Below are 60,948 nucleotides of genomic sequence, written 5' to 3'. Positions count from 1 at the left end.
GATTCGTTATTTGCATTCTGTTCTTGAAGTCAGAACTGATTAGTTACACTTAGTGCCACAGAAATTTAATGATTTGATTTGTTTATCTTCAATTTATTTTGATTAACATCTCTGCTTTTGATTGCCAGAGCAATTAGGTGCTATGTGGAAGTTCCTTTAAAATGAAGATGAAGGGGTGACAGAGTATGCATTATTGTAAAGCAAATAAATCACAGTTAAGAAGAAGGCTGTATTTGTAATAAACACAACGGACGGTATCATTAAAACTGCATTGGAATGGAAGGGTAAATAATTGCACCTAATACTGCTTTAAGATTAGCGCAATTAGGTGGCTGAAATCGCGAACAAAATGAATCTAGGGGCACAGAGAAGTGGACCGGATTAATCTGGTAGGTGTCATGGGAGTATTTAACTCTTGCATTTCAGGAAGGGAATATATTTGCATCAATTTACTGCGCTTTCTGCATCTGATTTGCCTTTCGCTATTGTTCCTACCCAATATCATTTTCTTCTAAAAAAAAAAAATAAGTAAAAGTGTGAATATATGTTGGAATAATCTTCTTTCATAATAGTAATTTATACTAGAGACAACTGTTACATAATAAGCGTTTCATATATTCTGGAGTTTTACACATATATTGATCAATGTTTCCAGTTTAGTAATAAACTATATTTAATGGGTGGGAGTTTATTTTTTTACCACTTTAAAAGCTATCTTGCAGCTAGAATTTTAGAGAAAATCCTCCCCCCCCCCCCCCCCACCAACACCAGAGGATGTAAGGAGGAAGATTTTATTCTCAAGCATTCTTATAGGGCACTTTATAGTAATTTAGTTCATTTATAGTACAAGGTTTTCTACTACAGGACAGAATGTATCGTGTAAATACTATAATATGTTTATATATTTCATTTAACTATTTGTAACATCTCACAGTACATTCACCCTACACGAACCAACACACACAGACACAGATATTATGTATCAATAAAAATGGGTAAATTGTATATATGATTGTCATTGATTCAACTATGTCTGCACCAAAATAAATCACCCTGCTTTTATCCATAAAATACGAGTGATTTTCACTGTATCTACTATACAGCAAAACAATATTTTGCCAGACTTGTAACTTAACCACTGTGCATAAAGGGAAAAACTGACCCAGGTTGGCAACACTGTGTAATGTGTTGAGCATTGATATTATAGAAAGAAGTTTTCCTTAACCCTTTCGTTACCAGTGACAGTGAACCTTTTTAGTCTGACGAATTTAGATATTTTTTTTAATCTGCAAATAAAGTGGGTGAGGGGGGCTTTCGTTCTGTGAACAGAATGATTTTTGGTTGTAGCAAAATATTGTAGGGCATTAACCCTTTAGGTGTTCTGGTGAAAGTATTTCCTTAGGGGCACCATTTACAGTCTTTGCTAACTGAAATGAAGACGAATTCACCCTGTAAACTGTATGCAACAATCACACAACGGAAAATAAAAATTTTCTACTAAGAATAGAAAAGGAATTCTCTCATTATAAACCGAGAATATGTCAGATTGTGTTTATGTTAAGCGTTTAGAAAGCAAATGGTTTATTAAAGACGTCTTAGAACTTTCCCTGTTAACTCCCCTTTTTGGATTGTGCCATGAGGTGGAGAGGTCATTAAAGATTAATTTAAAAGCACTGACCTTTCCATTCAAATATTGTATGGGGGGGGGGGATGAAAGGTCGTAGTAGAAAGGGGGGATTCGTGTATCTGGGAGGCACTGAAGAAAATGGACTCAACTATTGAAAGGGTAGAAGTTTATTTTAAAGGCGTGTTTTGTTTGTATGTTTGCGCACAGTGTGTTGGGGAGAAGTGGTGCGTTGTGGAGGGCGGTGAAACAGGCACTGGTAACTTTTACACCAGCCTATATCCCTGAAACTTGCATTTTACATGTAAGAGTATTTAATACCCGACTTGCCCTTTTAATCTCTTACCGTGTGACTTTAAGTCTGGTCACGCATAGAAGCCTGATTTCAAAGGCATCAGGAATTTCGATATATTCTATAAATATATATGTTTCTGGACCACTCCGCATGCATCGCAGAGAAATACATATACAGTATCTGTTCAGTTCAGCAGACTGTACCATGAAGCAGAGAGCACAGCCAGCACCCAGACACCCTCTCCCCCTGCCTTTTCCTGTACATAGGCATTTAAATGCAAGCACCCCACCCAATAACAGCGCCAGGTCTCCTCTTCATTTAGCGCACCATTTACCAGCTCTCCTATTCCCACACTCTCTGGACCTGCAAGGTAAGTTGCTAATTTCTTCCTTATTGTATTAAAAAGGATATCTACTGCCCCAGCCGCTATCTCAGTTATCCACTGTGCTTTTAAACCCCATTTATTATATTCTTATTATTTTTGTAACCATTTCTGCAAATACTTCCATTCATTTTTGTATTTATCATCCCGCAATGCATATAAAGGTGCATTTAGTTAAATTCCTATAAAATGACTTGAATGAGACCAGATCAAGCTCTAATGTAATGGATGTATAACCTTAGCATTTAGCTTTTTTATTTAAAATGCTGTAGGAAATCAATGAGTGACCAGTTTACCCCCCCCCTTCTTCTGTGTATTTAAGGTTTTCTAAAAATGGGGTGAAAAAGGGAGGGGGTAACTTTCCTCTATCCTCAGTGGGATGGCTGGGCGTTAGGAGGGGACCGACAAACCAAGTAGCCCCAGTCCATTTGGATACAAAAGCATTTAGATCGCTTTGGAGCAGTTAATCCCGTTCTTGCTGGTTTCCTTTGTCTTCCAACTCCTCTGTGGGTTTTTCTTTTTTTCTTTTTAGCAGTTTGTCCTCCTCGCCTGATTGACTGCCCAATGGATGCTAATTATCCAAATGTCGCTTCTCCCCTCTGACTGACTTGCGGGGTATTATGGCACAACTGTCATGCATTCTGTCATTGGAGATCATATTACTATATTATCATATGAAATAAATGGGCGATCCTCTCAGAAAGGGTGGTGTCAGAGCCAGCAGATGTTCCGGGTAGCTTGTTCCAAGATTATATGTGTATAAATACATATTATGTATTTGCCAGATTTGGCACAACCAGATTCTACATAAACCTACAATTAGTTGCATATTTACCTATATGCTGAAGTTGAAAAAAAAAAGGACATTTTGCTTCTGCAAGTCATATTTATTTTATAGTAGTGTCCAAAGGAAGATTAGGAGAAAAATCTGCTTCAGGAGGGGAAAAAAATCCTTCCTATATAGAAAATGAAGCAGCCTATGGATCAAACGGTATCTGAATGTTATAATATCAGTTGGTTTGTATGTGTTGTATTGTATGTGTATCAGTTGTGCCTACCTGTCTCTGGATTCAGAGGAAATACAACTCAGAAACTATGCTTATATAAAACCTGTGTTGGATTATATTATAGATGCTTTGGGTGTATCCCCTGAGCCTTTGGCTGGCTGAGGGGGCAAAACAACTGTTAGGCCTTCCCAATTGTTTCCTTTTTGTGAAATAAGTTTTGTCTGTTTGTCTACAAAGAACCTTAGTTCTGTGGCTTGGGGAATGACAAGTGAGAACTCCACTGCTATTGGGCAGTATTTCCACCTGGCAAGCATAATATTGCTCCTGCTCCCCTTTCTTGATAAACTTCTGTAGATACTCATGGAAGGACTACTTTAAGTGAAGCTCCAGCACCCACCCAGTATAGTTAAGAAAGTTACTGGAGAGGGCGGGGGGCTGGAGTTTTAGACCCTGGCATGGAAGAGGCCCATATCTCTGGAACAGCCCAATATAAACCCCTAACTGGGCAAAGCACCTGTGAGTTTGCTTTTCTTAGGCTTTTATAAACTGGATGTGGAGGGCACAACTCTTCTCCTCTAAACGGGTGGCATCAGGTACCAGTACTAAAAGAAATACATATAAACAAGTACTGCCATAGCACTTAGGAAGGTGTGAAGTGCCTGTGCGCAAATGGACCAATAGAATTATACAGACCTACAGAGGAGATGGGGATATCAATTATACAGATCATATTGGGATGAACACTTTAAAGCGCAGGGTATGGGCAATTAATAATTGACAAAATATTTATTTCCCAGACAATCTCAAATTAATCTTTCATATATCTGTTTATTTCTCATTTATATATATATATATCCACTCACCCTTCTATTGGTATCTCTCTCTATTTATGTCCTTCTCTATTTATCTATTTACCTATTGTTTATAATCGTGTTTTCTGTCATCTATCCATCCTTCTACCGCCATGCCCCAGACTTCACCTCATCTTCCTTCTGTAGGACACCAACCCCAGTAGGAATTCAATTGCAACTCCCCAACACACACCCCATCTTTGCTCGACTGGGCCTGACCCAAAACGTTAATAATCTGTAGTAGCAGCAGCAAGTGAACTGTTGATAAAGCTACAGACACAGAGCTCTTTTAGGGTGAAGACACACAGAGCTACTTAGTAGCAACTACTTTTCATGCCTACTAAATGCCAGAAAATACCCTGCCATAGACAATACGAGAATTGCCTCTGCTAAAACACATGTACAGACAGTTATCAGTAAATGAACAGCATTGTCTATTTTAGTAGCTGTGACAAGTAGCTGCTACTAGTAGCTCCGTGTGTCTTCACCCTTACCAGAGGCCATACAATCTATTGGGGGACGTTAGTCATAGGAAGTCTGTATGTGTGGGTTTCATATTAGAGAGCAGTTTGTAATTACTATACTTTCTCCTAATGATATCACTGGCAGAGCAATTGGCACGCCTCGGGAACGCGCATTCTCCACCCCCCCCCCCCCCCTACCTCTGTGTGAACAGTGTTAGATGGTTATGGACTTGCTCTGACGTATAGGGGGCTTCATCTTTGTGTAATTAACTGATTAAGAGGCTTGCTAATTACTAGATGGGTTCCAGACATGGTGAGGAGCAGTCGATGGAAGGTAGGATGACTATTAATCCTATCTCTAGCTGGTTTGCTATTACCTTTCTGCTGTCTTATTGGTTTATCTGCCAGTAAGCCACAATACTGATGGGCTTGCATGTGTCCTTGCTTGGCTACCATTGTATTTGGGATGTGGCTCTTTGTACACAGGTGGGTCTCTTTAATAAAGCTATGGTGTCAGTGCTCCCAGTGTAAGTGGTCTATGGAATGATCCGATCTCTGTATCACAAGATGGAAAGTTATAGTGCCGGCTCCTGGGTGATTTTTACTGTTCTGTCATAAATAGAAACCATAAAGAATTGCTTTATATTGTTTCTTTAATAGAACAGTAAATTAGACACCCAGGATCCACTTTGCTAGTTAAAGGTGTAATGTATGTGCTTTAAGTAGCCATTCCCATTGTCACTATGATTTGCTGTTACTGGAACACTCATTAGAGCTGTTGCACGCCTGTCCCTGTAGTATAGTAGTATAGGCTCACTCACTATCTTTGTGGATGTGTATTTATTTGTTTATGCTTATCAGCACAGGGGATGGAACTTTAGATAAAATAAAAGGGATGGGGGGGGGGGGGGGGTGTCAAGGATGCTACTGGAAGGAACCAAATGTGTTATGTGGGGCTTTGGCAATTAAAACCCAAATCATGTTGAGATGTTTGCTATCTTTCCTCCTTTTGCTTTGCCTGGAGAGTAACCAGATACTGTTGTAAAAAGAATGCAGATGTTTTAAGGTTTCAGCAACACTTCTTTCTCCCTTCCAAAAAAAAAAAAAAAAAACAACAACTGTAGACAGATTTCTAACAGGCGGACCCCCCCTCCCCCATGAATAGAGCTACACAAAGTGCCCTGAGCCAATTACAGAACACGTTTCGCCTATAGGTGCTGAGGAAAGCATTGGGAGTCCCATCAGCAGAGGGACCACTCTAGTGAATTCTGCAGCAGGGATATGACTACATTTGGACTTAAGTTATTGCCCAAGTCCAGCATGTTATTATTATATGTAGGTATGATATATCTGTAGGTAGTAAAAATAAAAGTACACGCTCATTTATATGTTTCAAGAATATACTCTTGCATAGAATGCATACAAATGTATAAATTGTTTGCTCTTTCTTCTCGGAGAAAGACAGGCATTTGTCTCTCTCTCACAAACAGTAATTATTATTATTACAGAACGGAATATTAGATTATTAATGTAAATTGAGCCCACATACACCACCCAGAGCCAAGACATTACTACGCGTCTGCGACTGATGGGTTCTTTCATTTTTGCTTTTTTTTTGTCTGTTAAGTGAGCTTTAAATGGAAATTAGTTTGGCACCTTTATCTTCCATTTTAATTCAAATACTAATAGGGATTTAGGGATTCCCCAGGGAAAGCAGGGGAAGGGGGTCCCTTCTATCTTTGTATGTACTTGTGTACTTCCTGCTCCTTCTGCATTCCACCCACTGATCACTACATAGAAGCATTTCTTTTCTGTTTTTTTTTAACCTACTAAACCCCACTGTCTCACAGTGTGAGTTGCCTTTATCTCCCATGTACTGGTTTTATAAATAAACAAACCAATTTCATGGTTTAACGTGGTTTCTACTGCAAGAATGCCTATGGTTCCTTTTACCCACCAGGGTGAATTGATCCAGTCCCCATACCTGCTTACTAGATGCTGGGCCTTTTAAAGGGAACATAATGACGAATAAAAAAACATAACTTGCATTTCACTGTACAAGCCCCAGAGTAGGGTCCCCCATATGCCATTAATAGTTACATAGGGTTGAAAAAAGAGTCCATCAAGTTCAACCCTTCCAAGCACACACAACCTATACTTACTAATCTATACACTCACATACATAAATTATATATACAAGCATTAATACTAACTGTAGATATTAGTATCACAATAGCCTTGGATACTATGCTTATGATTAATGTGTGACCAGACATGCATGCCCATTATAATGGTTCTTATGTCCTTGCAAGAACCCTTGTATATATAGGTACCAGTACTCTACACCCCACATAGGGAGCTGTGGCAACACTCAATGTGCAGAAGAGAATCACAACTCTGATTTTAGTGATCCCACATCTACAATGAATGTCCCATGAGATGAAATCCACTGTACCTGGTAAATAAAGCGTATAACTGTTTACCACTGTACCTTCTTTGGGCTGATAGATCTCTGTCCACATCATAAATGATCTACCTATTAAACTGAAATCGTTTTAAGTAACTCTCTGCCTCAAGTAGAATATAATAGTGACAGCCACTACCTGTCCAGAAATAATAGCAGCTACCTGGTAAAGAAAAGGATTGTTGTGTCAGTGCACATGGGTGCCACAATACCTTGAGAGTCCAAGGTTGGTTCTCTGCCCAAACAGCCAGAACTGGTTGGTGCCAGTGAAGGGGTAGAGCCTACGCCTCTGCTCTAAGGGTCCTAGTTTTTCTTATAACATATATAATATAACTATAACTTGCACCATGTAACACCTTCTCTGTAACTTTTTACGCAAGCTGGCGGTGCCAGGACAATAATGTGTCAGTGGTGTCTCTGCCCTTTTCTCTACCCACCTAACAAAGATCCTGGGTTGTAGTGATCTCCATGTTGGTGTGTGTGTGACTGCAGGGAAGTTACCCCACCTAATCCCTTGCCTGTGGGGGTCTCCCCCTTGGGATCCGGAGAGCTGCAGATCTGATCTTGCTGTCACAAGCCAAAGTGGCTCATGTATTAGCGGCACATCAATGGGAAGCGCAGAACAGACACACACCGCACAAACAATTCACTTAGCAGGAAAACAAAGCGTTAGGTCCTTGTTCCACATCCCTCGCTATATATACATCACTGTCGCACCGAGAGAGCGCTGATCTGCTGCTTGTTACTGCGCGGCACTTGCAAAATGGATTAGCCCGCATTTCCATGTGAGGAAAATGATTAATTACTCGGTGTCACTCACTGATATATGAAGACATAACACCATCCATAGCAGACGTTATGCAGGGCGCCTCCAGCTACAACCAGGTTTTAATTCCTGCTTTATTGTATGCACTGCAATATATTAAGCCTTAATGACCGTATCAGGCTTGGGAAACATATGACAGATCAATCACACCAGGCTTCTCTCACTCCCCTCCACCCTCACCTATCATTTTTTTTTCTGCTTGTTGTCTGCTTGCTCCGTTACGCTCTGAATGGGGTTTATGATGTTCCATTGCATGCAGGGGTAAGTGGCTGCAAGGATGTGACATGAGCAGCAGAGTGCGATTATTTAGTACAGTAGTAGCTTGTATCCGGGTAGATAGGTCCAACTGATCGCCTTACTATACCCAAGCATTCGGGGTCCAACTGATCGCCTTACTATATACAGGCATTTGGGGTCCAACTAATCGCCTTACTCTACTCAGGCATTTGGGGTCCAACTGATCGCCTTACTATATACAGGCATTTGGGGTCCAACTAATCGCCTTACTCTACTCAGGCATTTGGGGTCCAACTGGTCGCCTTACTATATACAGGCATTTGGGGTCCAACTGGTCGCCTTACTATACTCAGGCATTTGGGGTCCATTTGATCGCCTTACTATACTCAGGCATTTGGGGTCCAACTGGTCGCCTTACTATACTCAGGCATTTGGGGTCCAACTAGTCGCCTTACTATACTCAGGCATTTGGGGTCCAACTGGTCGCCTTACTATACTCAGGCATTTGGGGTCCAACTGATCGCCTTACTATATACAGGCATTTGGGGTCCAACTGGTCGCCTTACTATACTCAGGCATTTGGTAGGGAAGGTTTCCTGCACCTGTCATGTAGTAGCAAAACAATCAGCTTCTGGTCAGGAACTGTTTTTTTTATAGGAATTCCTAGTTCCATTGTTTCCAAAGCAGACGCAGGCCTTTGAAGAAGGTGATCCTGTGTACCTGCTGTTACCGCGCTTCCGTTGATTGGAAATGCCTGTTTCTTTAAGGGGACTGCGCCTTATTTGGATATTTCTTTGAGGGTGGAGATTATAGCTTCCCCCATACACACCTACACACACCGGACTGAAAGACTAGTCATTGCGTTCACCTGGTATATAAACAGCTGACTGAGGCTTATACAGATAAACTGATTATACATTTCGGTATCGATATTGTCTAAATTATAATCGCACTGAAAAATCTACCCAGCCCATCCAGCTATGCCCTATGTAAGGAGCACACACCCTCATGGCATAAGGGCACAGGCAGCCCAGCACACCAGCCATAACAACTGAGAGGCAGATTCAGACAAAGCACTAGTAAAATTATTCCGAATCATCTTGTATTTTCCGTTATCTGTCACAAAAGGCTGTGGGATATAGAGGGCTAAAACATGCATTTCCCATATACAGAAGCATAAAGTCCCTGGGAACAAACTCGCTTTGCTGAGGTGGGCTTAGTAGCGCACAGAAGGCAGCGCTGCCCATAGTTGGTCTGAGAATATCCCACAGGCGCCAGATTAGCCCGGCTACTTAAATACCCTGAAAGGTCCCTGTGTTTGTACGGAAATCTGTGCAGGATAATAAGCTGGCAGCGGGGCACCTCTTCCCTGGGTTACAGGGGGAGCCTGAATGTGTGTGTGAGAGTGTGCTTCTGAGTGTGCATGTGTGTTATGAACATGTGTGTGTGAAGTTGTATGTGTGTGTCAAGGTATATAGGTTCGAATTAAAATTGTTCTTGAATATATATACAGGCCTATTTGTCCTTCTTTCTATCTATCTATCTATCTATCTATCTATCTATCTATCTATCTATCTATCATCTATCTATCATCTATCTATCTATCTATCATCTATCTATCTATCTATCTATCTATCATATATCTATATCTATCATCTATATACACGCCTATCTACCTTTGCCTATCATCTATCTATCTATCTATCTATCTTTCTATCTATCTATCTATCATCATCTATCTATCATCTATCTATCTATCTATGTATCTATCTATCTATCTATCTATCTATCTATCTATCTATCATCTATCTATCTATCTATCTATCTATCTATCTATCTATCCATCATCTGTGTGTGTGTGTGTGTGTGTGTGTCAAGGTGTATGAGCTTGTGTATGTTCTAATTAAAATATTATTCTTGAATATATATATATATACAGGCCTATGTGTCCTTTATCTGTCTGTCTATATCTATCTATCTATCTATCTATCTATCTATCATCTATCTATCTATCTATCTATCTATCTATCTGTGTGTGTGTGTGTCAAGGTGTATGAGCTTGTGTATGTTCTAATTAAAATATTATTTTTGAATATATATATATATACAGGCATATTTGTCCTTTATCTGTCTGTCTGTCTATATCTATCTATCTATCTATATCTATCTATCTATCTATCTATCTATCTATCATCTATCTATCTATCTATCTATCTATCTATCTATCTATCTATCTATCTATCTGTACTTGTGTTCAATGTCTATTTGTTCTTGTGTTGAATGAAATGTGTAGCTGTCACAATAATAATCATAAACGTTCAATTTCAACTTCTCTCTTTAATATTGAGTTGAATATTTGTGGGTTAAAAAATGTTTACAATGTCATGCCCCCAAAGCAGAATTATATTCATGTTTAGGATTAATCTTTCTAAAAGCAGAAGAGTTAGCTATATTTGAGGTACTCAGGAAGCACAGATTGCTGTGGAAGTCTGGGAATGTTCCCGTTGCAAAAAAAACAAAAACGAGCACTTATACAAAGTAAAGGAACCACCATGATAGGGCGATCATCATCTCTCCTTGCCTCTCTATCCAGCCATTGGCTTAATGCGTTTAAGACTAAATATTAAGTAAACCAATGTTTTTCCCATTCCGAGTGTGCATGTGTTCATCTAAAAACCTTATTTGTCCGCTACCAACGTCCCCGGAATGTAAAGTGTTAAATCCCCCCCTCCTTTTTGTTTCTGTGCATTCCTTTTATAATCCCCAGCATCTATGGCACTGCCAGTCTAATCGCTGCAAAGAGGTGATTATACTGATGTTTCCCAACCTCACAGACATAATAAATAATGAACACAATTCAAAAATATCCTGCTTCTCTTGTTTATTTTATGGTTGGCTGCAGCCAGATTTGCCCACTATATTGCCTTTGTAACTCATAACATTCGCATGATTTTCTGGAACTAATAAACGGGTATATTGTAATATGTTCTAGAATCATTTGATTTGTATCCAGATAAAACTGCTTCTTTCTTTATTCATTTCAAATAGAGATAACTTCATTTCCATTAGAGATAACAGAAGGTAGGTGATTAATGAAGGGAATTGTGGGGGGAACTAGGCAAGCCCCCAGTAAATGCCCTAGCCAGACAAGTCTTAGCTGATACCCTGACTAGCCCCCGGGTCACATGATGGGACAGAGGGGCATTTTAAAAGGAATAGCGGAAAGAGAGACTCTTGATTGTAAGAGAACAAGCCTTTCCCCCACCCAGTACTCTCACACTATAATAAGCAGCCCTTGGTAAGCTGCAGCCAATGGGGAGAGGGCAGGGGCTGGCGTCAGAGGCCCTGTAGAAAAGGTGCAGTTGTGACTGCACACAGAACTGCAGATGAGGAATAGAGAAGGGAGCTTCTCACTTTAAGGGATTACAGCAAGCCCATGCAGAAGAGGACCCTCCTCCCCCATTACTCACACACATAGCCCTGCCTGCAGAAACGAAAAAACTTATCACAACAACGGTTCCCCCCAGAAGATCTACAACACCCATCATTTAGAAGTTTGGGGCTGGCAAAGCCTATCTCCTTTCTCATAACTTTCATTAAAAAAAGAAAAAAAAAAATGCCCATTCTGAATTTTGACAGCTGATCTCTGAAGGACTGTGGCCATTCATTTGCTAACTCCTCTCTGGAGTGAAGAGCTGTTTAAGGGGGATCTGTATCTCCTACTTGCCAAGAACGGAAGAGGCCTTGAATCCTTACTGCTTCTCATCAAGAAACCTTGTCAGTTTTAACCAAGGTATCTCTTCAGCTCGCCTCCTTTCACAGTCATCTCCTAATTTTACCAAGCACACAGAGTTAATGGACATTTCAGTTGTTGCCTACACTGGGATAAACTCCACCGACCACCTGAAGATGCCCAGATATGCCCTTCAAGACTGATCCTTAGCAGTGCTGCTATTCCTGGGGGCACATCACATGACATTCCCAAGTCAGGAGGGTCGGCGGCTCTTTGACTTGTTTTGATATTAGTATCTATTCATTTTCACCTCCGATTGAGCCTTTCGTTTACTGAAGAAGAAGCAACCCAGGAACCCAACCTGATTGTTGGTCTGGACATTCGGTGCATGGCTTAGGACTCCAGTTTATGGAATTAGGCTACCAAAGCTTCTGTCAGATTTCCCACGCGTGTCATTTCCACGCTGCAGAGATGCTTTTCCACAGTCTATCAGGGGGGGAGATGCATGGGGTCATCGATGAGATGGACAGAAGGAGCAAGAACGAAGTGTCGGCTATCAGCTCTGCAATTGATAGAGGGGAGACTGAGACGGTAGGCATGGGACAGGAGTTGCAGAGCTGTTGGGGGCCGAGGGGGTTAATTTACCGAAAATGCCAAATTAAGGTTCCGATTATTCGAAAAATCTCTTTTTCTAATGCATTTATATTATTCGATATGCATTTATTTAAACAACAGCTTTGGTATTCAAAAATGCAGCCTATAGGAAAGCAAGGCCCCAAGGTTTACAACACACTTACATTGCAAGATATATCAGAGGGATGGGTTCCCTGTATCCCTGTTATGCGGGACTTCACATGTACGGAAATAACGAACGGATATATAACATTGATCAGGCAGAAAAAAAAGATTCTAAATAATTCATTATCTAGAATCTTTTACAGTACAATACCGCTAAAGCAAAGCTTCATAAAATGCTCTTTAAAAATGATCATTATCTAGAAATCAAAGTATAATAATAATAATCTTTGTATCCAATCGCAGCGACTAGTCTGCAATCGGTTATTAGTTGTGGAAGGAGATCAACTCGCTCTCTGTACACACAAAGCTTTAATGGTTTTAATACCAACATGGTATAAGTTAGCTGTTTCCATATCATCTATCTATCATCTATCTATCATCTATCTATCTATCTATCTATCTATCTATCTATCTATCTATCATCATCTATCGCATCTATTTATCTGTATATCCACCTATTTACTCATGCCTTTCTGTTTATATCTATCTATCTATCTATCTATCTATCTATCTATCATCATCTGTCTAATCTATCTAATTTAATTATGATCTATCTATCTATATCTATCTATATATATATCTATCTATCTAAATATATATATATATATATAAATATATATATATATATATATATATATATAAACAACCTATTTATACGTGCAATTGTCTTATGACAGTTCATTTGAACCGTTATTTGAATTGACCGACCAGCCAAACGTAGTTACTATGCTCTAAAAAAGTTCTAAAAAATCTAAAAAAACGATAATATAGCCATGTGTTTACAGATGTATGTATATTGTCAATGTATCCACTTCTAAACCGTCTCCATATTTTCATTGCCAACGTTATCTGCAATATAACATTAGAGATCTGATCAGCAGAAACTGATAGCTACCATACATGATCATGATCTGAAAACGGTGTCCTCAAACCTGCAAGAAGCACTTATTTAATTATCAATTAGTTGAAATATGGATGCAACAATTAGAAATGCAGTGTTTATTAGTTAAAGAAGGAAGTGTATTTTTTTTACCATAAAGAACTAAAATAAAAATACCTTTGAGTATTTAATAATTTATAATTTAGTATTATACATATATATATATATATATATATATATATATAGTTGCCTCCGTATCTAGGTAAGCGATTTTAACGCCATTATCATCTATTCGAAAAAAAAACCGATTTATTTTTAAAGTTGACTTTTCATTTTCATTGTTTTCCAAGTGGAAAGTTTCATTATCTTGTAACAATGGGAATTTGTATTAAAACAGCACGAAAAAAGCTTTATCAGGGACCAGCTTTAGTTTGTAATTCGCTTTCAATTTCCTCAAGCAGAAAAGGCTTTCATTAACCAGGATTCCACGTGGTGTACAGGTCAATGTAAATGTCCCAACAAATGCTATTTATTCTGCCGTATTACCCAGCAAAATTCTACAAGCACATTATTGTAAAACACGCTCTTGCTGTGGAGCAAAACATTTAAAGAGAGATCTTTTAATCCCCCCTTATAGCCATTGCTTAGAATAGGCAGTTGTTTCTGCTGGGGGTGAAAGTGTTGTCCAATTGACAATTGGTTTAATTTTCCAAAGAAGATGATATAATCTGGCTTTAGGAGACAGATCTGCCCTTTCTCTAGTGAATGAACAGGAAGATGGGAGAGCATTGAGAAGTATTATTATCATTCTCTTCTGTCCTGAAATCCTTATGCGAAATAAAACTAAATCCCCTATAATAATAATTTTATTTTGAATTATTGTACTAAATTTCTTTCTTTCTTTCTTTCTTTCTTTCTTTCTTTCTTTCTTTCTTTCTTTTCTTTCTCTTTATATAAAAAGTGCATTTGGCTAGATTAGCTTTTGCCAATATCAGTAGATATTTGAATTTTGCTGTAATGTTGCCTGTCTCCCTATGTCCCCAGACTATGCCATCCATCAGCAGTGACCGGGCCGCACTCTGTGCAGGGTGTGGAGGGAAGATTTCAGACCGGTACTACCTCTTGGCAGTTGACAAACAATGGCATATGCGTTGCCTAAAGTGCTGTGAATGTAAATTAAACCTGGAGTCGGAGCTTACCTGCTTCAGCAAAGATGGAAGCATATACTGCAAAGAGGACTATTACAGGTACACCCCCTTATTTCCCCTATAACACACACACAATTCCTGCACACTGGGCAACCAACAAAGACAGCGACCCAGCTCAGTATTGTTATAATAAGCTCAAGTTGGCAGTTAGTATAAGCTACAAAAACAATTACTATTTTACTAAGATACAGTGAAGACACATGGAGCTACTTAGTAGCAGCTACTAAACGCCATAACATCCCCTGCCATAGACAATAGTTAGAATTGCCCCAGCTAAAACACAGGTAGAGACAATTATCAGTAAATGATCAACCTTGTTTATTTTAGTAGCTGCTCAGTGTGTCTTCAACCTAAATGGGGGTTAAAAGGCAAGGCCTCTACATTGCGTTAGTACAAGGTCTTGAAATCAGAAATCCCCCCTATAATAAGTGCCGCTTCAAGAAACCAGATCCAGCAAACAAAAAAATGATGGAACAAACCACTCCACCAATTTCATTTCAAATGACTCCTAAATCCAGAATATATTTACCTTTTAAATGGGGCAAAGTTAAACATGATATCAATGTTACATTTCAGATTTATGTTATTGAGCCTGAGTAGTGCCCATTCTTGCAGTAATATTGCTGTTTATCACCATAATAATAATATATTTCCGCTGCTAGCTAATAAATGGGAAATTCTAAATTTTGTAAAATTAAAATAGGATAAGAAAAAAATAAGCAAAGTCCCATAGTCATGTTTGGCTAATAGATTGCTGCTTATTCATTATTAAAACTTATATAATAAAACACGTTTAATACCCTAATTGTGTTTATAGTACATGTTATGGTATTACTTCTGCAGCAGAAGCTAACATTCCCCTAGCAGTATATGAGTGTGCCTTTTAATACACACCACCATCTAATGACCTTCAGCACTTGTATTTTCAACTAAGAGCAGCTATTTGCTATCTGACCTATCTGAGAAACCGAATACTACAGTATATAGGTATATTTTTAGCCCATACTTGATTTGGCGTGGGATTGCCATACCATATGTATAGTTATAAGATAGATTTATATAGATATATGTATATATACATGCACCTATTTCGTGAGTGCCCCTCTCTCTGTATATATATATATATATATATATATATATATATATATATATATATATATATATATATATATATATATATATATATATATATATATGTGTGTGTATATATACAGAGAGAGGCATATATATATATATATATATATACATATATGTACATACATGTATATATATGTATATGTATATATTTGTATTTCTTGCAGTTAAAAACGTCATGTGTCTACAAAGAAAATGTGAAAATAATGTTAAATCAATTTTGAAATTTTAGATTTTTTATTTCCATACAAAGCAGAACATTTTGCTATGCCTTATACCCAGAGTTGTGTATGCAAGCTACCATACGGGGGGGGGGGGGTAAGTTTCCTTGGCACACTTTCCTTTCTAACCAGAAGGCTGTGGGTTGCTGCGCCAAGACGCCACAGGATGCAAAAGGCGCCAAGGCAAATTGCTTCCCCCCTTGTTCCTGTTAAAATCAATAAAAAGCACCAGAAATTGAAGTTATCTAAAGTATACACCAATTCTTTTTGTTTCTTTTAGAAGTGTTTTTTTTGTTTTTTTGTTTTAACCTAGTGTGCCTGCCATATGAATCCATTCTTTTGCATGTTATAGCTGAAAGCTCACAGGGACTTGCTGACTAACTGTGACCTATCCTGGTTCTGATTGCACAGGCGATTTTCAGTCCAAAGATGTGCCAGGTGCCACTTGGGAATCTCTGCCTCTGAGATGGTAATGAGAGCCAGGGACTTAGTGTATCACCTCAACTGCTTTACCTGCAACACTTGCAACAAGATGCTCACCACTGGGGACCATTTTGGCATGAAGGACAATTTAGTATACTGCCGGCTCCACTTTGAGACTTTGATACAGGGAGAATACCAAGTTCACTTCAGTCACTCGGATGTAGCATCAGGGAAGGGCTCAGGACTTGGCACAGGGGCTGCCTCTTTGGGGCTGCCTTACTACAATGGCGTGGGAACTGTCCAGAAAGGGAGACCGAGAAAGAGGAAAAGCCCAGGTCCTGGGGCGGACTTGGCTGCCTACAACGCAGGTAAGCGCCTGTCACTCTCGCATCTGTTCCTAATGTAATGTTGTGCCGCTGATTACACAGCACAGCTTCCATTTATTAAAGCTCAACTGATAATAATAGCCTCGCTGGGTATAATTATTTGCAGCAAGTGCTGTCAGCCTGGTAATTTGCCAGGACCTGAAAGCTATAGCATTACTCACCTTTCAGGTATAAAGGCAAAAAGCTTTGCAAGTGAGTAGAGGAGATGAGGCTGCTCGCCCGAGGAGTTTAGCCAAGTGGCTCATCTTGTTTATGGATACGATGTTATAAAGAGTTTGTGTGCATTTGGGTGGGTGTTTAGGGCTTTTTATATATAATACATGGTTGGTACTGTTCACCGTGTTGGTGTACCAAGTGTCTGACTGATGGCAGCGACCTAGGTAACAAGTAGATTGGTAGGTTAATGGCAGGCGAGAGACCGATTAAATGTTTTTTTTTTTTTTAGACTTTTTTTTGCGACAGTGTGGACAGTTAAGCTTCATTGCATTCAAACAGTGTGAAAAGCGGGGATGTCTATCAATTCTTCCATTCATTGTAATCAGTTGCTGTCTTACTCAGAAAGCAAAGGGTTAAACAGATGCTTGTATTTTGTTTATTAATCAATAATGAATCAGAGGAAGGCTCATATATCCAAGCATCAGGTTACAGTTTGCCCAGGAACATTCCATAAATAACCCCCAAAGAGGGGGGAGGGGTGTGGACAGAGGTATCTGACTGCTTCATGCTGATAGAATTTGTTTTTATAATCAGCATCAGTAGCAAAAAGCCCTTGTGTTATTATTGAGGATCACCCTGTGCTACTGATAACGAGGAAAGCGACTGGATTGCGTCAGTCTGTCATGTAACAACAATATTTAGTTACGTGTATCCAGTTTGTGATAAGTAACATGATTCTGCTCAGCACCAAAGCCCTGCACCCAAACTTATTCTCCCCCAGCTCGTCTGGAATATATCGACTTGAATTCGTTGTGATAATGTCTATACGAATATCGGATCCGCAAACACTAGCCTTTCCAATGAAAACTAGGATGTAAAAAAAGACGCTATTGTTTTATATTTTTTTTGTTGTTGCCGTCTGTTTATTGTAGATTCATTGTTTCAAATTTAGAATGGAAATCGGTTTCATTGCGTTCAAATATGAACTTATAATTGGTTTGGGGATGGGAAACAGAAAAACGAACTAAGTTACATTCTGTCTGCAAATCGGTGATCTATATTATTTTATATCATAAAATGAAAGGAAGAAAGAAATCTGTTTCCGATTATGTCCTTCAATTTACTTTTAGCTTAATTACACAATTAGAATGTAGGTTTGGCTGTATGGAGAGAACTATGCTTAAAACTTAGGTTTGAGAGTGAATTCTAACAGTTTTCTCATTACTGATTTCTTCATTGCTGATTCAGAATAACTATATCTATATATTGGTTATCATAAATTACATCTAACTCAAGCGGTGTTGAACGAATGTAGATTCATTCTTTCTTTCTTTCTTTCTTTCTTTCTTTCTTTCTTTCTTTCTTTCTTTCTTTCTTTCTTTCTTTCTTTCTTTCTTTCTTTCTCATTCCTTCCTTCCTTCCTTTCTCATTCCTTCCTTCCTTTCTTTCTCTCTAACCATATTTATCTGTATCTGCTACTGTTTTTGAGATGGCGCAATTTTATCCCAGTGTGAGCACAAACCTAGATTGCATTGAACTCAGAAAGGCAGTAATTCTCTGATTCATATCTTTTTGCTGCGTCATGTGAGTGTTTAACCCTTATACCCCCAGAATGCCCTGGAAGGGATTATCTAGTGGAAGCCCACAGAACTAAAGCCTTCCCGCTTTAGCCCCCCCTCCCCGACTTGTTATTACAAATGCTAAATGGCTCCCATTGTGCCCCTCTAACTGGGCAAGCACTGAAGGCTTAGCTGGGCCAGTTTGGAAGTGGATGGATTTTGACAGGCAGAAAATAGCTCAGAAGGAAAGCAGGACTTCAAAAAGACTCCCCTTCTCCCTATGTGATAATTTCTCCCTTCACTTGGAGCAATTGCCATTTGATTGGCTTTTTTAGGTCAGGAAATCAGTTCTTGGGAGTCTGCTCCCCACAGAAGCACCTGTGATATTTGTTTAGAACTACACCCCTCAGTGAGTTTCATTGCCCCACAGTCCCTACACAGCAAGGGATATTTCATGTATTCATAGATGCCTTTACAGTGGGGGCACCACAGTGTCCCTATACACATTGAGGATGGCAGTTACATTCCTTTGGCTTGTTACAGGGAGGGGGGGGGGTACCCCAGGACTCAGACACAGGAACTGCTACACTTGTAAAGGGACATCTCCCCTAATGGCTAATAACTTTACCAAGAGCATGTTGTCTTACATACACTCTGTGTATGGGAAAATCATCCAATCGCTCTGTTTGTATAATTATATTTGTGTGTAGTTATAACTATTCTATCTATACTTCTCTCCAATTTGACACACACACACACACACACACATATATATATGTGTATATATGTGCATCTTTTTTCATCTTTCTAGTCTGCTATTGTTTTTTTAGTAGTACCTATAATGCACATATGTAGGGCAAATTAATAACCATAACACACCAATGGTATCTTTTTACAATAATTAATCCCGGCCTATTATAGTGGCAAGGAAATGAGCCTTCTGGTTGCTTCATTGTACCCATGGGACAGAAGTCATTTGGGATCTAGATTTGGGTCCTTCAAGCAGGGAGCTAATTCCCAGGGAAAATAAGGTATGGTGGGTATTGAGGGGAGTTTTTGTGTATGAGGACCCTCAGTATTGTGTTGCCTTTAGCTCTCCCCGGGCACTAGGAGATAAAGCGTCCTGCCTAATTCTTGCAGACAATAGATGGTTTAATGTCACAGGAAATGTGCTTCATGCAATTGGTCCCTGAGAGGGGAACCTCCCCCCCCCCCACTGAGTCATTCCCATTTTTGGCGTGGGATGCAGATCCTTCTGTGTTGGGATACCTGAGGGGCCCTCTCAAGTTTTGGTTGGTTTATTTGTAGCATAATAAAAGCATTTGTTTATTTGCGTCAAATGTACTTACATTTGTTTAACATAGGATAGGATTATAAACACACCAGTACATACACCATACACTCATTGAGGAAAAACTTGCAAAAACGAATTAGTTTATCTAGAACTAAACTTAATAGTTTGTTTTTTACTTAAACACACCAGACAATTGTTGGTTAACGATCCAGCGCTGCAAAAAACTGACGCAAGTACATTCGATCAACCCCCCCCCCCCAAAAACATTTTAGAAAAAAATATTCAGTATTCCACCAGGTTAAATTTGTCTGTCTGCAAAGTACTTTTGGTACAGCCAGGGTTCCTATTTGTTTAAATAATAGTGCCGAATATTTATATATTTCTTTGTAAAAAGAAAAAAATAATATAATGAATTTGAAATAAGTAATACTAATATTACACGCTAAAGGATAATGCAAAACAACAGCTAAAAAAGGAAAAAAGAAAAACGTGTTTAATACCAAAATTAAGTAAAATATAAAATCTAAGTAGTTAATAGCCAGAATGAAAGAAAACAAAATCAAGTTGTTTTTAAAACTGCATTTGTCCTGCACAAACTTCTTAAACTCTTTTACGAAACAGACTATCAGGAAAGATATATTCTATAAAATGTAATTATTTCATTAAAAACAGCATTTAATTTTTCCAGTGTGTCAGTATGTCAAGTTTATCATTATAAAAGTTTTAGAGGTAAAGGTCTCAGTGCTATTTGTGTTATGAATTCGTTTACGAAGCCAGTCGTAGATATATTTATTATGGAAAAACTGTATTCTTCTATGTTTAATCTGTTAGTAACAGAAGTGTAAATTTAACCATTTAACCACAATGGTTAATAAACACTCAGACCATGGACGATAGTCACATATTTAATTTTAAACTCACTAAAATGAAAACGCCAATTAAAAATGTGCTTTTTTTCCAGTTGTTGATTTATTGTCCTAAAGCGCTTTTTATTTTTTTTTTTATTGGGAATATAAGTAAATACTCTCACGATAGCGACGTTTGCATAAGAATAAGCTGCCCGCATTTCTAAAACTAGATTAGCCTTAAAATAAGAAAAATCAGTCTTTTAGTAAGTATTGGTGGGGGGGCTTTCTTTTTTGTCCCGAATACAAAAATCTGAAGTGAACAGATAATTGAATAGTCCCAGTGATGTGTGAACAGAGGTCTTTTATTTTTTGCGGCTCACTAGCTCCCCCTAGAGAGATACGAGATTACAGATGAGGAAAACTTTGATTCAAATGTCATGGTTTTACTAAATACTCAAAAATCAACAGAAAATGAGTGAAAATAGAAAAGGAGAACGAAAGGACAGCAATGTTTGCCCTACACTGACAGGCATAATACTGCTGAATTTCAGCAAAACTAATTATCAAAAAAAGTCAGCCCCATTTATCATTTTTCACACTTCTTTTACTTTTCATTTGTATGTATGTATGTATAACTTTATTTATAAAGCGCCACAAGGGTACGCAGCGCTGTACAATCTTACAGAATACAAAATTACACACAGGAAGGACAAGTGATATAATAAATAAATACAATAAATACATATATGTATATATATGTATAAGTGCCATGTGGTATGAGACACAGTGGGAAGGAGGTCCCTGCCCAGTAGAGCTTACAATCATTTATTGTTTGAAATATAGTTTATGGCAGTAATTGTGTTTTGTGGGCTGATCCAATTTATCTCACTTCCTAAGCAGATCATTTGATTGACTTTTGTAGCCCTGCTCAGGATTTTGGAAGAGTCTGGTTCCCAGAGCTGGTTTTAGAGCAGTTGTCCTTGGCCTTCCGACAAGTAGTGGGCTTGGAAAGAAAATGCCATTTCTAAAAGTACAAATGGGCATATTATGACATTATGTATAATAGTTGTTAGTTTAGTATTTATGTCAAGGGAAATTTCAGACAACCACTGCTCCTACTGGATATTGTAGTTTAGAGCAGCTGAAGGGCTGCAAGCCATCTCCCAACTGGACCATATTGTTTTTAAATGTTACCACAAGTTACAGAACTAGAATATAGCTGTTATTTATTCCATTATATAGTAACATTCCAAATATTGCTAAACTCTGTCAGCCAATGGCTGTAGGGAATGGGGTGCCAGAAATTATCTGAATAATGGCAATTGCCACATAAAGACTTAAGGGTAATGTGATAAAACTCACAAAAGTTGCTCCAGGTCTGGTATCCAATAGCAAACAACAATAGCACATTTAAGGGTCCCTTGTTTGAAAGCAAACACCTAATTGGTTGTTTTTAGCTACCAGACTTGGCGCAAACTTTGCAGCGTTTCCTTTTGCAGAGCTCTAATTGCTGCAGTGCTGGCATATTTCATCACTCATATGATCTTTTGTAGTAACATGGTCAAATCTTGCTTTTATCCAGTAACCATAGCAACCAAGGCAGGCATTTGTTTTTTTAGCATATTAAATACACAAGGCTGGTCTACGATAGCTGTTGATTGGTTGCTGTAGGTACTGTATGTGCAGAATTGAGAGATGAAAAATTCAGGGCAGAAATGAATGAAACTGGCACTGAAAAGGCATTAATAAGACTAAAATTACAGATAGGGTTATAGCACAAATGTAACTAGTGTTATATCTAATGTAACACTGGGGGTTCTTATATAGAATCTGTCAGTACAGTGGGGGGACATGTGTTCAAAATGTCTGGTATTGTCAGAGTATGGTAGTTAATAATTGGATCTGTTTACCTTCATACGGTGTAGTAAATAGATTCACAGACGTATCATTCACTTGGGTGGGATGGTCTACCCTAAAGGCCAATCAGATATGGACTGCAGGCTAAATTACTTAGTACAACTAGAATTAGAACACTGAGAAGGTGAATTAAATATTTGTACATAATTGTAACTCTTTTTAAAACAACTAATAATGTTAGACCAGGGTATTTACAGCATACAGGCATACTGTATATGAGCCTATAGTTAGTTACACTATTTATCGTTTTAAGGGATATATATATATATATAGTATGTATCTTCTACAACTTCAAACTAGTGTGGTTTGATCTTTACTATACATTTTGCAAGGGCAAATCTTTACTACCTCAGAAATAGCAGTGGAAGGGTAGATTTATAGCAGTAGTTTTGTTATCTCTCTGCTGTATTCTATTAGGTGACAACATGGCTTATAACAGGGCTTATAAATCTAAGTTACAAATGAAATAAGCCTGCAGTTTGGGGTTTATTTTGCTTTTCTTTCCTCAGTCTGGGGCCCTAATCATCCTGCTATGCTCTAAAACCCTTTCCCCCTTACTCTAACATTATGTAGTGTAGAGCACTTGACACTTGATTGTATATATATATATATATATTTATAACTCAACATATGATGATTATAGGCCAACACATTTCTAAATTCTGGTCTTACAAAATGGTTCTTGTTGTTGCTGTATCTCTTGTGGACAATGTCAGCGGCAAAATGCATTTTGCAGTTGCTATTTTTGTTCTGCCTCCCCTCAGTTTGGAATTAAAATACTATCTGCTTTTTGGTTCACTGACCCTAGCAACCGGGAATTTGTTCAAATGGTAGACCAAAGCATAAGTAGGAGATGGCTGGAACAGAAAGCAACAAATAAAATAATGATAACGATACAAATGTAATCTCCTAATTCATTTGCTTTCTGGTTGCGGGGATCACTGTCCTTAGCAACAGAAATATATAAAAGATTCATGTTAGAGATGCCAAATAGAAATTGTGATTTAAAGGTGAACCTTTCTCTGTAATCTCAATGACAGCATGTTAAACTGCTGGTTTATTTACACTTACGCAGTGTAATAAACTGTACTGCAAATGCCATTCACTATTTCACAGTTAATTTCTCTCAACCTGCAAGGTGAAGATGAAATTACAAGTTTATTTTCTTCTAAATTAAAGAGATGGTTCATTTTTCCCCTTAATTTATGGCATTCATAGAGCACACAGTGACAGATCTAGAGGTTCTCGCCCAGTCTCATAATATTACACACAAATGCTTAATGTATTATGCATGGCCTTATCAGAGGCTACTTAATGAGTTAATTATATTTGTTCCCACAGTGGCAGACATAATGCAGTATCACTGTGCCAAGCTGTCATTCCTGCAGCATGACTTGTAATTAACTCTGCCCTGGTTGATGGGGATTTAATAGCTTTATGTGTTGATTGAGTGACTCTGCAACTTTGCACGCTATGAATTTCCTGCCTTCCCCCCTTTTTCTTTTAATTTAACACCTTACCGGAAAATTATCTTGTGTCCATGTGGCCTAAAGGCTATAGGATGAGCTGGAATGGATGCCAGCAACTGTATGGGGAGGAAAAATATAGCACAGATTAAGTCTTACATCGTCCATATGTGTCATATAAACTTAGTATGTTTTGCACCAGGAATGTCAAACGTGCAGCCTTCCAGCTACTGTGATCTAAAATAACCCTAAAAATCCAACATTTCTAGTTTGATCATTAATTATAGGAAGCATCATTACTCATTCAGTGGTTTGCAGCGCTGGGGTCCTGAGTTTGATTTCCGCTTGAACAGTATCTGCACGGAATATGTGCATTCATCCCATGTCAGTGTGGGCTTCCTCTGGTTTCCCTCCAACACTCAAAAAATATACAGGCAGGATAGCTGTCTCTTGATGATCCTTGTGTGTGTATGGAATAAAGGCCGTACACTATACACTGAATGGAATGAGGAGCAAGATCTATAACAACATAACAAGTCTGTGATATATAAATAAAGGGTAGTAAAACATTATAAACCCCAATGTTACTCTAAGTACAGGTATGGGATCCTTTATCTGGAAACCCGTTATCCAGAAAGTTCCGTAATTACGTAAGGGCTATCTGCCATAGACTCCATTATAAGCAAATAATTCTCATTTTTAAAAATGATTTCCTTTTTCTCTGTAATTATAAAACAATACCTTGTACTTGATCCCAACTAAGATATAATTACCCCTTATTGGGGCAGAACAAGCCTATTGGGTTTATTTCATGGTTAAATGATTCCCTTTTCTCTGTAATAATAAAACAGTACCTGTACTTGATCCCAACTAAGATATAATTACCCCTTATTGGGGCAGAACAGCCCTATTGGGTTTATTTAATGGTTAAATGATTCCCTTTTCTCTGTAATAATAAAACAATACCTTGTACTTGATCCCAACTAAGATATAATTACCCCTTATTGGGGGCAGAACAGCCCTATTGGGTTTATTTCATGGTTAAATGATTCCCTTTTCTCTGTAATAATAAAACAGTACCTGTACTTGATCCCAACTAAGATATAATTACCCCTTATTGGGGGCAGAACAGCCCTATTGGGTTTATTTAATGGTTAAATGATTCCCTTTTCTCTGTAATAATAAAACAATACCTTGTACTTGATCCCAACTAAGATATAATTACCCCTTATTGGGGGCAGAACAGCCCTATTGGGTTTATTTAATGGTTAAATGATTCCCTTTTCTCTGTAATAATAAAACAGTACCTGTACTTGATCCCAACTAAGATATAATTACCCCTTATTGGGGGCAGAACAGCCCTATTGGGTTTATTTCATGGTTAAATGATTCCCTTTTCTCTGTAATAATAATAAAACAGTACCTGTACTTGATCCCAACTAAGATATAATTACCCCTTATTGGGGGCAGAACAGCCCTATTGGGTTTATTTAATGGTTAAATGATTCCCTTTTCTCTGTAATAATAAAACAGTACCTGTACTTGATCCCAACTAAGATATAATTACCCCTTATTGGATGCAAAACAATCCAATTGGGTTTATTCAATGTTTAAATGATTTTTAGCAGACCTAAGTTATGGAGATACAAATTACGGAAAGATACCTTATCCGGAATACCTCAGGTCCCGAGCATTCTGGATAACAGGTCCCACACCTGTATCATTTTTTAAAGTAAACTTTGGTATTTACCTACAGTAAAACATAGCAAGTTAGGTTGAAAAACATACTCCTTCCAAAACAGTCAATGTATTCAGAGCAAAGTAAACAAAACCATCAGTTTAGCTGCTTAACCTCAAGGAGTTCAAAAATTTCTTCCTAACCTTATCTACTGTAGATATATTGTGAGGATTGGGCATCATAGATTCCCTTTTTATTGGACTGGTGTTAAACTAACCATTAAACCACTCATGACCTGTGTTCTTTATTCCTATAACCTGGAAATCCTTGCATTAAAGAAATCATTATTTTGTTGGTAGCAAAATATTCTTTCCACAACCTTCTGCATTGTTCTTTAGGTGTAAAGTTCATTTTATTTTTCTATCAGCCAGCTGTATATTTATTTATTGATTGCATTCTGTCAGTCAGCTCGTCAGCTGAAAGGCTGCTGATCTACCAGTCATACAAGAAGGCAGCTTACATTTCCCTCTGATACATTTGGAAATCATAAGTAAAAAGTCGTGCCAAGGAGCTAACAGGCGGGTTTAAATGATGCGCTGAGTTGCCTTCACCAAGTCACTTATGTCATGTAACACATAGAGGGAGATTTACTAATACACGAATCCAAATCCCGAAAGGGAAAAAATCATATTGGAAACGCAAATTTTGCGTCTTTTTCGTCGTCGTCATGACTTTATCGTATTTTGTGCAACTATTTAGTCGCCGTCGCAATTTTTTTTCGTATTGAGCGACTGTAAACGGTGGAAAAACCAATCCGATTTTTCGCGGAAAATATACAAAAAAGTCGCGACGGCGACGAAAAAGTCAAGGAACATACGAAAAAGTCGCAAAAATACAGATCATTTCGAAAAAAAACGCATTCGGACCGTTTGTGCATTAGTAAATCTCCCCCATAGGGACAGATTTATCAAAACGTGAGTTTAAAACTTAATAAATAAAAACTCACCCACGTTCTATTCATTCCTATGGGATTTTTAGAAGCGTATTGATCAACAGGTGAAAGTAAGAGTTCACTAGTTGATAAATACACTTTTTAAAATCCCATAGGAATGAATAGAACGTGGGTGAGTTTTTACGTACTGAGCTCTAAACTCACGTTTTGATGAATCTGCCCCATAAAGTCAAGGTGGACAGTGATAAACATACTTTGTTTGGTGCTAAATGATTATAAAAACACCTCTAAAATGCCCCCCCTTAATATGTGAGCCACTGGGAACTCATTTTATGTTATTAAAGTTGCCTGTTATTGGGTGAATTTTAAAGAAAAGGCGATTCAACCCTCCTCAAAATGGTAGGCCTCAGGAGATCGGCTTTAATTCGCTACACTACAAGTTATGTTAAGTGGCGTGTTGTTGGTTACCTGAGGCAAGAGTTCCTGCTTCCAGCTGAATTAGTTGCAAGGCATGCTGGAAGTTTTCCTCAGGTGTTTATTTTTCTACCTTCTGTTGCAAATGTATCCGTTTCTTAGCAATGGTTTACATGGCTTCACCTCACCGTTTTAATATAGATCGTGAGCTTGACATGGAAAAAAGTCTTTTAGCATCTGGGCATGTTTGTGTAAGTTTAAAGGGGACCTGTCACCCTAAGAAATAATTCCAAATCCTTTTGAATCAGGTTAGTAGAACAAAATAAACTTTACTTGCACTGTTTCAATTATGGAATTTATTTTTCCTTCAGTCTTGGAAATAGTAGTCACAGCCAGCAGGCAGGCGCCATTTTGTGCGCACTGTTATTAAGGCAAGCTTTGTATCACCCCAAAATCTTATGCATTTGCCATCTAGGTGATGTATAGGAAGTGCTGAATGGAAAGTTAAAGTATTTGTTATTAAAAATCTGAGCCGTCAATCATATATTGCCTGCCCTGCCTCTATGCCTGCGGCATAGAGGCGGGGCAGGCAATATATGATTGACGGCTCAGATTTTTAAATACATTTATAACAAGTATAGATGATTTAATTAAAAAACAGAATTTGGCTTTTATTATGTGTGGGTGACAGGTCCCCTTTAATAGCGCTGCGTAGGCATCAGTGTTATTATATACAGCCATATTAATGAACATTATGCATGCCCGTATACATATGCTTCCATGCAGGAAAACCATCTTGGTGAGGAATCAGAGGCAGTTCTTTTGTAGCCTTCCCCTGCCGGAAAGATCAGACTTTTTCCCTGGTCAATTAAATCTAGTGGCACTCATATTAGGAAGTATTTTGCATTTCTGTTTATTTTCGGTTTATCTTCCATAGAAGTTGCTCAGGGGCTATATAGCAGAGATTTGTTGCCGAGGAAAAAATTCAGAAATTCAGCCGCCCTCGGGTGCTATTATCCAATTGGGGATTAATCATCTGGAATGCTTGGAACTTGTTTTTTGGATAGGGTAACTGGTACAGGTATGGGACCTGTTATCCAGAATGCTCGGGACCTGAGGTTTTCCGGATAAGGGGTCTTTCCGTAATTTAGATCTCCATACCTTAAGTCTACTAAAAATCATATAAATGTTAAATAAACCCAATAGGATTGTTTTGTCTTCAATAAGGATTAATTAAATCTTGGTTGGGATCAAGTTCAAGGTACTGTTTTATTATTACAGAGAAAAAGGAAATCAGTTATAAAAGTGAGAACTATTTGTTTATAATGGAGTCTATGGGAGACGGCCTTTACGTAATTCGGAACTTTCTGGATAATGGGTTTCCGGATAAGGGGTTCTATACCTGTAATGCCATGCACTAGTGATGTGCAGGTCAATTAAAAAATGACCTATGTTGTACCCTAACCCGTCTGTGTCCCATCCACACCTGACCCTAACCTGGCAAGTCTCGGTATTTATAGACCTGCTTCTGCCCCTCTCTGATGTCACAAAAGGGGAGGGACATGCAGGCAAGAATCTATAAATACCAAATCAGCCAAAAATAAAGAATTGCTAGCTACAAAAGGACTCGGGAAATTGCATTGCTGTATTTTAGATCCTTCTGGATAACAGGTTTATAGATAGATTAATAAATATAAAATAAACCCCACAAATATATATATATATATATATATGAAGACGGCTTGAGTCTTGAGTCTAAGCCAAACGTTGAATTAAACACCATTTTTTTGTCTCATATAAGTCCTGTGAGTGCGGTTTGTTTGTGCTTACTATTTATGTTGTGTTAACCATGCACCCAGGCAGTACCTGGACTTCTGTGTGCACCATTCCTGGACTTTTTTTATATATATATATTTCTGGACACTTAAATAAACAATAAACTATTTGGTCATAGAACACAATACAGTCATATGTCAAATTTAAACCATTTTACTACATAACCTGCAACTGATTTCTGTATTTCATTTTTATATTGAAAAGAAGATAGAATGTAAGCATTTCAAATATGGAGTACCTATAAATATAGTGGTTTCCTTTTTTTGAAGACATAAACAAAGTTACTGCCAGTATCTCGAATCAAACTATATAATGAGGCCAGGGGCTGATTGTGTCCATTTAATGAACATGGAAACTTCATCATGTGACCTTCAGTTATTTTCCCATAGAGACTGATCCCCACAGTGTGCATGCTGGAAATTCAGCTCATTCAGACAAGTGGGATAAACAAAGGCTATTATACAATGCAGACCATTGTAATATGCGTTTGGGGATAATTCTCAAGAACAACTCTCAACCTGTAATTGGAACACAGTATTCATAGGCCAAATCTTTTCATTTTTGTCAGTGAACAGTGAAGAAAAAGTCTTAGAAAAGCATGAAAAGTAAGGAATACATTATAATATATATATATATATACATACATACATAAAGCTTTATAGCTTTATAGAGCAATTCCTGCAGTAAGAATAATGTATTCAGCTGAATAATATCACGTGAAGTGTTATTTATAACTTTTAAGGTGAAGACACACAGAGCTACTTAGTAGCAGCTACTTGCCATGGCTACTAAATGCCAGAAAATACACTGCCATAGACAATACTGAGAATTGCCTCTGCTAAAACACATGTAGACAGGGTCAGACTGGGCCAGCGGGACACCGGGAACCAAAACTGATCTCTGCTGGGTGCTTTTGGGGCCCACAGGTCCCCCTCTCCCAATGCGCCTAAGTATGTACGCTCAGGGGAAGGGGTTGGGTGGGCAGCGGGGGGCATGGGGGGGATCTATGGGGACCCTGCGATGACAGCCCTGGTAGGCCCTGCACCCCCAGCCCGACCTTGCACATAGAGATATCAGTAAAATATCTGCATTGTCTATTTTAGTAGCCCTGACAAGTAGTTGCTACTAGTAGCTCCGTGTGTCTTCACCCTTAAATAGGAACTTAATTTAAAAAAAACTGTAAAATGGGTCATAGAGCATAACAATGTCAGATGCATAGAGTGTTTTCTGGCCCAGCTTGTCATAATACATAAAGGTCTACAGAGTGTGTCCATTCATTTACAGTTATTACAGTTCCATATGTACAGAGCCTCATAAACTGTTACAATATTTGAAGATTTGTTGTGAGTAACAGATCCCTTACCTGCACTACAATATAACCCTATAATTACTAAACACCGGCCTGTGCTGTATCATACAACAAATATATCCGAGCATGCAGATTCCATGATTCATAAATCTGTCCAGGACTAATTATTCATAAGCAAATGTAATAAAATCAGGGTTGGCACAGAAAAGTAAACACCGCTTTCTTTCATATAATAAAAAAATCCTTTATTAAGGAAAAGCTTTTTTGTTCAGCTATTTTTTTATACAGAATTAATCCACAGAACATTTCGAGCACCCGCTGTATATTGCAAAAAAAAAAATTAAAAGGAATTGGCGCAGGCTTTTGCCAAAGTACTTTGTAAGTAATCAACAGATTTCATGTGTCACTATTACAATAACAAGTTTTGCTGTCCTTTGGAGACAAGTCAGTTAGTTTTGGCTGCAGCTGAAGCTAGATTTATTTTCAAAAGCAATTGATTTTTTTTTTTTTTCAGAGCGAGACCAAAGAATGGCTGAAAATTGAAACCAGTATGTAAACCGCATACATTCTGGGTTTCCAGATCAAATTCGTAGCCTCGCTGTTCATATCTTATAGGGGGGGGGGACCCTCGTGCACAGTTTAACTCTGGCTTTATTTTATCTGAAAATGCCTAATATTTATGGCAGACCACAAAGAATATCGCCAAATGTAACAGATTATTAAATCTATAAATCTAAATCAAAGCTTCTCTGCCTTGGAACAGCTGTTAAACTTAATGCGCTGTACGTAGCACAAAAATAAGTTATTTTTTTATGTTTAATGTTTCTAAGGCTGCAGCTGAGAAGATGCAAGGAGTTAATCTTGTACAGTACAATGGATCGGGGCCAATTTATAGGATCTCTGCAATCCTTGTGCAATGCTCATACCTTCAAACTTTCATAGCTGTTTACTCGGCGGCAAATAATAATCCACCCTCTTCACCATTCCAATAATAGAAATACATTTTCTCCTCCTCAAAGTCCCCACAATATCCCCCTTAATGCTGCAGGGATCAAAAGCTTGGAATTTTTCACTTTTACTCTAAAAAAAAACACTGTTTTAGTTACATATTCTGTTGTTCATTGAGATTTTGTTATGGGCGCTGGCTCTCTTTTTGATCCTAGAGAAATAAGTTGGTTTAGTGCACCAGCATGCATGATGTTTCATAGATTAAACACAGAGCTCCTGAATCCTCTTCAAGTTTGTACTGGCAAGTCATGGAAATAGATACCGTCTCTAAAATCCAGCGAATGTTGCAAAATTTCCATGTATGTAGAGAGCTTGGGATATATGATATTGTGTACACTGGCCTACATCAACCTATCAGACTTATGATGTATTATGTTACATGTGCTGTATTTAGTATGGCGGTGATGTTTTCTCTTTGAAGGGCTCTCTAGGACGTATTCACTATATTCACTATGGTACTGTTATTGGACCTGTTATTCAGAATGCTCAGGACCTAGGGTTTTCCTGATAAGCGGATCTTTCCTTTTCTTTAATTTGGATCTCCAAACTTTGAGTATACAGGTATAGGACCTGTTATCCAGAATACTCTGGACCAAGGGTATTCCGGATAAGGGGTCTTTCTGTAATTTGGATCTTTATACCTTAAGTCTACTGAAAAACCAATAAAACATTAATTAAACCCAATAGGATTGTTTTGCATCCAATAAGGATTATTTATATCTTAGTTGGGATCAATTACAAGGTACTGTTTTATTACTACAGAGAAAAAGGAAATCAATTTTAAAAATCTGAATTATTTGATTAAAATGGAGTCTATGGGAGACAGGCTTTCCGTAATTCGGAGCTTTCTGGATAATGGGTTTCCGGATAAGGGGTCCGACACCTGTACTAAAAAATCCTTTAAATATTAGATTCACCCAAAAGGTTAGTTTTGTCACCAATAAGGATTAATTATATTAGCTGGGATCAAGTACAGGTACTGTTTTATTATTACAGAGAAAAGGGAATCATTTAACCATTAAATAAACCCAATAGGGCTGTTCTGCCCCCAATAAGGGGTAATTATATCTTAGTTGGGATCAAGTACAGGTACTGTTTTATTATTACAGAGAAAAGGGAATCATTTAACCATTAAATAAACCCAATAGGGCTGTTCTGCCCCAATAAGGGGTAATTATATCTTAGTTGGGATCAAGTACAAGGTACTGTTTTATTATAACAGAGAAAAGGGAATCATTTAACCATTAAATAAACCCAATAGGAATTGTTTTGCCACCAATAAGGGGTAATTATATCTTAGTTGGGATCAAGTACAGAGTACTGTTTTATTATAACAGAGAAAAAAAGAATTATTTTTTAAATCTTGAATTATTTAATTAAATTGGAGTCCATGTGAGATGGGCTACCTGTAATTTGGAGGTTTCTGATTAATGGGTTATCAGCTAAAGTATCTTATACCTGTACTAAACTAAGGGGCTGATTTACTAAGACACGATTTCGAGTCCGAATTGGAAAAATTCCGATTGGAAATGAACATTTTGCGACTTTTTCGTATTTTTTGCGATTTTTTCGGCGTCTTTACGATTTTTGCGTAAAAACGCGAGTTTTTCGTAGCCATTACGAAAGTTACGCAAAGTCGCGATTTTTTCATAGCGTTAACACTTGCGCGCAAAGTCGCGCCTTTTTCGTAGCATTAAAACTTAAAAGGCGCAACGTTTTGCGCAAGTTTTAATGCTACGAAAAAATCGCGACTTTGTGCAACTTTCGTAATGGCTACGAGAAACTCGCGTTTTTATGCAAAAATCGTAAAGACGCCGAAAAACTCGCGTTTTTACGCAAAAATCGTAAAGACGGCGAAAAACTCGCAAAATTACCGATCATTACGAAAAAAACGCAATCGGACGCATTCGGCCCGTTCGTGGGTTAGTAAATGTTCCCCTAAGTGTAGTTGCCTCTGTCACCCCATAAACTAGCATCACTAGTACCTAGTAAAAAATTAGACCAAACTTCTGATTGGTTGCTTAGGTGCAAGTCACCATTTTTTTTAGTACAGGTATAGGACCCGTTATCCAGAATGCTTGGAACCAAGGGAATTCCGCATAAGAGGTCTTTTCGTAATTTGGATCTCCATACCTTAAGTCTACTAAAAAATCAATAAAACATTAAACCCAAATAGGATTGTTTTGCCTCCAATAAGGATTGATTATATCTTAGTTGGGATCAATTACAAGGTACTGTTTTATTATTACAGAGAAAAAGGAAATCAGTTTTAAAATTCTGAATTTATTTATCTATGGGAGACTGGCTTTCTGTAAGCTCGGAGCTCTCTGGATAATGGGTTTCCAGATAAGGGATCCCATACCTGTACATGAGACAGAATGTTAGAAGTGTCAGTTATGACAGTGACAATGATATTAGTTTACCAAAGCTTACCGAAAAAACTGCATGGGTATGGGATTTATTTTCTGGAATACTTGGGACCTGAGGTTTTTTGGATAGGGACTTTATCCGTAATGTAGTTAATTTTATTAAGTCTAATAAAAATATTTCAACATTAAATAAACCCAGTAGGATTGTTTGGATACCAGTATGGATTCATGTAGCTTATTTACCATCAAGTACAAGCTACTATTATAGAGAAAAATTAAATTAAAAAAAAATATTTATTTGCTTACTCAATGGCCTTCCTGTAATTTGGGGTTTTCTGGATATCAGGTTTCCAGACAAGAGATCCCATACCTGTGCAACTAATCTCACATTTGTTAAGATCTGCAAAATGAATATTGTAAACATTAAGGTGTATTTCTATATCCCCAACATATTCTGCAGCATTGTACAACAAAAGGGTGTATACAGCAAGCATACAAATTACCTACAAATACTGAGTGATACAGAACTTAAAGAGGGAGCTGCTTACTAGCATTTGCAATCTTGCACTAATTTACTAATTAACTGTATTTATACATTTAAAAACATTTTTAATGAAAAGTATAGTCATATACCATTTCATGCAGGGTAAGCATTTAATTTAACCTTCATTATGAGACGAAGCTTATAGAATTTATCTATACATCTGGGGGAGAACATCATGCTTGCGGTAAATCCTAAAACACCGCTTAGAAAATCAAGTAGATGCAGCTGCAGCAAGACAAACACTGTGCCGTGTAAAAATGCTTATATAAAGATTAGGGGGAAAGAGCAGAAGATAAATAATAACAATGAACTGGGTATATTTATTTTAAATGGTAAAATATAGGTTATGGCCACATTAAGTAACAGTAATTTCTGATAGCTATGAGTGCTATATAATTGCACGCTGGATTCGCCTCCCTTTAAAGGAAAGGGTAAGGGCATATAAGGATGGGGATTTCAATGTCGCTGATGTGGCAATGAGAGATACCATAGAAAGCTTTTAAGGGGTGGGGCAATCTTTTACTGTGGGGGGAAAGGTAATCACGAACTATTCCATAAGTACGTTTCACCCCTTCATCTAAAAAATGAACTGTTAGTTACCTGTGGTTTCAGTTTGAATGCTCTGGATCAACAGGATGGCTATTAGGAATAGGTACAACTAGATGATTTAAAGGGGCAGTAAAGCCAAAATTAAAGTTTTGCCTAACTAAAGAAAATCTAATACAGAGGGGAAGGTGCATGATTATTATAACAAATATGTGATTCAACAGAAATGACTTTTTATAGATGCTTTATTTTAAGATAGGTAGTAAAATCTCAACTATTATAATAAACTTGAAAAAAACGAAGGGAAACACCAACTTGGAAGCTTCCAATACACTTCCCACTCTAAAGAAGCTTTTTAGTTTCATTTAGAATTTAACAAACAAAAAAAAAAAGTGAATTCAAATATATTTGAGGTTGCGTTTTTTTTATGTGATTTTCTCAAAATCCCCATAATATATTTTCAAAATACGTTTATTAAATCTTAAGATTTGGTACATACATTTGCAATTCATTGCATCATTTTTCTGTCCCTTTTCTGCTGCCTTCCCTGCTGGTTCTGTCTCGTGAAGCAATGTAGCAGAAGTCAGAACTAGCAGGGCAGAGAACAGACAGATAGTGCTTTCAGTAGCAGTTATGTTTCCAAATAAGCTGGCAGTTTCTAATTAATGTATATTGGAACATTGGTTTGAAATACAGTTTCTTTTATTTTGCAAAATGTTATTTTGAGATTTACCTTCCATTTAATGGATATCCACAGTGTTCTTTAGGTAACTAGTATATACAGTATTAGAAATGTTTTACCCCTTACATATGAAACCTTGAATGTTTGGCTATTGTTTGCTTGTAGGTTATTTAGTCCTACAGCAATGCAAGGATAAAACAAAGCAATCCTTTTCAAAAGTTGCTTAAGTTTGTCCCATTTTATTTTATAAATGGGTAGATCTATGAAATTATAGAGATTGCATACACTGTATTCACCTTTGCTGTTATCTGTGCTGAAGCCATTCTGCTGCATGACTTTACTGGTTCTGTCTCGTGAAGCAATGTAGCAGAAGTCAGAACTAGCAGGGCAGAGAACAGACAGATAGTGCTTTCAGTAGCAGTTATGTTTCCAAATAAGCTGGCAGTTTCTAATTAATGTATATTGGAACATTGGTTTGAAATACAGTTTCTTTTATTTTGCAAAATGTTATTTTGAGATTTACCTTCCATTTAATGGATATCCACAGTGTTCTTTAGGTAACTAGTATATACAGTATTAGTAATTTTTTACTCCTATGAAACCTTGAATGTTTGGCTATTGTTTGCTTGTAGGTTCTTTAGTCCTACAGCAATGCAAGGATAAAACAAAGCAATCCTTTTCAAAAGTTGCTTAAATTTGTCCCATTTTATTTTATAAATGGGTAGATCTATGAAACTATAGAGATTGTATACACTGTATTCGCCTTTGCTGTTATCTGTGCTGAAGCCATTCGGCTGCATGACTTTACTTTAATGAAATCAAGTGGCACGAAGGCAATATTCAAATACCTTAGACCTGAATATGATTTTAACGCATTCATGCATATTATACATAGTAATGTGGAAACTCTTTACGGATTTAGAATGTTGGTCCCAAATAAGGGAAAATGCTCTTGGCACAAACTCACAGAATTTGTGCATTATTCTATTTTATGAACAGGAGCTGGCTGGTATTAACATATCACACTACAAGATCTTTTTTTTTTTTTTCTTGCAAAAATGTATTACAGCCCCTTTTCAAATATGCAGCCTTCTGTGTCTCTGCTGGTGTTACCTCTGGAGTAATGACATTGCCCTGTTTTCTTTTGCATAATGCAAGCACAATGAGCATCCTTATCCCAGAAATTATAATGATGCTCTCATCTTACACGTCCAGCGTCCTAGATTAAGAAGAACAAGTGATGGTTTACTGTAATGCATGTCGCAGTAAAGCTTGCAAAAATAAGCCATGCACCTCTCATCGAGATAAAATCTTCCCCTCATTTGACTACATTTGGAAATAAACACCCATGCAATTAGCCATTTTGCTGGGCAGCTGATGTCGTTAAAATAAAAATGCTTTATACATTGCTTTTTTGTAGAGATCCTTCAACTGATTAAAACAAAGGGCTAGAATGATGGGAAAGCCGTTTCCCATAGATTCAATTTTTATTAAATAATAACAAATTTGAAAAAAATTTCCCCTTTTTCTGTGTAATAATAAAACAGTACCTTGTACTTGATCCCAACTAAGATATAATTACCCCTTATTGGGGGCAGAACAGTCCTATTGGGTTTATTTAATGGTTAAATGATTCCCTTTTCTCTGTAATAATAAAACAGTTCATTGTACTTGATCCCAACTAAGATATAATTACCCCTTATTGGGGGCAGAACAGTCCTATTGGGTTTATTTAATGGTTAAATGATTCCCTTTTCTCTGTAATAATAAAACAGTTCATTGTACTTGATCCCAACTAAGATATAATTACCCCTTATTGGGGGCAGAACAGTCCTATTGGGTTTATTTAATGGTTAAATGATTCCCTTTTCTCTGTAATAATAAAACAGTACCTGTACTTGATCCCAACTAAGATATAATTAATCCTTATTGGGGGCAGAACAGCCCTATTGGGTTTATTTAATGGTTAAATGATTCCCTTTTCTCTGTAATAATAAAACAGTACCTGTACTTGATCCCAACTAAGATATAATTACCCCTTATTGGGGGCAGAACAGCCCTATTGGGTTTATTTAATGGTTAAATGATTCCCTTTTCTCTGTAATAATAAAACAGTACCTGTACTTGATCCCAACTAAGATATAATTAATTCTTATCGGACACAAAACAATCCTATTGGGTTAAATTCATGTATAAATGATTTCTTAGCAGGTATGGAGATCAAAATTACGAAAAGCCCCATTATCCAGAAAACCCCAGGTCCCAAGCATTCTGGATAAGAGGTCCCATATCTGTATTACTTTTGTTCTTCTTTCAGGAATAATTAGTGTTGATAAATAGTAAGCAACATAACTGCACCGCCATATCTTCTGATATTTGGAATTATTTAATTATTTTTGTATGAAGCTTATGCTATGTTATACACACATATGTGATACAGTGACACAACACCTTTGAGTAAAAATAGAAAGCTATTCCACAGTTTATATATACTTGTCGATTGTACATTTAGAAAATTCGTATAAAGCAAGCAGAGAAGAAATGTTCTTTGCACACCATAAGCTGTATCCTCATGGCTGATAGCTACTGTGCAAACAACATAAGACTTCCCAAATATATATATTTTATGTGTTATGTTGCTTGTTTGGGATGGATTTTTTTCTCATGGTTTTCTAATTGAACCATGTATGCCCTACAATTAGCAGCAGGTTGTTAAAAGGGATTACAGGCAAATCACCATTATACATGACCTTATAGTAACTGGCTTTGTGAGTGAGTCGTTCTGCAATGATGCCATCTGAGAGTAGGGTTGCCACCTTTTCTGGAAAGAAATACTAGCCAGATGGCAACCCTATCCGAGAGTATTCATTGTTATTAAAGAATTACTTTTTACAGAAAGCTTATTTCCCCAGCTTGGCTAGATAAAGTCTTTGGTAAAAGTACAGGTTACATATTAATACAGACTGCAATAACTGATAAATATTAGTGTTTATGCCAACAATGGCCAACCAGCAACGTGTAGTTACCAACAGCCAAACCCTTTATAGTGGGAATTGTACATTTTTAGGCCCCGTAGCAAAATTATTTTAGGATTCCCCCATCCAAAAACACCTTGGGGAAGATGATCTGTTGTGCATACATATATTAAAACTAAACATCATGCAGAATCCTCTATGTTTCAAAGCTTCCCCAAGCAGCCTCTGGGTCCTTTGTTACCCTCCTGGCTATCAAGGTTGGTTGTACTGGAAGCTGTAGATTAGCTGAAGGGCTGCAGAATTGAATGCTCTCATTTATATAGTTTTAAATTCAACACACTTAGTGCACAAGCTAGGCCCCAGTTTTTAGTCTAAAAAAGAGATTGAATGGCTAGCATTGTTAATGATACCTTATACAGGTATGGGATCTGTTATCCGGAAACCCCTTTACTCAGAAAGTTCCAATTTACGGAAAGGTCGTCTTCTATAGACTCCATTATAAGCAAATAATTCTAATTTTTGAAAATGATTTCCTTTTTCTCTGTAATAATAAAACAATACCTTGTACTTGATCCCAACTAAGATATAATTACCCCTTATTGGGGGCAGAACAGCCCTATTGGGTTTATTTAATGGTTAAATGATTCCCTTTTCTCTGTAATAATAAAACAGTACCTTGTACTTGATCCCAACTAAGATATAATTACCCCTTATTGGGGGCAGAACAGCCCTATTGGGTTTATTTAATGGTTAAATGATTCCCTTTTCTCTGTAATAATAAAACAGTACCTGTACTTGATCCCAACTAAGATATAATTACCCCTTATTGGGGCAGAACAGCCCTATTGGGTTTATTTAATGGTTAAATGATTCCCTTTTCTCTGTAATAATAAAACAGTACCTGTACTTGATCCCAACTAAGATATAATTACCCCTTATTGGGGGCAGAACAGCCCTATTGGGTTTATTTAATATTTAAATGATTTTTTAGTAGACTTATGGTATAGTGATCCAAATTACGGAAAGATCCCATATCCGGAAAACCCCAGGTCCCAAGCATTCTGGATAATAGGTCCCATACCTGTATAGTTACATTTTTTAATCTAAGCCAGTTATATAGTATAAGTGAAAATACGTTATATTTTCCTTCTTATCCATGTATTAATAAAGTATAAAAAAATATATATATATTTAAAAATATCAGATTAAAAACATGTTTTTTGTAAAGCTGCCATCACTTACTTTAATATCCTAATGCCTAATGGACACATTGAGCAAAATGTTTCATTTACTTGTACTTTATATTGTAACATTTACAGCAAAGATTAGTAGCAGATGACTAATTTGTTTGACTTTAAACAGGGATACTGTCATCAAAATAAAAAGTTGTTGTTTGCGTCTGAAAACAATTTGTAATGCTGCTTAACTAATAGTGTTGTAAAAAAGCAATTATAGCTGCTTTTCCTGCTTGCATAGAATATTCCAAAAGTCATGTGATCTTCTTTGACTTCCTATCCATTAAACAGCAGTTTTATCACTCTTTATGTCTTGGATTCATTATAACATAGTAATCATGTATAACGATTTATAGTCAAATCAATAATCCTTTATTTCCAAAGACTCATTGTTTCCATTGTTAATATTTACGTCTCTGTTTCATAAGGTTGCAATTCAGTTAATTAAACGAGCAGTTTGTCTGGCCTGAGTCCTCGTCTAAAGGAATATGGCAGCTCCCTCTTTAATGCAAATATGTAGAGTATATAACTATATCTTATGCATTATTCTCTGGTCAATAAAAAATAAATGCTCTGTTCTATAAAGAATACGCGCAGCCATGCTCTAGCTATTTTTCCAACTTTTTATTTGCTCCATAAAATGTGCAGAAACCCTGCATCAAGGCTAGTTTACAGTTTTAGACTCAACTTAGACTGTGTATGCATCACCAAATTCACTCTACCATTTACAGTTTTATTTTTGAACCAACAAGCATATTTTTACCTGTAATATTGGTGTGTAGGCGCCATCTCAGTGCATTGTGCCTGAGTCTGAGCTTTCAGAAGGAGCCAGCGCTACACATTAACTGCTTTCAGGTAACCTATTGTTTCTCCTACTCCCATGTAACTGGAGGAGTCCTAAGCCGGACTTGGATTCCTTACTATTGAGTGCTATTCTGATACCTACTGGGAGCTGCTATCTTGCTGCCTTCCCATTGTTCTGCTGATTGGCTGCTGGAAGGGGGGTGATATCACTCCAACTTGCAGCTCAGCAGTAAAGTGTGACTGGAGTTTATCAGAGCACAGGTCACATGGTTGTGGCACCCTGGGAAATGAAGAATATGACTAGGCCCATGTGAAATTTCATAATTAAATATGAAAAAAATCTGTTTTTGAAAAATGGATTTCAATGCAGGATTCTGCTGGAGAAGGTCTTTTAACAGAAAACTGAAAAACATGTTTTCCCATGACAATATTTCTTTACACATTCTGTGACATCACTTTTGAATCCTGGTCACATAATGAGGTCCGAGTGCAGGTTATCGATGGTTAAGCATTTTGCATTTCATAATTTAACCACTCACTTTGACCTATTACACAGTACAGTGAGATGTACTGTTTGCTTATGACTAATATCACTCCAAAAGTGATATTATCAATGTATTCACTTAGCTTTAGAAAACTGTTTAAGTAATATCAACACTGAAATTGTACTAACTCACATATTTATATTGCTGAACAGATGTTTCCCATTAAACATTTGGGGAGATTTGGGGAGGCTTCTTTAGAAAAAATTGTGAAATTTGAAGCTTTATTTAAGTAGGACCTTCTGATAAATAAAGCATTAGAGAAATTATTATATGATCCCCTTATATATTTATACATAGTTATCATATCACCTCTTAGGGTGAAGACACACAGAGCTACTAGTAGCAGCTACTTGTCGTGGCTACTAAAATAGACAATGCTGATCATTTACTGATAATTGTCTCTACATGTGTTTTAGCAGAAGCAGTTCTCAGTATTGTCTATGGCAGGGTATATTCTGGAGTTTAGTAGCTGTGAAAAAGTATCTGCTACTAGTAGATCAGTGTGTCTTCACCCTTAAGCGCCTCTTCTCCAGTGTAAACAGACCCAACTTGGCCAGTCTTTCTTCATAACTGAGACTTTCCATACCCTTTACCAGCTTAGTTGCCCTTCTCTGGACCCTCTCTAACTCAATAATGTCCCGTTTGAGCACTGGAGACCAAAACTGAACAGCATATTCTAGATGGGGCCTTACCAGCGCTCTGTAAAGGGGAAGAATAACCCCCTCCTCCCGTGATCTTTTCTATTACCTCTGTCCCCCGAAAAAAGGTTATAGCCTCCTATATTTACTGCTCAGTCATGTGACTCATTCAGCCATGTTTCAGCAACATGTTTCCAGCCCCAGCACTTTCAGCTCTTTCAGACTCCTTGCATTTGTAAACATACATTAAATACTGGTACCAGCATGAAAATATAAACTTACATATACAACCCTGTCAATACCAGCACCCACAATCAAGTCTCCTCCCTCATTTTCCCTTACTATGCCCATTACGTTATCTAACCTGTTTTCCACAGGATCACTCACTGCACCCTCCCCCCCATGCCTAGTCTAAAAACTCCTCCAACCCTCTAGCCATCTTCTCCCCCAAAGCAGCTGCACCATCATCATTGTGGTGCAGCCCATCCCTGGCAAGGATGGAAGCCGATTGAGAAATCAGCCCACTTCTCCAGAAACCCAAAGCCCTCCTCCCTACACCAATCTCTCAGCCCCACATTTATCTCCCTAAGTTGTCTTCTTAACCTTGCTTGTGGCACTGGTATTATCTCTGAGAACATTACCTTGGAAGTCCTATCCCTCAACTTTCCCCTTTTTTTCAAATGGTTCTTGAGGACCTCCCCCCTCCTCTAACTTTGTCATTGGTACCTATGTGTACTATCACCGCTAGGTCTTCCCCAGCCCCTCCCAATAATCTGTCTCGTTTCACCACATGCCAAACCCTAGCATCAAGCAAGCAGCAGACAGTTTGGCATGTAGGGTCCTTGCAACAGATTACCCTATCCACTTTTCTGATAACTGAATCCCCTATAACGATAACCTGTCTTCTCTTCCTATCACTACTCCCCCCACCTGTATTAGAGGTGCTGCCCCCAGGGTGCTGAGAGTCAGCCTGCTCCATACATGCCAGTTCAGAGCTGTCCTTCCTAGAATCTTCACCCCAAATGGCAAATCTGTTGGTTTGGACAAGCTGTGGACCAGCCCCCCTACCCTTCCCAGTTCCCCTCTCGACTGTTTTTTTCGTAAGCTTGCCAAAGTTTTACATTCAAGTTTTTACATATACATACATAAAATATTAATGAAAGATTAATGCAACCAAATTAATTTTGTAAGTAAAAGGCTTGAGCAATGCTAATGATCATTAAAAAGTCACAAAGAAATGGAAGGAAATCGCCAGCTTCATCACTCACCAAATGGAATTATATTAACCTTGTTTTAAACCCACCTTTTATGTTATTTTAAGTCTCACAGTAGCTAGCAGAAAAGGAACACCATAGCTGTGTTTCATTATGAATGACAAAAGGAAATATGCACAGATACCATTTGGTTGATTGGTTGACTTCCCAGACTGTATTTTCTAAAATTAGCTCCTGTATTTTTTTCACTAACACTTGTAAACATGGGGTTTACTTAACAAGTGCTCAGGTTTAAGTAACACAAAGAACCAACTAGCAGCCAGCATTTACTGGTATTATGTTTGAAAGCAAGCATCCCATTGGCCGTCATGATGAGTTTCTAGAACTTCAATAATCATGTCATCTGTTACGATCTTTGGCTTATATTTAAAATTTTTGGATTCTGTAAAATAAGGGCAGCGCGGGAAGTTGTCAGCACATGCAATCATGTCATCCTTTGCTGTCCAGCCATCTTTCTAGAATGTTCTGAAATAATGTTATCCAGTTGTAGAGGATAAAATGTGTTGCAGACCTTACTGATTTGCCTTATCATGATAGCCAAACACATATATTATTACATTTTAGGCACTGGGTTACATGTTGGCACAATATAATATAGTAAATGTGGCTGAAAGGAAGCATCAAGGATGTAAATAACAAAATTATGGCTTAGTAAATCCCAGCATTTGGTTAGTAATTTAGGACTGTCCTGCCTAAATATGGGCCATTGGAAGCACTACATTATTTCTTCATTTTTATTGGAATAAAATACTGTTCTGCCTATATTTTTATTATTTTTACCGACTGGGTAGGCAGCCAACATGTAGCATGGCATAGATCAAAGTGAAACATAAAAGTATCTAACATGCTGGCACTTTTATGTGAGCACTGTATATTCTATAATCCCTCTGCCGTAAATTCGTTAAAAGTAAAAAAAAAACCAAAACACGTTTGATCAATTTAAACAGTTAAAATCCGCTGCTGTAAAAATAAGCGTAACCTCCGCATCCAAACTAACATCATAAAAGAGCAGTTTAGAAGGCGTTCAGATAATGCATTTGTTCTAACTTCCACTGCTGAGTCTGCAGGGAAACCTGCAGCCGTGTCCTGTCATTATTTGTTTTAAATTCTCTTTTTACAATTTGATTTATCTGTAGTGTTTTTTTCCACCGTTTCTGTAGGTTAATCCTTCTCCCAAGAGATATAGAGATTGCTGTGTAAAGTATTAAATGATTTTGTTTTGTTCAACTGCCACACTGAAACCTAACACTGCCCACTTGGATTTTCCTCCAGATTTGCCACAGGTGTGTTAATTGAAGCGTGGAAAGATAATTAGTTTGAGCGCCTTACAGTTTCCCCCCTTATACTTGACGTTCCACCCTTAAAATGGCTGATCGGTCTATCTGTAATTCCTCTCCCTCGTTACAAGTGAAATGCGTTAGACATGATGTGCGGATCTTGAACTGTAATAAATGACATCTCTTCTGTTTTCTGCTAGCTCTGAGCTGCAATGAAAATGATGGAGACCATATGGATAGAGACCAGCAGTACACGCCGAATCAGAAAACCAAAAGAATGAGGACCTCCTTCAAACACCATCAGCTACGAACAATGAAGTCCTACTTTGCTATCAACCACAACCCAGATGCCAAGGACCTAAAGCAGCTAGCTCAGAAGACAGGTTTAACCAAAAGGGTTTTACAGGTATGCATCAGATTTAGGCAAGAGCTTGATGAAAATGATGTGAGTTGTGGTCATAGCGGCCAGAATGACATAGGATATTCCTAATGTTACCTAGATGCTCATTAGTGTACATGTTAGCACAATATGCATGAAGATATTTACTAAAAACAATACAGTTTTAGCCATCGCCATTGCGGTAAATTTTTATTTTCACAGCAATCGTTTTTGGTATTGGGTAAATAAAAATAAATGCAGTGTTTAGAAAGGCATATGTTTGTAGAGGAACAACTGAAATACCATATGAATATAATCACAAAACAAAAACTGTAGTATCGTGTTAGCCAGTGTCAAAAATAATAAAAAAAATAACACAAATACAAGAGTATTGTAGAATTTATACCTATATTGGCTAACAATAAAAATACATTGCAAGCTTTCGGAGTAAAGGTGGCCACACACGTGGCGATCTGACGGTCCACCACTAACCGTTCAGGGCTGAAACAGGCAGATAAGGAGGTATAAACAATAGGATTTCTACCTCCTTCTGCCGATTCAACGCTGAAGGGAGATTTTGGTCAGGCTGCTTCTATGGCCCGATCATAATCTTTTAACTGGCCCGATCGGCGAGTCGACCGATATCAGCTTCCTGTGATATTGGTCGACTCGCCGACGTGCCATACACGCACCGAATATCGTACGAAACGAGGTGTCGTACGATATTATCGGTGCGTGTATGGCCAGCTTAAGGCACCTTCATGTTTTTTGCCTGACAAAGGGGCCTTAGACCTACGAAAGCTTGCAATGTATTTTTATTCTTAGCTAATATAGGTATCATTTCTACAATACTCTTGTATTTGTGTTTTTTTATTACATATGAATATAAAAACCCACAAAATAATTAGAATATAAAAACTAACAAATAAAATATATTTGATTTTTGGATGATGTTTGGTTACACTAACTTCCAGTAAGACCTACAAAGCCTCTCTGGCAAAACGAGGTCCTTTGCTGAGACATTGTAAAAGGCAGACTACGAAATATAGGGTTTACCATGACATGGTAGCATGGCAATTTTATGACCATAACTTTGAAGCTAAAAACCCCTTGTTTAAAAATATATACATTACCACAGGCTAAATGATTGATTAATGCAAATGTGCATTAATCAATCCCTTGCTTAGATTTATAGAATACAAAGTATTGCAAGATGCAAACCACGCCCTTGCCAATGTAATGTTTAGCCATTATTACTACTGTTGCAGAGCAGGGATTCCAGTTTAGGCTACAAAGATAAAGCAGTTCCCCAGTTGAATGACATACTAATGGAACGCCCATCCAGACTTGCCCACTGGACTTTTAAATAACGGCCTACTTACTCACTCTATTACATTCTATTACAGTTCTGGTTAGATGTTATTGAGGTATCTACTAAATTAATAAACTATTGACAAACAGTAAGAGTGGAAGAAAACATGTTTTTACCAAATTCCTTGATTTAATTTATTCTGCTTTGTGAGGTTTGCATTTCAGTGCAATATTGTGTTGCATGTTAATTGTTTAACTGCCTATTTTCATTACTACTTGTGAAGAAATTCTTAGCTAGGGTCTTGTGTTTGTACCAGAAGTGTTTCTTCATGCTTATAATGTAACCTTAGCCTGGAATCAGACAGAGTAGATGTTGTTCTCCAGTTATGTGTTGATGGACTGTGTCAAAACCATGGGAAATGCCTTTCAGGGTAGTGGTCAGGTGACTGGAGTGCTTTTACATAGAAGAGCATTCTATTTAGTAGAACTGTGCAAAACACAGCATAAGTAAAGACGTAGAATTTATCTCAATCTACTCTTATCATAGATTTTGTCGACAAACATTCTAAATGTTGTCAGGAATTTCTAATGTCTGAAGGCATTCCATGAAAGTGAAGAGTTACATAGTATTGATTTTAGTAAGAATATAAAAAAATAAGACTATGAAGTTCAGCCTTTCTAAAACCCATTTGCTCAGGTCTTAAATATAATGTAACAATCCCTTGTAATTGTAAATCGTGGATACAATTTAAATATTTGGTTTAATAACATTTGAGGGGAATTGTTGTTCCCCAAAATGATGCAGTGATCACTATGTTTATTTCCTAACCCTATAATATAAAATGTAGCCAAATGGGTGCCCATGATAGTCACACTTTTGGACTTTTTTGGGACTGTAAGTGATTTCTATAATTGTGGATGGAGGTTGATTCTTTTAATCTCTGCCCTGCAAACTGAGTAATATAACAATTCTCTTTATTGCTGTATATCTATATTGTGTGTTATTTGGGCCTTACAGTTTGTGTGTTCTGGCCCTGCCTTACAGAAACAGATCATGCAGAGTTCCATTATTCCAGGTTTTCTTCTAGACATTCCCCAGTATTGGTGGCTGATTAACCAATGCTCTTTAATTATCCCAGTTGTTCGATATATCATTACAGTTATGGGATCCCTTATCCGGAAACCTATTATCCAGAAAGCTCCGAATTACGGAAAGCCTGTCTCCCATAGACTCCATTTTAACCAAACAATTAAGAATTTTAAAATTGATTTCCTTTTTCTCTGTAATAATAAAACAGTACCTTGTAATTGATCCCAACTAAGATATAAATAATCCTTATTGGATGCAAAACAATCCTATTGGGTTTAAATAATGTTTTATTGATTTTTTAGTAGGGGGTGCATATCTAAATTACGGAAAGGCCCCTTATCCGGAATACCCTTGGTCCCGAGCATTCTGGATAATGGGTCCTATACCTGTATTTTGTTTGTGTTTCTTTCAGAGCTTTAAAATGTTTAAGTGTTAAAGTAGGTTTATAGTATAGACAGGAACAAACATTGTATTAAATTAAAAATAAAAAATTAATTGGAATTGGTAAGACACTTGAAGAAGGAGAATGTCACAGGGTTTATATCTTTATGTAATCGTAATTTACAGTACTATTATGCACAGACTGATATTTGTCACATCATTTGACACTGTTAATTCTTTGCCCTAGGTATGGTTTCAGAATGCACGAGCCAAATTCAGAAGGAATCTCCTGCGACAAGAAAACAATGGAGTGGACAAAACATCTGATTCCACACTTCAAGCTGGAACTCCATCAGGGCCAGCGTCTGAAATCTCCAATGCCTCCATGAGTCCATCTAGCACCCCAACAACGTTAACAGACTTGACTAACCCTACCATGCCAACTGTGACCTCTGTACTGACATCGGTGCCTGGCAACTTGGACGTACACGAGTCTCGAAGCCCTCCCCAAACAACTCTTACAAATCTCTTCTGAGGATTCTTTGAAAAATTTCTTTATGAAAGAAATTATTTTTAGTCAATTTCCAAGTGTATTTTAATAGAAACTTTGTTCAATGACTTAACTACATTTTTGGGGACAGTCCTGTTGGAAAGCTTGTCGTACTGTTATTGCCATGAGCTGAAGGACAGCTTGGAAGATGTATTTGCAGCACAACATTTGTGTAACTGTACAGAACCATGGACTTGTCAAGGGAAAGAACCATTAATTTAAGTTGGCTGAATCTTCTGTATTCTCAAAGACTGTTATGTGCCTTATATACTGTCCTATCAGCATACATTTTCTCTGTATATTTATGACCAGAACAAAATTGTTACAAGTCTGTTATTTTCATAATAGTCCTAAAAACCCAGATTATTGGTTTACACATTTTCGAATGGAACCTTTCCTCTACGATGGTAATGGAAAATTTGAGCCGTAAATGGTCAATGACAGACAATATACTACTAAAGTTTCCACTGGTATTTTGACCCAGGATTAGTTATCAGGCTCTGCATTAGTTCAGAGGCTATAATTTATGTGATGTGACATTTCTCTCTGTTTTTTTGTAACTATATCCCTTTAGACGAGTGCATACAGATCTATCAACCAACAGAGTGGCCAATTTTTGTCTTGGCTCGGTCTCTAGTTTAATTTGTTTCAAAACCATGTAGCGCTTATCAAGCATTTTCCCTGGGCAGGTGAAGAACAAAGTATTATAATAATAATTTTTCTGCATTAATAAGAAGTTCCTTCATTGGCTGATGGTCAAACAACTGTTCCATCTATTAGAAGCAGAGAAATACTCACCAAGAATTAACCTTCCAGGCTTTATCTTTCACTGTGAAATCTGATCAATAATTGGTTCAAAGTTATATTTGCTAGCACTCTTAAAAAATGGAACTCTCAGTTTATTTACATTTCCAGTATTATTTCTTTAACAAAACATTTCAAAATTGGGTCTGAAAGAGTGGAATTTTAAAGAAGGTACACTTATCTGCATAGAGGTATTTATGGCTTGTGATAACAGATAAACATAGTGGGGGGATCAGTGGGTGGCACCAGTGACCCCTTGCTGGCTAAAGACTAAAGCACTGTACCTTTTCATTGTCCAGACTGCATCTGATCCCTTTAGAAACCCATAATAGAGACAACACAGAAGGAATTTGTATATTTTGTTGTTATGAAAAAACAGGACAGGGTCTCAAATATTTGTCTCCAGTGTCTGCATATACTCACCAAATTTGCACTTAAAGAATATTGTTAGTGTTGAGGAAAAAGCTGTATGCAGAAGAGGAGATTCAGAGAGAGGCACGTCCCTACACTCCACTAGAGAAAAATATCTTGCCTTGTGCCACATCTGCCTGAGATATTATGGTGTATGCTGCAGGCCACTCTGATTTTGAGAGAGTCGCTGAAGGTATTTAGAATTTGCATCCTTTATGACTAAACGCATATTTAGTTTAGTTTTTAATTTATAACATTGATAAATTCCCCCCCCCATTCCTAAACAACCTTTGTAAAAATGAATGGCCTTTGTGTATTTGTTTTTTTTTTTTTGTAATGTTTTTGTTTGGTCTCTAAAGGTAAAAAGCAGGTACGAAGATGATTATACTAATAAAAAGCTGCTTCTTTTTATCTGTTTTGGGCCCGTTCCATTCCTTAGAACAGAGATATCCAATCTACTATCCTCCAGCTGGTTTTAAAGCTACAATTCTCAGATAAGGCTCAGAGTAGTGGTTTAACCAGAGCTTGTTGAATTACATTGTAGAATTTCCATCGTTCTTAAAGAAATACCGTCATGGGAAAACATGTTTTTTTTTTTCAAAATGCATCAGTTAATAGAGCTTCTTCAGGAGTATCCTGCATTGGAATCTGTTTTTCGAAAACACAAACAGATTTTTTTAATATTTAATTTTGAAATTTCACATGGGGCTAGCCATTTTCTTCATTTCCCAAAGTGCCACAGCCATGTGACCTGTGCTCTGATTAACTTCAGTCACACTTTACTGCTGCGCCGCAAGTTGAAGTGATATCACCCCCCTCCCAGCAGCCGATCAGCAGGACAATGGCAAAGGAGCAAGATAGCAGCTCCCAGTAGATATCAGAGTCCGGCTTGAGACTCCTCCAGTTGCATGGGAGTAGGTGAAACAATAGGTTACCTAATGTGTAGCGCTGGCTCCTTCTGAAAGCTCAGACTCAGGCACAATGCACTGAGATGGCGCCTACACACCAATATTACAACTAAAAAATACATTTGTTGGGTCAAGAATAAAATTTTAAATGGTAGAGTGAACTATTTGCTATGTAAACAGTGTAATTAAGAAATAAAAAGTACACCATAAAAACCATGACAGAATCCCTTTAACATACCGGGAGTACAGTGAAGTACAGTATCAGTGGACATGCCACAGGTTGGATATCCTTGCTTTTGAAAATTGTGACTATTTTATTTTCCCTCTTTGTAATGTTGGATACGTTCAGAATGATTCTAAGATGTGGTTGCCAGTTTTGGATGGATTATTTTACCTCAACAATGCTTACTTTTTAAGATAGAACGGAAGTATGTTTTTTTTTTCTTGTTTAATACAGAAACGTTAGTGTTCTTGATATGAAGAATAAATTTGGCCGTGACACAAGGAACTGTTGCTTAAAAAGTTGATGACTAATTGTTGTTTCTTCATTACTTCCTGCGAATGGTAATCATTACAACATATGAGTATTACAACTAGCGATGGGCGAAATAATTCACCAGGCATGGATTTGTAACTAATATCCACATTTCGCCATTGGCGTTTTTTTTTCCACAAAACTAGCGTCAAAATTCGATGTGGAAAAATTTGCAGAGCGTTAAAAAAAATTGTCGCCTGCGTCATTTCCACTGTTTCGCACATTTTTCGCCATTTTGCGAATTTTTCAAAGATTCCCAAATTTTTGGGTGCAGCAAAACAGGACAGATTCGCTCATCACTAATTACATATGAGTTTAGCTCTTAGAATTTTTTATATCCCATTTCATTACAGGTATAGGACCCATTATCCAGAATGCTCGGAACCAAGGGTTTTCCGGATAAGGGTTTTTTTCTGTAATTTGGATCTCCTACCTTAAGTCTACTAAAAAAAAAATCAATAAATAATGATTTAAACCCAATAGGGCTGTTCTGCCCCCAATAAGGGGTAATTATATCTAAGTTGGGATCAAGTACAGGTACTGTTTTATTATTACAGAGAAAAGGGAATCATTTAACCATTAAATAAACCCAATAGGGCTGTTCTACCCCAATAAGGGGTAATTATATCTTAGTTGGGATCAAGTACAGGTACTGTTTTATTATTACAGAGAAAAGGGAATCATTTAACCATTAAATAAACCCAATAGGGCTGTTCTACCCCAATAAGGGGTAATTATATCTTAGTTGGGATCAAGTACAGGTACTGTTTTATTATTACAGGGAAAAGGGAATCATTTAACCATTAAATAAACCCAATAGGGCTGTTCTGCCCCCAATAAGGGGTAATTATATCTTAGTTGGGATCAAGTACAGGTACTGTTTTATTATTACAGGGAAAAGGGAATCATTTAACCATTAAATAAACCCAATAGGACTGTTCTGCCCCCAATAAGGGGTAATTATATCTTAGTTGGGATCAAGTACAGGTACTGTTTTATTATTACAGAGAAAAAGGAAATCAATTTTAAAAATCTGAATTATTCAATTAAAATGTAGTGTATGGGAGACAGGCTTTCTGTAATTCAGAGCTTTCTGGATAATGGGTTCCTGGATAATGGATCCCATACCTGTACTACTATTGGCATGAAAACAATCCTGGGAAGGCAGATTTTTCAAAAACTGTTTTATAAAGTAAAAACTCGTAAACCTTGAATGTGTGTTTATTTAGTAAAAAATGTAAAAAACTCAATCATCTAAAAACCCCAAAAAAACTGGTACACAGTCAAATCACATTCTGCTCATCATTTTCAATAAATCTGCTAAATATCGGTTTCGAAAACTTGAATTGAATTTTGCTAAATCAACTCATGGTGACTTCTACACAAGCGTACCGGCTTTTCGATGGCAAATGTCTATATTTGAGTATTTTTGTGCTTAATAAATCGCGAATAGTGATGAGCGAATCTGTCCCTTTTCGCTTCGCCGAAAAATTAGCGAATCTTTCAAAAGATTCGTGAAATGGCGGAAAATTCGCGAAACGCCGAAAATGTCACACGTCAAAAAAAATTGTCGCCCGCGGCTATTCCTTTGTCACGCGGCTATTCTTTCGGGGCGCGGCTATTATTTTGTCACCCGCGGCTATTATTTTGTCGTGCAGCTATTATTTCGTTGCCCGCGGCTATTATTTTGTGGCTACAATTTTTGGACGTGTGGCGAATTTTTCTGCTGCAAATTTATTCATCTGTTTCGCAAAACAATCCGCCGATGGCAAAACGCGGAAAATCGCCGCGAATCCATGCCTGGCAAAACATTTCGCCCATCACTAATTGTGAAGATTTGAGTTTTGGAAGCTCAAATTTGAATTCACAATTTGTAAGCAAAATAATACTTGGATTGCAGTAAAAACTTGATTTCGAATGTTGACCCCCTTAGGGGCACATTTACTAACCCACGAACGGCCGAATGCGTCCGATTGCGTTTTTTTCGTAATGATCGGTATTTTGCGATTTTTTCGGAAATTATCGCGACTTTTTCGTTACCAATACGATTTTTGCGAAAAAACGTGAGTTTTTCGTAGCCATTCCGAAAGTTGCGCAAAATCTGGCGATTTTTTCGTAGCATTAAAACTTGCGCGAAAAGTCACGATTTTTTCGTAGAGTTAAAACTTGCGCGAAACGTCGCGCCTTTTAAGTTTTAATGCTACAAAAAAGGCGCGACTTTTCGTGCAAGTTTGAACGCTACGAAAAAATAGCCAGATTTTGCGCAACTTTCGGAATGGCTACGAAAAACTCGCGTTTTTTCGCACAAGTCGTAATGGCTATGAAAAACTCGTGTTTTTTCGCGCAAATCATATTGGTAACGAAAAAGTCGCGATAATTTCCGAAAAGTCGTAAAGGCGCCGAAAAAATCGCAAAAAATACGAAAAAGTCGCAAAATGTTCGTTTTCCAATCGGAATTTTTCCAATTCGGATTCGAATTAGTGTATTAGTAAATCAGCCCCTTAGGGGCACATTTACTAACCCACGAACGGGCCGAATGCGTCCGATTGCGTTTTTTCGTAATGATCGGTAATTTTGCGATTTTTTTCGGCGTCTTTACGATTTTTGCGTAAAAACGCGAGTTTTTCGGCGTCTTTATGATTTTTGCGTAAAAACGCGAGTTTTTCGGCTTCTTTACGAAAGTTGCGCAAAGTCGCGATTTTTTCGTAGCGTTAAAACTTGCGCGAAACGTCGTGCCTTTTAAGTTTTAACGCTACGAAAAAGGCGCGACTTTGCGCGCAAGTGTTAACGCTACGAAAAAATCGCGACTTTGCGCAACTTTAGTAAAGACGCCGAAAAAACTCGCGTTTTTACACAAAAATCGTAAAGACGCCGAAAAAAATCGCAAAAAATACGAAAAAGTCGCAAAATGTTCGTTTCCAATCGGAATTTTTCCAATTCGGACTCGAAATCGTGTCTTAGTAAATCAGCCCCTTAGTGTTGCTGAATATATGTATCCAAATGTTTCCAGCAGAGGTGTCATTTGTAACTTGAATACCCCAGGCCCCCCTGTAAAAAAAAATTCTGGGATTCTCCCCTTCAATTTGGTCTGGACTGGGATGCAAAATAGGCCCTGGCATTTTAAGTACACAAAGGCCTAAACAGACCCCTATCAGCCCACTAAACAGTGACTGTCTATGGCATCTTACAGCAGCCCCACTGGCATTTGCAGTTGCAGTAAACAAACAAAGATATCTGCAATAGCAGATATCTTAGGCTGATGCCACACGTGGCGTTTTTACGCTGCGTATTTTCTAATTCTCTCGGCGGCTGAAAAACGCCTGATATCATCATCCATAGAAATAACTTGAAAAGACGCGAAGCAAACCACACAAAGCGTAAATACGCTAGAAAACGCCTTAGCACGGATTTTTCAAGCGTAGGCTGAAATACGCCAGTACTTGCAAAGCAAGCTATTCCTATGTATACGCAAAGGCAGCTGCCAGACCTAGCAGAAATACGCAGCGTTTTTTGCTATTTCACACAATTAGCACCATGGCAACGGGATTTGCTTACGTCACCAGTTCTAGGCTGAAAAACGCCATGTGTGGCTTGTGCGGCGTTTTTAGGCTGAGAAAAAACGCAGCGTAAAAACGCCACGTGTGGCATCAGCCTTATCGCCCACACTGGACCTCCCCCATTACTCCCCACACACATGACTTTGGCTCCCTCATTATTACATGACCAGTTTCAAGCAGTCTTCATCAATGTTTTTATAGTGCTTTTCTCCTGTGGGGCTCAAAGTGATTAACACATTATTTATGGATAAGATGCCTCTTATTGTACTCCAAAAATAAATACATTTGAGTCTGCTTTTTTCCTGACTGAATGGAGGGAAAATTTAGATATGAAATTCTTCTAGGTAAACAGGGCCTTAAAGGGGAACTCTACCCAAACACAACTTAAGGAAACATAATTTTGAGCAACTTTGCAATATACGTCATACACATCAATATGCCTTTTAATGATTTTGAATGTAATAATATGCTTTGGAACAGTTTCCTAAGTCTAGCCCCCTGTTCTCCAGCTGATCTGGCTGGCTACTCTGAGACTCAAAAAAAAAATATGTAACAGTAGTTGAATGTCCTCAGCCTACTTTCAGTCTGCCTCCCAATCCCACAATTCCCTGCACACCTGATGTCAATAAGAAAAGGAACATCACAGCACAATGCATCATGTAGTTCCTGCATGCTCTCTGTAAGCTGTGGAGAATTTGTAACATCAATGTTTTAGTCCCTCCTCCCCTGCCAGGATTTCAAATGATGCAGAAAGAGAAGAACTGTTTTGCAGCTGGATTTCAGCATATAAAACTGTATATATTTATACTTTTTGAAGGAACAGACTACAGCGATTAGTTTATTATTATTTTTATTATTAGTTTATTATTAGTTCATTACAGCGATTATTAGGGGTTTGCTTTGGAAGCCAGAGTTCCCCGTTAATTTTTTAGAGATTTAAAATCAAATAGGACGATTTTGAAGAAATGCCTCCAGTCAACTGGTGAACAAAGAATTGGTGAATTGTGTCATGCCCAGAAAAAGCTGGGGGTTTACTGCTTCTTCTTTTGCACTTGGGTTATAGTTTTGTTCACTTGTAATACCACTTTTTGCCGGTTTTGCACACAGTTTCTACATAGACAGAACTAGAACAGTACCAACTCATGTGAGACAAAACTTCAGCCACTACTACTAAGTCATGGTAGCCCAGAGTAGCCATAACAGCTGCAGCAGGCTAAAGACTTTTCCACTGTTGCATAATGTCACAGAAGTAGACATCTTCTCTAATAATCAGGTCCCACGTTTTGGGTTCCTCCCCACGCTCTTCTGTCATCAATGCGGCTGCAATAGCCTGTGCAAAAATAGAAGCAGCCAAATTCCCGAGCAACCTTTGCAGAAAAGGAGATGAAGGCAAAATGGAGTGGGCACACCTGGAAGCAGAAAGGGTGTTCCTAGAAGCAGAAAGAAAAATAGAAAGTGAACACCTAGATGCCAAAAGAAAAATAGAAAGTGAGTGCCTAGAAGCAGAAAGGAAAATAGCAGGTGATCACCTTGAAGCATTTCTAGAGAAGCTCAATATAGAGAAGGAAGCTGCATCACCATAGCTGAACCGGAAGCTCTAGAGACAATCATATACCCTGATAGTGAAAGACACAGCAGAATATCTGATCTGGAGATTGAGGCCCAATACCCACTGCAACGCACCTGTCCACCAGCACTCCAAGCAGGACACGGATTCTTTTTCAGCACAAGAACCAGGTCAACATGCTACCCATGAGCCAGATCAAGATTGCTACATGACTCAACAGTGAGGAGATAGGTCTCCTAATAAAATACCTAGGAGTCTGCAGAGCATGCCAAAAGGATCAGGGTGATCAACATAAACCACCCAGAGACTGGTCTCAAAATGATCTGGCACTGACTTAACAAATGTTATGTTTAGCAAAGGTAATTGAGAATGCACTTTTCAAGAGAATTGACGATTTCCCTTAAATATATGATAAAGGTTACCAAAAACTTAGAGAACTAAGTGATTTCTTAATGGACTTGAAGTAGCCAAATCTGAAGTAGACTTACCAGGTCTTGCATTCCTTGACACAGACAGAGGTGTTAACCCCATTGTGAAAAAGTTGCCCTACAACTTGCAGGGTCACACGGGTCCCAATACAAAGAAATGTACAATGCTCCTCCCTTCACTGTGTTTGTGGACTTTGTTTACCAACAAGACAAGAGAAGAAATGACCCCAGTTTTGATCTTAGTCTGCCACATACCACTCCTTCAGTGCATAACACTAGCAAAGCAGCAGTAACAGTTCATAAAACTAATGATTTCTTTCTAGATTCTTCCCACAGATCTGCTGTTCCTAAAAAGACAAAGAACAGAGATCCTGGTAAGCAGTGTCCCCTGCATCAAAAGCCTCATCCTCTTCTGAAATGCAGAACCTTCAGGGAGGAGTCCATAGAAGACCACAAAGCCTTCCTAAGGAAAAAATCTGTGCTGATCATCAATATCTCACCTTGCTAAGGACTGTAAGGTCAGTGTAAAATGCACAGAATGTGACAGCACCCATCATAATACAGCTTTAGACTCTTGCCGACCCCATGGGTTTTACCAACAATTATGGCGAGGAGGAAGGTGACACTGCTACAGCTACACCAGAGGACAGTTCACAATGCACAGATATTTATAAAGGAGCAAGAGGCGGCAAATCCTGCTCCAAAACTTGCCTTGTCAGAGTATATCCAACAGGCCATAAAGACAGATCTGTTAAGATTTATCTAATCCTGAATGACCAGAGCAACACATCTCTAGCCTGTCCAGCCGCCTTTGATGTATTCAATATCAAGGGCCCAAACACTCCTTACTCCCTAAAAACTTGTGCAGGAATCATTGAGACAGCAGGGGGAAGGGTATCCGGCTACCATGTAGGGTCCATAGATGGACAGGTACACTTACCCTTGCAACAGGATTCCTGACAATAAATCTGAAATTCCTACACCGGATGTAGCACTACACCATGTGCACTTAAAACCTATAATGCACTTAATCCATAAACTTGACCTTAAGGCACAGATAATGCTTCTTTTTGGGAGGGATATCTTACCGGTCCATAAAGCAAGAGACCAGATTAATGGTCCCCACAATGCTCCTTATGCAAAGAGGTTGGACCTAGGATAGGTCATTATAGGAGACATCTGTCTTGGAAGTGTGCACAAACAGCCTATATAAACAGCATGCTCACAAACACACTAGAAAATGTCACAATAACTTTCTCATAAAACCTTACAATACCAAACCAGACTCACTCTCTCTTAAACTCTTTTTAAGACAACCATGCTTATGACAGTAATCAAGATCATCTAGGTTGCTCAACTGGATAGCAATGTCTATTGAGGATAAACTTGTCTTAGAAATAATGGAGCACTTAAAAATTATGTCAACAGTTGGGTAGCACATCTACCCTTTAGACTTCGGTGGAAACGCCTACCTAACAGAGAGGAAGCCCTAAAACATTTCACCTCTCTCAGGCGCAGCTTTTAAAGGAAATGAGAGATGAAAGATCACTTTTTTACTTTTTTAATTTTTGAGAATTTTAGTCATACAGAGATAGCTCAAACCCTAACCAACACTGAGGAATGTTGGTACCATGGCAATATTTGAAGTCTATCATCCAAAGAAACCAAGGCAGATTAGAGTGGTTTTTGATTCCAGCACTCTCCAGTGTCACCCTAAATGACATTTTTCTTACAGACCTCAAAAACAAACTTCTAAGAGTATTCCTTAATTTTCAAAAATGAAGCCTTTATTGCTCACATTCAACCAGTGTCGGACTGGCCCACCAGGATGCCAGGAAAACTCCCGGTGGGCGCAGGTGTCAGTGGGCCCTCTTGCTCACCCAACCATTTGCCCGTATCCCTATACCATGACCAATACTCAATTCTATATTAGAAGAAACGGAAGAAATGGAGAAAAGGATAGATAATAGTATGTAAAAAGAAGTAATTAAGAGACTAAATAACATGAGTAACCAGAGTGGGCCTAAGGTCTAAGGTTTTCTGGTGGGCCCTTGGCACCCCAGTCCGAGACTGCATTCAACAAATGTTCCACTGTTCTCTTGAGAGAGAAAGATTTTTCTGGTACAGAGATAATGATCCTTCCAAAAACATCACAGAATACCGAATGAGGTTACACATCTTTGGCAACAGTTCTTCCCCTGCAGTTGTGATCTACAGGCTCAGGTGCTCTGCTCAGGAAAGGGAGACAGAGTATGGGCCAGAAGTCAGGCAATAAGATGAAAAAGAGAGGTTCTATCCCACAACCTCATAGCCTGATCCTGAAAGGCATCCCAGGAGGAACAAATGTGCCTAATGAGCAAAAATTGTCTAACTGGGATGCCTCTCACACAAGTCTCTGGATGTCCACTTTGGGCATGTAGAAGGGTATTATGTGTAATAGGCTTGCGGTACAAATCGGTTTCCACTTTATCTTGTATAGAAAAAAACACATCTAAAAATGGGATCTTAATCAGATCAGTTTCATATGTGAATTTTATGCCTTCCACAGCACCATTACAATACTCCACAAATGATCATAAGGATGACTCATCTCCATCCCAAACCCCAATACAATCATTGATACAAATCCAACAATCTGTCTTTGGAATAGATTCTCATCTCCAAAGATGTGAACCCTTTGAAGGGTTGAACTTGATGGACTCATGTTTTCAACTCTATGTAACTAACTATGTGAAGCCACTCCCACCAACCCAAAAAAAGGTTGGCATATGTGGGGGCAAAGGAAGCCCTCATGGCTGGTCCATGCCTCTGGAGATAGAACTGACCACTGAAAAGGAAGTACAGGTATGGGAACTGTTACCCAGAATGCTCAGGATCTGGGGTTTTCCAGATAAGTCTGCTCAACATCATTTAAATATTGAATAAATCCAAACCCAGGATTGTTTTGCATCCAATAAGGATTCATTATATCTTAGTTGCGATCAAGTACAGATACTGTTTTATTATTACAGAGAAAAGGGAATCATTTAACCATTAAATAAACCCAATAGGGCTGTTCTGCCCCCAATAAGGATTCATTATATCTTAGTTGCGATCAAGTACAGATACTGTTTTATTATTACAGAGAAAAGGGAATCATTTAACCATTAAATAAACCCAATAGGGCTGTTCTGCCCCCAATAAGGGGTAATTATATCTTAGTTGGGATCAAGTACAGGTACTGTTTTATTATTACAGAGAAAAGGGAATCATTTAACCATTAAATAAACCCAATAGGGCTGTTCTGTCCCCAATAAGGGGTAATTATATCTTAGTTGGGATCAAGTACAGGTACTGTTTTATTATTACAGAGAAAAGGGAACCATTTAACCATTAAATAAACCCAATAGGGCTGTTCTGCCCCCAATAAGGGGTAATTATATCTTAGTTGGGATCAAGTACAGGTACTGTTTTATTATTACAGAGAAAAGGGAATCATTTAACCATTAAATAAACCCAATAGGACTGTTCTCACATTGTTTTTAAATGTTCTGATGCACTGATGGGGTTAATATACTTATTTGGTGCTAACTTGTTTGTGTATTTAAGGACGAAGTGGCATGAAGTGGCATGAAGCCATGAAACGCGTTAAGCCTAGGGTGTGAGTTTCTGTGATGTGGATGTTTTTAATGATGTAAATAAAAGTGATTTTTGAACTTATAAAATAATGGATCCAATGCTCCGCAACTTCACATTTTGCATTTGGATGTTGACACCTGGATTGTGTGACAGCATGGAACTCTTTATTAATACAGTGAGGCATACCGGCGAGTGCTCCTGTTGTTTAACTTTCAAATCAATAGTTGTCATTGTTAAAGAATAGTCCTCCTTGGAGCTGCAGAGTGCCATTGAGCCCTATGGGAGACTTTCCTTGGGCCGGGTTGGAGCTGCAGAGTGCCATTGAGCCCTATGGGAGACTTTCCTTGGGCCAGGTTGGAGCTGCAGAGTGCCATTGAGCCCTATGGGAGACTTTCCTTGGGCCGGGTTGGAGCTGCAGAGTGCCATTGAGCCCTATGGGAGACTTTCCTTGGGCCGGGTTGGAGCTGCAGAGTGCCATTGAGCCCTATTGGAGACTTTCCTTGGGCCAGGTTGGAGCTGCAGAGTGCCATTGAGCCCTATGGGAGACTTTCCTTGGGCCGGGTTGGAGCTGCAGAGTGCCATTGAGCCCTATGGGAGACTTTCCTTGGGCCAGGTTGGAGCTGCAGGGTGCCATTGAGCCCTATGGGGGACTTTCCTTGGGCCGGGTTGGAGCTGCAGAGTGCCATTGAGCCCTATGGGAGACTTTCCATGGGCCAGGTTGGAGCTGCAGAGTGCCATTGAGTCCTATGGGAAGCTTCCAAAATCATGCAAAGTCGGAAAGGTTTTACCACCGTTTACGAGCACAAGTCGTAACGGCTACGAAAAAGTCGTGACAATTCACGAAAAAGTCGCGCCAGCGACGAAAAAAATCGCAAAAAATACGAAAAAGTCGCAAAATGTTAGTTTCCAATCCGATTTTTTCCCATTTGGTATTCGGATTCGGGGATTAGTAAATCAGCCCCCAGGTATTCTGATATGGCTAAACCCTTTTGGGCCAATGAGTAGCCTATTTTGGACCATTGTCTTTACATAAGTGAAGTTTACTCATGTAATGTGTGATTCAGAATGCTTCAATCAGCATCTTACAATGGACAATTATAACAAAGGCTAAACCTTTAAAAAAAACAAAACACCTTACTATCATATAATA

At 38.0% G+C, this 60,948-nt stretch overlaps 1 protein-coding gene across 2 annotated transcripts; it reads left to right on the top strand.

Moving 5' to 3' along the window:
* Positions 1-2,034: 2,034 nt before the first annotated feature.
* Positions 2,035-49,598, top strand: lhx2 (LIM homeobox 2). 2 transcript variants are annotated; one of them, XM_004918829.4, is made up of 5 exons: positions 2,035-2,289; positions 14,606-14,808; positions 16,536-16,915; positions 44,460-44,665; positions 47,668-49,598. In XM_004918829.4, the coding sequence occupies exons 2-5, from the start codon at positions 14,609-14,611 to the stop codon at positions 47,953-47,955; spliced, it is 1,074 nt and encodes a 357-aa protein (XP_004918886.1). In that variant the 5' UTR covers positions 2,035-2,289; positions 14,606-14,608; the 3' UTR covers positions 47,956-49,598. The 2 variants fall into 2 exon arrangements, with proteins under 2 accessions (XP_004918886.1, XP_002938795.1); XM_002938749.5 differs by lacking the exon at positions 2,035-2,289 and adding an exon at positions 11,468-12,474.
* The last annotated feature ends 11,350 nt before the right edge of the window (positions 49,599-60,948 follow it).

Source organism: Xenopus tropicalis, chromosome 8, assembly GCF_000004195.4.
Source record: "Xenopus tropicalis strain Nigerian chromosome 8, UCB_Xtro_10.0, whole genome shotgun sequence".
Classification (NCBI taxonomy): Eukaryota; Metazoa; Chordata; class Amphibia; order Anura; family Pipidae; genus Xenopus; species Xenopus tropicalis.
Note: the sequence above shows the minus strand (reverse complement) of the source record. Positions and strands in the feature narration are given on the sequence as shown.

What these genes read in the sequence shown, in the direction of transcription:
- lhx2 (XM_002938749.5), top strand. Translation starts at nt 12,292, where the DNA reads ATGGAATTAGGCTACCAAAGCTTCTGTCAGATTTCCCACGCGTGTCAT. An exon ending in TGCAAAGAGGACTATTACAG is followed by an intron (nt 14,809 to 16,535) that starts GTACACCCCCTT and finishes CTGATTGCACAG; the next exon opens with GCGATTTTCAGTCCAAAGAT. An exon ending in TAACCAAAAGGGTTTTACAG is followed by an intron (nt 44,666 to 47,667) that starts GTATGCATCAGA and finishes TCTTTGCCCTAG; the next exon opens with GTATGGTTTCAGAATGCACG.